At 37.5% G+C, this 58,839-nt stretch overlaps 4 protein-coding genes across 8 annotated transcripts; 2 read left to right on the top strand and 2 right to left on the bottom strand.

Annotated features, from left to right (window-relative positions):
* Window positions 1–2,069: 2,069 nt before the first annotated feature.
* On the bottom strand, window positions 2,070–11,704 carry JMJD6 (jumonji domain containing 6, arginine demethylase and lysine hydroxylase). Of its 2 annotated transcripts, none has more exons than XM_027850120.1 (6): window positions 11,462–11,694; window positions 10,589–10,977; window positions 8,638–8,924; window positions 7,321–7,456; window positions 5,897–6,035; window positions 2,070–4,900 (listed from the first exon to the last, which is right to left on the bottom strand). In XM_027850120.1, exons 1-6 carry the CDS (start codon window positions 11,588–11,590, stop codon window positions 4,769–4,771), a joined length of 1,212 nt encoding a protein of 403 aa, XP_027705921.1. In that variant the 5' UTR covers window positions 11,591–11,694; the 3' UTR covers window positions 2,070–4,768. The 2 variants fall into 2 exon arrangements, with proteins under 2 accessions (XP_027705921.1, XP_027705922.1); XM_027850121.1 differs by lacking the exon at window positions 2,070–4,900 and adding an exon at window positions 6,816–6,900 and having other exon boundaries at window positions 5,918–6,035; window positions 11,462–11,704.
* Window positions 11,705–12,029: 325 nt separating this feature from the next.
* METTL23 (methyltransferase like 23) lies at window positions 12,030–16,615 on the top strand. Of its 2 annotated transcripts, XM_027850122.1 has the most exons (5): window positions 12,030–12,466; window positions 14,530–14,634; window positions 15,708–15,945; window positions 16,077–16,161; window positions 16,450–16,615. In XM_027850122.1, exons 1-5 carry the CDS (start codon window positions 12,350–12,352, stop codon window positions 16,613–16,615), a joined length of 711 nt encoding a protein of 236 aa, XP_027705923.1. In that variant the 5' UTR covers window positions 12,030–12,349. The 2 variants fall into 2 exon arrangements, with proteins under 2 accessions (XP_027705923.1, XP_027705924.1); XM_027850123.1 differs by lacking the exon at window positions 12,030–12,466 and having other exon boundaries at window positions 14,546–14,613; window positions 15,704–15,945.
* Window positions 16,417–20,779, bottom strand: SRSF2 (serine and arginine rich splicing factor 2). 3 transcript variants are annotated; one of them, XR_003568101.1, is made up of 4 exons: window positions 20,120–20,779; window positions 19,297–19,607; window positions 18,894–18,997; window positions 16,417–18,283 (listed from the first exon to the last, which is right to left on the bottom strand). XR_003568101.1 is itself a non-coding variant. In XM_027850124.1 (3 exons), exons 1-2 carry the CDS (start codon window positions 20,479–20,481, stop codon window positions 19,304–19,306), a joined length of 666 nt encoding a protein of 221 aa, XP_027705925.1. In that variant the 5' UTR covers window positions 20,482–20,775; the 3' UTR covers window positions 16,417–18,283; window positions 19,297–19,303. The 3 variants fall into 3 exon arrangements, 1 of the variants encoding a protein (XP_027705925.1); XR_003568102.1 differs by lacking the exon at window positions 18,894–18,997 and having other exon boundaries at window positions 16,417–17,682; window positions 18,189–18,283; window positions 20,120–20,443; XM_027850124.1 differs by lacking the exon at window positions 18,894–18,997 and having other exon boundaries at window positions 20,120–20,775.
* A 585-nt stretch (window positions 20,780–21,364) lies between these two features.
* Window positions 21,365–50,957, top strand: MFSD11 (major facilitator superfamily domain containing 11). The gene is made up of 13 exons (XM_027850119.1): window positions 21,365–21,719; window positions 22,274–22,329; window positions 24,307–24,414; window positions 25,283–25,362; window positions 25,481–25,577; window positions 27,355–27,413; window positions 27,972–28,116; window positions 31,641–31,681; window positions 34,156–34,221; window positions 35,216–35,341; window positions 46,887–47,061; window positions 48,208–48,343; window positions 48,967–50,957. Exons 1-13 carry the CDS (start codon window positions 21,624–21,626, stop codon window positions 49,129–49,131), a joined length of 1,350 nt encoding a protein of 449 aa, XP_027705920.1. The 5' UTR covers window positions 21,365–21,623; the 3' UTR covers window positions 49,132–50,957.
* The last annotated feature ends 7,882 nt before the right edge of the window (window positions 50,958–58,839 follow it).

Genomic DNA, 58,839 nt, shown 5'->3' with positions numbered 1-58,839 from the left:
AACATTCTCGAGGACCTAAACCAGGTAAATTCACCTCCAAAATTTCCTCTCTTGGTACAGTTCCATGCAAAGTTGAGATGTGCACCTCCTCTTATTGGGAGCTAATACACAATGCTTTAGGACAAGAGTACTAGATTACAGGTTATCCTAATCCAAAGCAATTTTAGGTCTGTATCTTGTGGTGTAGCCCACACGTGATACTAGTCTTCAGACTTTAATTTTATATTTGGAGGACAAATAAACAGCAATTGCATTGTATGAACCTAAATGAATAATGAAGGGAAGCAAAGAAAAAACCTAACCCTAAGTTAATATTTTATTTAAAATAAGGAACAAATTTAACCCAGGTAAGCCAAGAAAGTTCTGATTGATGTGGGAGGATGAATAGAGAGCAATTACATTTCCTCTTTAGTATCCTGTCACCATGGAGAACTTATGGGACTGCTAATTCTTATTAGAGATCTGAGGGTTACAGCACGGCCAGGTGGGTGGTGGTGAAAAGAATTTTTTTCTGATAGATGAACTTTGGCCATAGCTCGACCAAACACTGTCTTAGGGCACTACCATAATAAGCACAAAGACCCCAGGGCACACACTGACTGCTGCTTGCTGCTGACAGTTTATAAATGCCATGAAATGGGAAATCAGGTTCTTGCAGTGTTACTTTCTATACAATACATATTAAATGTGATGTTAAAACAAAACTTGAAGAAATTGTTTTTCAGTACTATATATGAACTTAAATGACAGGCAATGCTTTCACATTAACTTTAGCTTTAATATGCCTAACATGGACTAATATGCTCCACTTAACATGTATAATCAATATCAAATTGCTTGCCTTCTCAAGGAAGGGGGAGGGACAGGAGAGAGAGAATTTGAAACTCAAAATTTTAAAAAGTTATTTTAAAAAATTTACATGTATTTGGAAAATATTTAACAAAATAAATGATTTTTTAAAATAAATTTTAAAAATGTCCTAATCAATCACAAGGCTTTTGCTCTTTAGCTAGTAGGCAATAGTATGTAACTATCACTTTTTGTCTGATCCTCAGGCTAAATGCTTATAACATTGTTCTCATTGTCCAATTTATAAGCTCAATCCCATGTTAGCTTTTTTTTTAAATATAAAAAGTGATCATACTTTCAGTAGGGCTCATTTCTCTTTTTCCGGTAGTGCGAACAGATTTGCACACATCTATCTATTGTGACTGGTGTCCCTTGACAATGGTCTAGATACTAGCTTCTACACTTTTACCATTTAGCAAAAAAATACTACCACAATTTGAGTACCTCCAGGTGTAGACTAAAATCTGAATAACACCTCATTTACAGCTGATCTACATTCAGTGTCAGATAAATATATAACCCTTTTACTACTGATTGGTACATGAGGCAAGGGTTGGACTGAAGATGAAATAGGCTGCAACCTCTTCCCAAAGGGGTGATAGACTTAAAAATGAAGAATGGGATGTTCATTTTTATTTTTGGACATGACAAATGTGGGGATTTGTTTTGCTAGACATTTGTTTTGAGGGTTTTTTCAGTTTAAAAAAAATTGTTCAATAGTAGGAGAAAGGGAAAGTGACAATAAAAATAAAATATTTTAAAAATTCAACAACTTTGCCTAGAGTTAGTAAACCTGGCCTTTGGGAACCCAAAACATGAAGGAATCTTGATGTCTTTGTGCTGTTCTTTAACTGCCTGGGAGCTTACTGCAGCATCCTCTGTCCTATCCTTCCTAGCAGGACTTTCCCCTTCCCTTTCTTCTCCTCTCCCTCCCCACCCCTCAACATTTACAATGTCTGTGTTCCATTTTCTCAATTTCCCTTGTCTCTGTTTTCCAAGATAACAGCTAAATGGCCTATGCTATTTGTTTAGTAGGAAAAACAAAATGAAAGAAATTTCAAGTAAGATAACAAACTAGTAGAAGGTGGTTACCCCCGTTGATGGAAAAGTATTTTATTTACTGATAATCAGTTTTTATTTTTAAATAAATGTAGATGGGGATTTAGTTGGTAGGGAATTAAGTAGAAGGTATGTAAAAAGGCAAGTACAACTACTAGAAATGTGGAAACAAGGTAGTGTTTATGGTATTTAAGAGCGTTATTAGATATCAAATACAAAGTCAGTTTAAATGACCAATGATTTACTTCATCCACAAACATTCACAGTTAAAGGTTATCCACTCATCTCTAGGTATTGCAGTATATTCCATGTAATTAGAAGGGACTGCAGCAGCATACCATGGCTTGGAACTCAGGTACCAAGAAGCTTGCAGGGTGACATATCGATTCCCTCATTGCCCAACATGAAACAGTATCCATTGGAATCCACCCCTACTCTAGCAACTGTTCAGCAAACATCAACTTTAACAGAAGAACCAAGCTTACACAGGAAGAGCTGATCATCCTCAGAATAAAGCCAGAGTGGTCCAATAGTAAAAGTAATTAAGACAGCTACAAATCTAATATTTTACAGTAAATGACCTGAATTTCTTATATGAATACCAACTTTTTTGGACACCCCTAGTTCCCAAGTGCTGAGAAGCATTCAAACTATTCAAAACTTACAGAAAGTTTGTTTCATGAAACCAGATAATGCTAATACACACACAGAAAAAACTCCACTGACATTGAAAACATTTTTGTGAATAGATAGTATTTTAAAACAAAATGGTTCCTTTTATTGCCCCATATTCTTCTCCCTTCCTCATTTCTTACACTACTTGAACACATCACACATAGGGGACAGGTTAAGGCAAGTAGATGAATCAGCAGAGGGGAAAGATGGAATCTGCTGGTCAGTCCCAAAGTAATATGTTGGTGTTACATTGCAACTGTATGAAAATCGACTCCAAAATACTTGAAGAATCAAATGGAAAAAATAATCAGAATTTAGCCCACATACCTATGGATTTTTTGGCGGAAGGGATTTTGTTAAGGTTGGAGCAAAATGTTGCTGGTCTGACACTTATCTGCACTTCAGTAAGTTAGCAAAAATCCTATCTTGAACAGAAATTTATTCATTCAATAATCATAAAGTCAACTCAACTGAAAATTAATGTCTCTAGTTACCTTCCATGACAGTCAAGGAAGTTTCCTTAACGTTGATTAAATGTAAAGTTGTAAATAGGAAGACAATAGCAACCCTAGTTGTCTTTATACAAATCATTTTTACCTTCCTTAAGTAATGGAAAAGAAAGCATTGAACCTTTTTACCCAATACCACATTAGCCTTGAGAACTCACGAAGCTTTTAGGCTTCTTAATCTTTTCTTAGATTTTCTCACCCTTTAAGCAGCATTTGATGGAAGACAGAAGCTTGGACCAGAAATGAGCTGTCCAGATTCAAAGAAGATTAAGAAGTAGGTAGAAGCAGAGGAGGTGAAAACCGGATTGGGTGGCTGCTAACACGGCAGCCACCTCTAGACGAATCTCATGGGAATGCTCAGGAATGAGCACAGCCTCCAAAAGTTTCCCTAATCCTGCCAAGGAAAAGTACAACTGCCTAAATCAGTATGTTGACAACACAAGTTTGAGAAAAGCTAAAGGAGATGGCTAATTACAGAATAGTTGATGCCCTGTATCACAGGTACTTAAAGCTTAGATTTCTTAAGGCCTGGACTTGGGAGATGGGAGTAACATATTACAAACCAATAAATATAATAAAGTGCTCAACAATCAATTACAACTTTAGCATGGCTCAAAGCATAACAAAGACAGGAAAGAAGAAGTACAAGATTACAAAAGGGACAACTATATAGTTAATTTTTGATAATGACAAAACAATATCTGTAAGTGACAGGGCCAACTCAAGAGAATTCTCACTAAATATTCACCTAATTTTTAAAAAGTCAACTTTCTCATGGAATTTCAGTCTCACAAGTGGAAAGTAAGATAAATGTGTGGTTTCTAGAGTTTTTATAGTTTAGGGGAAAAAAATAAAAGATGGCACAAATTTCACTGGCAAAAAGAATTTCAGTGACAAAAGTTATAGACATTTAGAAATTTTAGCATTTTGACTCCATAACATGCTTCCTAACCACTCCAAAACTCCTAAATACTTTTGACATAAACATATTCCAAGTTGAACAGGAGGAAAGGGACTTTAGTTTTTCCATGATGTGCAAAGAGAGAAAGAATAATTCTTTTATTTCAAATTGTGACCATATAACAAATGGTCTAAGGGCTGTGAACTGCTTTTCTCATGTGAAGCAGCTGATGTTGCTGCTGGCAGACAAAGCTGAAGGGTGAGGTATAGGGGGAAGGGGAGGGTCAAGACAGCAGTAGAGCAGCCCGAGCAAGAAACTTCCACTCCCTAATCCCTTATTTGCCTGGCTGCTTTCCATAAGCAACGAGGACCTGTAAATTCCAGCAGCAAAGGGAAGGAAACAAATCTCAAGTCAACATTCCTCTAGTACCATGATAAAAGGGCACCAGGGGAAGGTTCTGATAGACTAAAGGCAAGAAACATTTGAAAGTTATAAAACGGATTCCATTTTTATTAAATAATGCGAATGTTTTTCTTGGCACCATTCAGACATCGGTTCTTAGCTTCTTTTGGAGAACAAACCATGTTAATTTGAATTGGTGGAGGAGAAGGCCATTTAAATCAACTGGCAAACAGATTCACATTTGAGGGCAGTCCTCAAGTTGTCTGGCATTCTTGTCCCTCACCTCATCTGCAGGATCCAATGGGACTCCCTACCCTCACCCTGTCAGCTCAGTGTGAGCACGTCCTTTAAAATCAACAGCAATCCCACTCGGTCACCTGGAGGAGCTGCGTTCTTTGCTCACACAGTCATCCTGAGAAGTGGTGTCACCATTGCCCATCATACTGCAGGTCCTCCTCTTTTTCCTCCTGTGCACTGTCCCATCAGCTTCAGAGCCAGATTCACACTTAAATGTAAGGTGAAAAAACAAATTTAATATGGTACACATTCAATTTTTTCAATAAGCTCCTCTATCCTCAGGAGACAAACAATTCAAGCACTTTTTACCTAGTAGAGTCATTTTGGAGCTATTCTATAACAAAACTCTTTGGATGTTTCTGGTTGCTAGAAGGCTTACAATTATCCTCCATCTAAATTTTCCTTTATTGTAAGTACATTTCAATATTTTAAAACATCATTTCAGCAGAGATACTTCTTCTATTTATGAATATTTTAATTATTCAATAGTAGGATATTTATTGCTCTACCCCCCACCCTCCCCTCTACCTCATTCCCACATCCAACAAAAGAACAAAAACTTAGGAGGAAACCTTCCAGTGATAAGCCTCCTTAAACTTAGCTAAGCTAGTCTTTGAGTGAAAGATATAGTTTAGTGCCAAGCATTACACTACAAATTTTTCAAGTTTGGCAGGGCCTATGCAGAACCCCTCCCCCTACCCCACGTTCCATGCTCTTCTAGCATGTTCCTTGAAAACTCAGTTCAACCTCACATCATTAGAAGATTAGAACTTAGAGGAACTTATTTAAGATATGATTTTTAAGACATTTATACAACCCATTGCAATGGGGAAACTCCAAAATTTTAGTCCCATAACAAGAGAAGCAAAAAAAAGCATGAAATCGAGGTTTTTAGTTTATCTTAAAAAGAAAGAAAATACTAAGTAGGTTACTCAGTGATACGAAATGACAGAAATCTCTACATAAAACATAAGTACCTAGTCCATCAGATTTTAACTATATAAAATGTGCCACTGTCTCTGCCTTATTGTAGTTATCATCTTGAGGAAAGCTTTTGTTCTAGAAACCTACTGGAATGGGCAATGACTTCTGGAGGAATTAGACAAAGATCCAAATCTATAAACTTCCCCAAAATATCCTTGCTAAGAGAAGGAAAGAGATATCTTTCTGACCAAGAAACATCAGATTTCCTGGTAAGCCTTACCTCAGAATCAGAGTCAGATGAGCTAGAGCTGGAAGAGCTGGAGGAGTCACTAGAACTGTCAGAAGCAATGCCTGTGGACTCTTGGAGATCAACGGAATCAGCAAGGACTGCCAGTTCAGGGTGTTCTTGCTTCAAAATCCTAAGAGATGAGAGACCACGTTTGTGCGGTTTTAACAAAGAGCAATGATGACAAAAAAGGATGCAGGGTTAGAGTTGAAACTTAAGACACCTTGAACCGAGGAATGCCAATATATACTCTATGTCAGAGGGAATTTTTTGATAGTGGTGAAGTCACAGACCAAAGCAGAAGTTAGGGCGCAAAAATTTATGCTTTTATGAGATTGCTTGTTTAACCAGCTACATACACCACTACATTGCACTGTAGGGAAAAGAGCCAAATGGACTATACTGGTGAGGAAGTTTTTTGGCATTAGAGAAGAAAACAAGAAGCACAGGGAAATTAGGTTTCCTGATAATTTCACCTTTCCACAGCACAGCATTTAAAGGCCTGACACTGATTTGGTTAAATTTAATTTTGACTGGGGAAAATTAGCCATATAAGAAAAAGGAGTTATATGTGGCAGATTGATATCCTTCCTTTTTTTGAGGGGGTTATCATTTAGAAAATGATAAAGTACTAAACAAGGGCAGAAAGCTCAGAAATTGGATTAAAGAGAGCCTTCTATCTTAGAAAAGTTGGTCTGACACCCACATTAGTGGATGGCAAAAATCCCACTCTCTTTGGAGGACTTCTGGATAGCCTGTCTCACACCTTGCAGTGGCCTATATGAACAGAGTCAATGGGTCTCAGCCCTCTGAGGTACCCAAGAATCCAAGGAAGAACAACAAAAGCCACCACCCTTGCTGGCCATCTCAGCAGGGAAGCTGAGGGCTGAGTGAGCCAGAATCCCCCTCTTACCCCGAGTGCTGGTCCCTCCAGGTCAGGGTTGGGACACAGTGGCACGGGGGTGGCTTGCACTGCCGCTGCCCGTGCTGTATCTGTTCTGTGGATAAATAGAGGAGCTAAGTCTCCAGGGCAGTCACCCCACAAGAATTGAAGGCAATAGTTCAAATGGGAATAATGCTTCTTGGTAATTAAAAAAAAACAAAACAAAAAACCAAAAACTAATAAGCTCATTTTCCCAGTTCTAATTTAAAAATAAAATGAAAACAAAACAAAAAAAAAAACAAAAAAAATACATTCCTGATCCTAAGCATGCACAAAAAATTCTAGCCAGACATCCTTAGAAGTAACTGATTTTGGACCCAACCCCAAATACTTTTATTGAAGTCCCAACTGTTCCCAGGCCTATTTAATATGGATGTATTTTGCTTCAGCAACGAGGAAAGAAATCTGGGCTTTTTCCGTTTAGTTTTCTGGAGAGATGTGTTCATGGAAAAAAGAAAAATCTGACGCTTCTCACCTGTACCATTTCCTTGACAACTTTGGCCTTCCTCTCACTGTCTTGTGCCACACTACAGGGAAATTAGTGCTGCTGGCAAAGTTTTGGGTGATGGCAATAGTGGTGTCAAGGTTGAGAACAACATGCCACCAACCTCCTGAAATTCAAAAAACATTGTCCATCCGTTAAACAGAGATGTCACATTAGCTAGAGCATCAAGCTACTTCTGTGTCAGAAATTCCTGAATTTTGATTTGCTGCACTGCTATAGAGCTTTATTCATTCTGTCACGTAAAAACTTTTGTTTTTGGGGAAAATTTATTTTTTACTGAAAGGGATTCATTCCCTATATACATCAACAATTTTGGATGGTTAAGTTAACTAGGTCCTTGTGCCACATTTAGGGCATTTTAGCAATGCTCCTTAGGTTTCAAGGGTTGCAATTTCCTAACAAACGACTTGAAAAAGTTTAAAAAATATCCTTGTTGTCACCTTCTCTGCCTGCCCCTGACCACATAAAATTGTACACAAATATCCCAGTTTTCAATCAGCACAACTTAGTCATTTCTCTGCACTGCTATGTCCTCACTCTGCATTGTTGCAGAGGCTGCTCCAATGCCTAGAGAAAGCACTCCCTCTTCACCTTTCAGATTTTTTAGAATCCCAAGCTTCCCCTAAAGCTAGACTATGTGTCACCTTGTATCATAAGGTCTTTCCTGACCTCCTTGTCAGTGTTCATTCTCTCCTCAAATTATCAAGTATATATTTATATGCTGCAACCTCTCCCACAGAATGTAAGCTTCTTAAGGACTCTTGTCTTTGCACACTTAGGGTCTAGCTCAGTTCCATTTGTCTATAGCTTATAGAGTAAGCACTGAATAAATGCTTGTAAGACAAATAAATCAGTTCAGCTATAAGTCTCTGTGCAGTACCTTCAGTATTATCAGAGAGTCCCTATATAAGTATATTAGTATTTCTTACAAATAAAAAGTCACAGCAGGTTTCAAAAATGGTTGTGTGTTTGATAATGAATAAAAAGCATTTATTAAGTACTTACTACATACAAAATACTGAGGATACAAATAGAAAAGTTGTCTTTCCTACTCTCAATCAAGATCACATTCTATTCTAAGTGATATACTTCTCTAAATTTAGCTAAATGGGTATTTGATTCACAGAGACTTACTTAAGTGCCCCATATTTTCAAAAATAGGTACTTATTCATCATTTATCATGGGTACATAGGGACATTTGGTTAAGTTTTGCTTTAATCTGCTTAATTTTATATGTGCTAAATCTCCTGTGATTTTATTTTATTTTTTTACCAGTCTATTCATACCTGGTACAAAGACAGTCTCTCCTGGTTTCTGTAAGATTTCTAAGGGTTTGAATTCTGGTGGCCAAGTTGGAAGTTGTGTCCGGGGATAAATGGTATTGAACCAGGTAATAGCCTCATCTTGTTGGTTTCCACCTTCATCACGAGTCACCTTTATAAGTTCCCTGGGAGTACTGGTAGGAAATAGGCACCAGCGTTTGTGTCCTTGTACTAAGGCATTCCATGCACTGGTACCCAAGGGATCAATGTGAATTCCTGTTCCAGATCGTGGCGGCCCCATTACAAACCACCTACAGTAAGAAAAAAAACATCTAAATATGGGTAGTGTGTAAAAATTTCGATCATTCAACACACAGACAATATTCATTTTAAGATCGGGAAGTTTTTCAAAACTTATGACAGTTCAAAGCAGTATTTAATGTGGTCTGTTACTCACATTTTATCAAATATCTGGAATGTGTAGAAGAGTGTTAAAAGAATATCTCTCCTTTCCCTTGCTTCTATGGAGATCACAATTCAAATATTTAAGTGCCAATTGGGAGCAAGGCACTAAGGAAGAGTTAAAATACAGTCTCTGTTTTCAAGGAGCTTACAATCCAGGGGGAGAACAAAGACATAAACTTAAAACAGTATCTCCCAAAATAACTCAAGGAGTTATGCTTAGAAGAAAGAATGGCTGTTTAGAACAAAGCATGTTACTTGACCAAAGTCTATAAAATGATGAATACTCAGATTAATTTAAATGAAATCACTCCTAATCATTATATCAAGGTACATAAGATGAAAGAGAAAATAAAAGAAGAGTTTTCAGACACTGATGCGACAGGGGAGACACTCCCAATTCTCCATTAGGATCGGGACTAGACCTAAGATTTCACTGGTATACAGAATTCCCACTGAGGAAACTTCTATCAAATAATGTCCGCACCTTCTCTGCAACTTACTGTCTTAGAGTTGCCCAGAGCACTGAGAGGCTAAATGAAGAGCCCAGGCTCACAAAGCAAGTATGTATCAGAAGCAGAATACTCCTAGGGTTCTCCCCTAGACAAGGTCTTAATTTAGCCTATGTTTCCGTTTAGGGATAGTTCTGGAACCAGGCCACTGACAAAATCCCTACTTGTCTTCTGGAATAACATCCCTTACTCTTGCAAATAAGGTTTTAAAATTAAGTTTCCCTTTTCCTACTGATAATCTTATGCCCCGAGAAGGGTGTTTATCCAGAGATTTTTGAGGCTTTTATGATACGTTGTCTGTCTCTAGCTGTTGAAAATAACATGTGACTAACCAAGGAGAGGGTTTTCTTTTGAAGAAAACCTTCCCCCCAAATAAGTAAACCTCTTTAGTCATATGTATTGAAAGAGAATAAATTATATACTAGACCAAATTCAAAGTTTTTGGTTCAAATCCTGGCTCGGTGACTTACTGCCCCTGTGAAGGCAAGTAACTTAACCCTTCTGGTGCCAATTTCCTCACCTGTAAAAAGGAAGATGGACTAGATAACTTCAATATAAAGTCCCTTTCACTTCTAAATCTACAATCCCATCTCAACCACACCCTTTCTAGACCCTTTTACCCCATCACCAAAAACAAACAAAACAAAACAAAAAAACCACTCCAGAGGTTTAGAGGAAAGCACTTAATAAATGTTTGATGAATTTAAAGCTATCATTTAAGACAATCAACTTTAAATAATCAGTCCAATTATTCACTTGGAATTTTATTATCTTTCTACCTGGTTGCTAGTATACTTAGAAGTTAATTTACTTGTTTGGGTGAAGGCAAGATAAAGAGAAGACTGCCTGAAGCCTGGTCAATACTAATGCTTGTCAACTGTTCTGGTAATGGGTTGAAAATGGCCAAATTAAGCTCCTGGCAACTATGAAAAACTGTGGCTGTGATAAAATTTTAGTAACCCAATAAAATCTACGAGTATATTGAAAACTGGGTAGTCTACCTGTAAGGTGGCCTGCGCTTTTCTCCTGCATACTGGAACAGGTCATCTGTGAAAAATTTGGGAACCTTATAGTCCTCCAAAAGTTTTCTCCTCTTAGGGTGCTCCCCATAGCTGCTATCAAAGATGTAAAGGGGACTATCATCTCGGGTGCTTTCCATGTATTCAATGTAGTACTTCATCTTCATCTTCACGGAATAGCCATCATTATCCTCCCCACACTTAAACTTCTGGTTCCTGTATTTGCGTTTCAGGCGCTCCAGAGTCCATTTCTCCTGGGCTGACCAGCCCTCCTGGGCTTTCAGCAGGACCACGGGCTTGTAGGGCCTTTCATAGCGCTCCACAAATTCTTCTACAGAGAGCTGCAAAGCATCCACTCTTTCCACGTTATCCTGAAAACGTTATAACAGACACTGCGGTTAAGCGGGAGAGAAAAAAAAAGTTGACAAAATGCGGATATGCCCCAGGGGCCGATTATCCGTCACTTAGGTCACATTCCTTTCTCTCCCGGCGCCTGGGAGGAAGCCTTCCTACCCGGGGGTCCTACCTCCCCGCCCCGCAGTGGCTGCCTCGAACCCGGGCTCCTTCGCACGTGGGGTGCCGCAGCCCCTTGTCAGCGGGGTCTCACCCCTCCCCTCCCGGCCAAACTGTCCGGCGGGAAGGTGACGTCTGCCCCGGCTTCCTGGTCCTCCTCAAGGCCGCCCCCGGGGCACGGGCCCAGGCGGGTCCGGCTCCGCGCTCCTCCGCCGCGGGCCCGGGGGGGAGTCCAGGGGACTCTCCGCCCGCTCAGGCAGGCTCCGCCCCACTCACAGAGCAGGGGCCTTGGGCTGCAGCGGGCCTCCCACCCTCACCCCGCGGGACCCCGGCTGCACTCACCGCCACCGCGGCGGGGTTCAGCGAGAAGCTCTCGAAGTAATTGTGTCGGGTCCAGTCTAGGGAGTCTTTCAGCTCGGGCCGCGCGCTGCGCTTCGCCTCCCGAATCCGCTTCTTACTCTTGTGGTTCATCCTGCAGGAGGCCCCGGCCGGCCCTCGCCTATCTCCGCTATGCCGCCGCCTCACTCAACAAGCTCCAAGAGGCTCCGCGACCCACCCCCTACCCCGGATACGGAGAGAAGGAGCAAAGAGGAGCAGTGCCCTACTAGGTGCCCTTTTCTACCGGCTCCTTTAAATGTACCTTCCAGAAAATTCAGTTCACTTGCACCTCCCCTATCCGGAGCCTCGGATTGGCCAAACGAGCCCCTCTGGCACCACCCACAAGCCCCAGGGAGCTGTTCATTGGCTTTGGCGCCTTCGATGCACGCCCTCTGACCCCTGGTTCTACCGCCATGTTGGGAAGGTCAAATTGAAAGAGACAACAGGGCTAAGCCCTGAAACTGCTCTAACATCGTCGCCCCTCATTCTTGCTTCCGGTCTCGGCAATCTATTTCCGCTTGACATCTTTCTTTATGTTTCCGAGTATTCTTAACCCCGTTCACTAGTCTTGATCTAGTTTTGATCCATTTTCCGCCCTACCGCTTGTTCTTTTTGTCTTTTTCACGAATTCTGTTGCAAAGAGGGGTGAGACTCAAACGGGTTTGGGACCAATCTAATAACCATTTTCGGGGATGGGGGAGTAGCCGACACGTGGGTGCCTTAGACACGTGTTCCCGAATTTCACATTTAGGGTCCCATCTAGGTTGCTCGGGTCTCTGCCCCACTTCTAGCGCTTGAAGATTATCTGCGCACGTTTAATGGAGTGTTGGCTGTACCCTGGGCTCCTCAGATATGGCTCATCAGGCTACATCCCTGGAAGAACCTGTGGTTCGGACCCAGCGGTTCCGGTTCTCTGAGGAGGCAGGACCCGGAGGGAAAAGGGCGGTGCTGGAGGTCCACATTCCCCAGGTGGGTAGGCTGGCAAGATAAAGAGCAGTACTTTCCCCACCCCGGTGACTTTACGTTTCATTAGGCAGACCCACAGCAACCAGGAGGAGCCTCTGTTGGTGGGAGGCCTGTTGGTTGGCTGAGTGCTTTTTGGTGAAGCAGTTTAGGGCCCAGCAGCAAGTTCGTTTCTGTGTCCCATGTGGTGCAGTGGAAAGAAGTAGCTTTGGAGTAGAGGGACTGAGTTTGAATTGCAGGCCTGCCGAATTTTAGCTGTATCACCCTGGGCAAGTCACTAAACCTCCCAGAGCCTTGGTTTCCTCCTCATTCCGTTTTCCCTCTCTATGTCTTCTAAGTGGCTAAGTCCCATGTCTGAAATGCAATTCTTAAAACTACTCTTCCCCAAATTTTGTTCAGTCGTGTACAACATTTCATGATTCCCCTTGGGGTTTTCTTGGCAAAGATACTGGATTGATTTCACATTTCCTTTTCCAACTCATTCTACAAATGAGGAAACTGAGGCAAACAGGGCTAGATGACTTGCCCAAGGTCACACAACTAGTGTCTTGAGATCAAATCCCTTACCCAAATTATCTTACCTGTATTTATAGTCCCATTCTAACCTCCATTTAAGTTCTTTGGGGGTATGGACTGTTTCATTCTTGTCTGTATGCCCAGTACCTGCTGCTTAATACTGAGTGATAAAACAGGTATTTGGTATATATGTAGCTTTTTTGAGGTTTACAAAACACTTTACAGCCATTATTTCATCATATCCTCACAACCTGGAGAGGAAGGTGCCATTATTATTCTTATTTTATGGTTAAGGAAACTGATGGAGACTGAACTTAAAATTATTTGCTCAGGGTCACCTGCTATTGTGAGGCTGCATTTGGTTGAACACACCATCCACCGTACCACCTAGCTGCCTACTAGCAATGTCTAATCTTGCAGGGTTGTGGGGGAAATACTTTTTAATTCTTAAAGCACTACTTACTAGCAGTTAGCAACTCATTTTTAATGTAGTCTAAATGAGTAGCCTGAAGCTCCTGAAGTTTAACCAACATGTCAGTCTCATAGATAATACAAATTAGAGGAAGGATTTTTACCAACACACTGTGCACTTAGCCAGAATGTCTCTCTACGCAGAGGTGCAATGGTATATTGGGAAAAAATGTTGTATTTGTAGTTAGAACCTTGGTTCAATTTCTTACTTTGCTGGTGATTCACAGGGCTAGTATCCAAGGTCCTGTTTGAACCCAGGCCTTCCTGACTGCAGGCCCAGATCTTTGCCACCAAGTGAACAAATAGGCTGATTAACTTTTTGATGTAGTTTTCCCCCAGAAGAGACATGTGGAACATTGTCCTTAGTTTTTTTTTATTCAAATCCACAAAGCATTTATTAGGATTTAAAATGTATGTGTATATAGAAACATTTCTATATAATACTTGTTTGGTAATAGGTTTCAGTACTGCAAGGATGAACAGAAGAAGACTACTGACCATAGGGTGTTAGCATACCAAGGGTGTGGGGATAAAAGGGGGAAGGTCTCAGCACTGGCCTAAATGAATATTTGAATGCTACAAGTATGCTATTAATATGTGTATTTCAGCTACCCAATGCTATGTGGCACTACTAAAGAATGATTAATAGCTGAACAGACTCCAAAATACTTATGTAGTGTTTGTGCCCAGAGGAAGTTAGGAAAAGAGCCTTCTGAATATTTCTATTTCCTTAATAGGGCATGAAATTCCCTTGACAAGAATTCACCTTTTCCAGGATACTTGTTGCCCAGCTGACACCACACTGATGGTGATTCGTTACTAGTTCATATTCTTGGGAGTGACTTTCAAAAGCAAACTACACAGGGACTCCAAAGGTGGGAAACGTAGAGGTAGATGCAAAGAGTGGGGCTACTTGTAGGCTGGACTTGGTTTCCTACAGGACAGTAAACACAATTATCAAAGGAGCAAAAAGGTACTAGATTGTACTGTCAGAGTGCCTGGGTACAGCAGTTTTGTTTTTTAAGTCAGTTTTGCTCCACCTGGAGACTTTATAACCAATAAGAATGCTTTTGCCTTTTCAGGTTCTGCATTTCCAGTATGGCATGTATATTTGGCCTTGTGCTGTGGTCTTGGCTCAATACATTTGGTATCACAGAAGTAATCTGATTGGCAAAACTGTATTAGAGGTAAAAGTTTATCAGATTTTACAATCTCTAGTTTCCTTTCAAAGATTGGCAACAGAGCTTCTCCATGAGGAATTTCCTAATCCTTCTCCATGCTAACACATCCCCTAAAAATGTTTTTATACTTTATGTAATAGCTCTGTTATAGAATGTACGCTTCTTGAAGGCAGAGTACTTTCATTTTCGTCTTTGTATGTTCATAGACCCAGGCAGAATACAGGAATTACATCAGATCACTTACAAATCAGGAGCTTGCCATTGCTGTTGAATGGTAGGCTTCTATTAAGTTTTCTATTAAGACTTGTTTTGTTTCCTAAACAAAATCTTAAAAGATATTTCCTTAATATGGGAAGTTTTATGATCTAGACAGAGAACTTAAAACATCCTCAAACTGATTCTTACATTTCTATTGAAAATGAATTAACACTGCCACTCCATTGTGCAAGAGATTATTCCAGGTTTTCTTGCCTTCATATTCCATATGGCATCCACTGAAAATTGTGGACTGATCTGTATTGTCCTATAAATTTGGAAATTATCAGGAGACCCAACAGTTAAAGGGTTAGATTGTCACAGATGTTCTCCAGTGTTAACCACAAGTGACCTTGGCCTTTGCTATTTCCTAAATACTTTGGTACTTGTGAAGTAGTTTGTTGTTAAGATCCTCCAGAAATAGCATCTTCTGAATTTCCCAAGACAAGTCCACTATGTGGGCCTTACCCTGTAAGGCAATCTAGAAACTGCCTCTGTATAGGCTTGTACTACAGACCCATAAAAATCCTGGCCATAGACACAGGGTCATGTCTATCTACTCTTGTCCAGTGAGATAAATTGCAAAATACTTGGTGACGTTTACCCACTTGAGTTGTTAAACTGGAAAAAGACTTAAAACTTTCTTCTAGATTAGGCAGTGCACTTCCTCAATTGCGATAACTTCGTAAGGAAGGATAGTTTTTACTTACCTTCACAAGTTCAGTGCTTTTCATCACATTTGTCCAGTACATATACACACACACACACACATGCGTGCACGTGCCCAATTTTTCACATATAACTTTCTGAGTTTGCCATTTCAGATTGGAGCAGGGGTGAGTCTCCCTGGCATAGTAGCAGCAAAATGTGGTGCTGAAGTAATTTTGTCTGACAGCTCAGAGCTACCTCATTGTCTAGAAAACTGTCGGCAAAGCTGTCAGATGAATGATCTACCCAATATACACATTACTGGGCTCACCTGGGGTCAGATCTCTCCAGAACTGTTGGCTCTACCTGCCTTGGATATCATTCTGGCCTCTGATGTATTTTTTGAACCAGAAGGTAAGCTTAATTTACTACTTTGAAGATTCTTTAAAGATAAATCTTAAGTATTCAGGTATCAATTTAGTAAACTTAAATCCATATTTTATAGGAGAAAAACCAAACCTTTATTCGCTAAATTGTTCCTACAGACTTTGAAGATATTTTAACTACAGTGTACTACCTAGTACAAAGGAACCCTCATGTTCAGTTGTGGACTACTTACCAAGTTCGAAGGTAATCTAGAAAACATCATGCACCATTAAATTCTTGTTCTGTGCATTCTGGCTGTTTTAAGAGTTTAATAAGGGCAAAGAGTTGTTTATTAGAGTTACAAGCACACCACAGCAGCTTTGCATCTAGGTATCACTGTGCAAACTATATTGTAAATGTCATTAAAACTTAGAAAAGCACTTCTGAACTTTATAAACAAATTAAAAGGTAGCCTTGGCATAGTTACGGAAAAATTAATGATTGAAGGGGGGAGCCAACTGCATTGTTAAGAAAAACCTTTATTTTCTTTAGTGCTGAGTGTTCACTTGAAGCTTTGCTCTACAAGTGGGAGCTGCAATGTATCCATATTCCTCTGGAGTCTTTTGGTGCCGACAAAGAACATCTAGCAGAATCTGCCCTTCCAGGAAGACATACTGTTGAAATGATGATCATTTCTTTGGCAAAGAATGTCCTCTGAAGTGTTCCTATGTCTCCAGCAATTAAGTCCTATATGCTTCTTTTGAACAACATCACAATTCTGTTTTAGTGTGCTTGCTGCATAGTAAAGCCACTAACAAGCCCACCCTTCTCAGTAGGAACCAGAAATAAAAAATTGCAGAGTATTGTGTTTAAAAAAAAAAAAAAAAAGGGGGAAGAAAAAAAAAAGAAAAAATAAAAATCCTAAGTTGCTAACCATTTTGATGTTTATTCACTTGGCTCGGATAAAATAAAGCTTTAGTGTAAACCAAAGCATGCAACCACCATAATAAATTTTACCTAAGAATTATAAGACTTAGATCTTTAGTCCCAAGAGGATAAGTACTTGGTGACTTTCACCTTTGTAACAGGTGAAAACTATAAATGGCCAATGCAGGAGCTTTTGATAGACTACTTTGGTACCTTGGTTTTAGTAACGAACTTGGGTATGTGCCAATTTGACAGTACTACCCAATTTTAACTCAATGGGGAGAAAAAGGCTCAGTTGAAAAAAAAAAATAAAAATAATTTTACTTGAGTACAGTCAATAATGACATTCACAGGTTAGTTGTATAGGTCTTTCAAACTAAAAAAAAAAAAATTAAGACCAAGACATTGAGTTTAGAGAAAAGCTAACATCAAGAAAAATGTTTTAATTGTAAACTACAGAAACAGTGGTTATAATACAGATTATCATAAGCAAAAGATACACCATGTTATCAGTACTTACAAAGGAATGCTTTCCTTAATGTTACATTTTTCATATGCCAAGTTCATACATGAAGATGATCAGATTTACCATTTTTTTTGGGGGGGAAAAAAAATAAGGTGTGTTTATCATCAGCTAGATGTGCTCACTGTATGCTCCGTAATTTATATGCAAGGCCCGGGTGACTGGAAGTGCAGTTGTCAGGCATTTTAATAAACTGGACAGCCATTTGTTTCTGCACGACAAGGCATCTTTACACAGGAGCAATCAGGAGAAAACAGGAAACAGCCAAGCACTCTGCACTGCAACACGCCACCTTAACAGCTAACCAGCATTACTCAACTGCTACACAACTGCGCCTAGTGCACAAAAATACATAAGAGAAGAGATTAGAATTGTGTCTGGTAAAAGAATCCTTTCAAAAATTAAGTCCTCACCTGAAAAGTCTTATACAAATTTGGGCTCAGATACTACTCAGTATCTGAAAGTAATTAGTATTTTACAAACAAATTTACACCAAGGTTTTGTAGATTTTTTTTTTAAAGGAATGAAGGCAATGTTGAGTTAACTTCTCTTGATAGCATTAGGCTATTCAGCATGTAATGGCTGCATGTTTCCTCAAAACTCAGGAGGCCACAAATTAGGTTAAGGGAGTCTGTTTAATTTCAAACAAAATCAGCACTATATAAACAAAAATGAAAATTTACCTCAAAAATCCAAAGCCAATAATGAAATCTGTAGTCGTTCACTTCACTAAATTACAAGAAATTTGAATAACAGCAACAAAATGGCACATAAAATGAAGTTTGCCATCTGAGGCAGCTTAAAACAAGTTAAAAAGTTAGACAAAATGTTACAAAATAACCTTTTCAATAGCCAGTTGCTTGTTCCATGGACTCTTCAATGGACTGAATGTGGTCTTTCCCCCCAAGTCATCCATTATGTTGCTTTCTGCCGTATCTAGGTTTGAAAAGAAAGAAATTCAGCCAACTTTCCATACAAAGAACACCTAAGCATGTGGTTAACTTCAGGTCAAGTTCCTGGTCATGCTGGAGATGGCCTTACTAAAAAATTTTGTGAAATTTTACAAAGTTATAATGCTCTACACCCCCCGCACATAGTGTTAGGCCTAATTTAAGTTTTTACAAAAAGCTATATCAGTATAAATGTAAAGAAAGTCTGGCTTAAACTTCCTTGACCATGAACCAAAAATGAAGAGATGAAAAAGGCTGTATTCAAACCATTTTTACCTTGAACCCACTCTGTTTAATACCAACTAACTATGTTATTTTTGCTTATGTGGGAGAAATAACTTTAAAAGTCACTTAAGAATTAACACTTAGCTTTAAATCTGAGCTACTCAGGCCCCTTTACTTTTAAAAACAGGACCAAACAATTTGAGGAGTTAAAGACACACTATCCTTTCCCACCCTGTGTTCAATTTTATTTCCCCCTCAAATTTGGTGTTTAAGAAATATTTGCCAAATCCATCAAATTCCCAGTCAGTACAGCAACTGAGGAACTGAATGTTCTTTAAAGGATAGTGCATCTTTAACATTTAAAGACAAACCTGCTCCAACACACGCCCACAGAAACTGGTCCCTGGAGGATCAGCCAAATCAGTTAAAATCTGCAATACTGGCCAATATTCTTTTAGCAAACAGGAGACCGCAGCTTTAAAGGGGAAAATGCAGATGTTGGATAAAAACAGCAAGAAATAATCACTTTTCATTAATAGGTCTCTTAACAGTTTAACCAAATAGCCATTAATATCTAAATAAACATAATATTTTTTTTCTGCAGACCCCTGGCTTTGATATTACTCCCAAAGCTGAGTAAGCAGAACTCCTAACATAAGGAGTTTATTTTAGGTCAATTGGCTTAAGAACTACTCCAAACCCCACTTAAGAAAGTGCTATTGTGTAAATCTGTCTCCCGGTTTAGGAGATAAACTTTGGATCCTCAGACATTACCATGATCCTAAGATGAAACAGCTCCTTCCTCTTCAGGAGACTTGGGGGGGCTCTTGGATCGAGATCTAGATTTTGATTCCCTCTTCGATACCGGTGGAGGACTTCTGGATCTGGACCTGGATCTGGACCTCGACCGCGATCTGGAGACCGACGAGGACTTGGATTTGGATCTACGGGCCGACCTGGACTTGGAGGTAGATCGGGATCTGGATCGAGTACGAGAACGAGACTTGGAGCGGCTGTAACGAGATCGGCTGCGGGATCTGGAGCGACTCCGGCTTCGAGAACGGCTGCGGCGACGCCGCCTCGGGCTAGAGGCAGAAACAGGAATAACAGGCAGGGTTAGAAAATACCAAGTTCGGCCCCGCCCGCGTGCTCCCGCCCAGGCCGCCATTATCTCGCCCCACCAAGCGCCGCCATTTCCCCAGTCCGAAGGGGGAGGGGAAGCCTTCTCCCGGGGCCACTCTCCCCCCCGCTTCACAGGCCAGGCCAGGCTACACTCTGGAACCCCAGCGGTCCAGAATCTTGCCCCAAGACATTAGGAACAAAAGACCCCGGTGGAGGAGAGGAAAAAGGGACCACGTGCCCCCTCAGTCCCAGCCCCCGCCATCTGGGCCACCACGTGGCCCCTCGCGCCCAAGGGGGCACCTTCCGTGCCCTCTCCCTCCCTGCCTCCCGACTCCAAGTGGATAAATGGGGCGTAAAATCAGGCTTTGTCTGGAGACTTTAAAACCAAATCCAACTCACCACCCCTCCCCCACCGACCTTTCTTCCCCTCCCCACCACCCCAGAACCCCTGAAACAGTTACCGCCCGCCTTTTACCTGCGGCTCCGGCGTCCGTAGCCGCCTCCCCCATACCTGCGGGGCGGCGGACCCCGGCGGCTGTGGTGGGAGTCTGGCGGGCGGCCATAGCGGGCCATTTGCACCCGCAGCTCCCGGCCGTCAAGCACGGCGCCGTCCATGGCGTCCATAGCGTCTTCGGCGTCGCGCTTGTCGTGGAAGCGCACGAAGGCGAAGCCACGGGACTCCTTAGTGTAGCGATCACGGGGGATGTAGACATCGCCCACCCGGCCGTACTTCTCAAAGACTCGCCGCAGAGTGTCTGGCGAGGTGCGGTATGTCAGGTTGTCCACCTTCAGGGAGGTCATCCCCTCCACATCTGGGGGAGGACGCCCGTAACTCATGGCCGGCGAGAGCTCGGCCCGAAGGCTGCGCGCCGAGAAATCAACGCCCTGGGAGGGCCCGCGCGCGCTCAGCTAGAGGCGGCAGCGGCGACCCCGACGGTTCGCCGCAACTAGTAGGCTCCGGTAACCCTTTCTTTTCAGAGGGGCCTGCGGCGCGGTCGGTGGAAGGGGATTTAGAAGAACTTGGTCAGGTTTCACGACCCTCGAAATGGCTGCACGACCTTCCTCCTCTCTCACCTGAAAAGTAACTGAACGGGGCGCTACAACCCAGCGCCCGTTTATCACTCTCCTCACAAAATGGCGGCAGCGCTACCCGGAAATGAAAACTCTTGAGTCATTAGCTCCGCCCCTCGGCCAATCTGTGTAGTCCAATCTCCTCTCGGCCGCCCTTCGATTCCCCGCCCCCACCAGGGCCTGGACGTAGGAGCGAAGGCCCCGCCTGCAGAGGGCGTCGTTCGCTAACCGGGTGAGCTTGGCGGGAAAGGGACCTCCAGGGCCCGCCACACGCTTTTCCCGCCGTCCACCGGACGCTGGAGGACCCTTCCCCTGGAGGAGGGCGGGGGTGGGGAGGTAGGGAAGAGTGGTGGTGGCCCTTGGCTCCGCCCCGCCCGGCTCCGCCCCGCACCATACACCAGTGTAGGAGCTCCACGTTCACCCTGGCAGAGGCCCCAGCCCTTCCAATTGTCCTATTGGCCCGCTGCCCCACTAGACTCTCCCCTTCAGCTCCGGCCTTCCGGAGCCTCTGCCGGCTCCACGCCCCTTCACGTCCCCAGCCGAGGAGTGGGTGTGCCCGCCCCGGCCTATTCTCCTCAGGACTGCATTTCCCAGCGGCCCCAGCGCGCCCCTACCCGTGCCCCATCAGCTGACAAGAGTCTCCTGACTCGAGAGGCGCTCCCCGGCTCGGGGCTGGGGAGTCACAGCTGCTCCCCGCCAGAGCCCTGCGGGAAGGTGTCCAGTCTGCATGTGCGGCAGGAAGCCTCGTCCCCAACTCTGGAGGGGGTCAAGCCCCGCTGCCTCCGCCCCTCTCGTGACTGACTCTCAGCCCTAGAGCCCACCCTTCTGTTTAGGCTCTGTCACTCCTGATCGTTTGTCTCCCCAGGGATCTCGAGCCGGGTCTGTGCTGCAGCGAGAGCCGAGGCAAAATGTCCCCAGAATCCAAAAAGCTGTTCAACATCGTTATTTTAGGCGTTGCCTTTATGTTTACGTTCACTGCCTTTCAAACTTGTGGAAATGTGGCGGTGAGTGGTCCTCTATTTTCATCTTCAAATCTACCTGCTCGTTATGAGTCCAGTAAGCGTTGATGCACATGAACTATAACAACGATTCTAAATTACACCCTCTGCATCCTCACTCTGCCACTACCCACATCCCTCTTCTCTTTTCTTTTTTTCTCCCGTTTGTTATTTGGCTTGATTTTATGTGTGTCGTACACGCCGCTTATTCCTCCTTAAATGTGGGTGCTTAATCATTGCTGTCCCTTGTTCCTCCTTTGATTGTGTACTTGGGTAGTAGGTGAATTTGCCGTAGTTATTTTACTTTTTCATCATAGCATGTTCATTATTAGTACTTGGAAGGACAAGGAAATGAAACCCTCAACTCATAGTTTTAGTCAATTTGTGTCAACCATTTTGTTAACTATTCCTTCTAGTACTGTGGTCCCTTCCAGTGTTCTACACTTGTATTCATTGTAGGGTTGTGAATTCTCTAATGCTGTTTCTAGAAATCTAAAGTATAGCTTCCACAGAGGAAACTTGCAGTAGGCATTTAGTAATTCCTTTTGTTTTTCAAACAGCAAACTGTTATCAGAAGCTTAAACAGCACAGATTTTCATGGCAGTGGATATACCAGGTATAGTATACTAGTTCCGTTTGTTTTATTGAACTTTGGCCAAATCACATTAAATGATATTTAAAGCACTGAACTTGAAAATCAATTAGCCCAGCCACTTGTTAGTTATATCACCATTGGCAAATTGTTTAACCTCCCTGAGTTTCCATATCCTCATGTGTAAGAGTACTTGCATTGTATACCTCACTTCACAGGGTGATTGTGATGAAAATCTAAACTTCAAAATGCTTCATATATTAGTTTATAAAGGTGGTGGCCATTATCAACTATCATTGCTACTTGTTCCTTTCCATTTTAAAATCTGATTAAGGTCTTGGTTGGTCTAATTTTTTCCTACATATCAGTGTCATTAAAAAAAACCACATATAATTAGTACCCAGTCCTAAATGGGAGGAAATTTGCATGGTACCTTAAGCATTTCTCTACTTTCCCCATTTTTTTATGATAGTGACAGACATCTGGCGGTATTGGATAGAGCATTGGCCTAGGATTCAGGAAGGTCTGGGCTGTAATCTTGCCTCTTGCACTTACTGGTTGTGTAACCCTGGGAAAGTCACTTCACTTCTGAATGCCCCTAGTGCTTGGAAGTTACAGAACTGTTGTTGATCTGCCCCGGTAAAAAGAGCTAGATTCTGATAGAGTTTTCTGTTAGCAATGAAATCATAAGTCTGCAACAAAGTAGAAGTAATATTGCCTATTGCCTTTCATCAAAAGAAGCCTCCAAGTGTTTTTATAAATTTCTGTTGGGAAAATGTTTCAGTTATGAAATCATTTCCTAGAAGGGAACCAATAAGACTTTTACCTCAGACCGAAAGTTCTTAGGCAAACGTCCTTTTTTACAGATGGATGAACTTGAGTGGCATAGACTTGTTCAGGGTGCAAGTAAGTCATATTTGAACAAAGAAATACTATTAGCTTTTTTTTCCTGGAAGAAAGAACAAAAGCAGTATAGTTTCCCTATTGTTTGTGTATTTGAGCTCTCGGCAACAGTTCAGTTTCTTTCAGTTTTTAATATTTTGTCATTTACTTCTCCTAGGTTTGACCTATATTATATTAAGTAACTAGAAGCAATGTTGCCTGGTGTCTGGAGACCCAGGCCTCTAAGCCAGGAACATTTGGGTTCAAATCTTGTCTCTGATGAATACTGCTTGTGTGACTCTGGGCAAGTCACTCTCTGGCAAGAATATTTAATTGCTGAAAAGGTTCCAACCTGTATTGGTAGCAGTTCCCTCACCTGGAAGTTCCCTATAACCAAAGAAATCACAGGTCCAGTCCCTATGCCTATCTTATGTCAAGTAATAAGTATGTAATTGTCTGAAGTGATTAATAAGATAATATGTGTATAGTGCTTTATCCCAGTTAATTCTGAAATTCTTACTTGATTAACATTATTTTGTGATAACGTTTATCAGTTTTAAAACTAAGAGATAACTTATTTTGGCTTTGTAAACTAAGTTTAGACCCTAAAACGGAGTTTTTTAACTTAGCACAAATTGCATTCTAGTGAATATCCTTGGTAGCCAAAGCAAGTTATTCATTAGTAAGTCCTAAAATTTTGCTTGACCAGTATCACTGGTGTGCAGATTGTAGTTGTGGCAAGTGAAAATTCACTTTCTGAGTAACTGGGGTTAATATCCATGTTTAAAGATGTTAAATCAAGTTATTAGAGGGAAATTTTAGGCAGCATGGTATTAAGGTAAGTAACATGATGTTTACAAAGGAAAATTAAAACTAAGTATTCTTGATTTAGATAGCAATACCTTTTTGACTAGTGAATTCCAATTCACACCAGTATAGAGTAATACAGGCTGGTGGTCTTGTTTTTATAAGGATCTTTTAATGTTAATAGCACATTTTTCTTGAAAGAAAAATCTACAGTATATCCAAATTGATTTTTTTAGAAAGTCATTTGAAACTTCTTAGATGGCATTTCACAATTTTTTTCCTGTTTCTGTTTTTTTCCTGCTTTTCATGTAGCCTAGCAATTATTTATGGAGTGTTCTCTGCTTCAAACTTGATTACACCTTCGGTTGTAGCCATAGTGGGACCTCAACTATCTATGTTTGCTAGTGGTTTGTTTTATAGGTAAGTAGCATTATAGTATATCATTTATTTCATCAGAATGCCATCAACATCTTATAAGAACTTATTAAAAGTTCAAATGTTTTCTAACCTGGCTTGATGTGAACCTAACATCATTTTTTTCTAATTCTAGGGAGTATTTCATCAGTTTGGCTATATTGTACTTTTTGAGGCATTCTAGATGTTAACGTAATTAAGCCTTCGGGAAATCTTATACTTTTTCTCAGGAATTCTATAGTGTTCATTAATTTTTAATTTAAAAAATTACTTTGCAGAAAAATATTTGAGAGTAGTAACCTTTCAATGAGGAAATCAGGCCAATGAGTTTGAGTTAAGTGAAAATTTAGCCCAAAAGTCTTATTTAAAGCAACAAAATTTTATTGTGTTTAAGGACAGTTCAGTCTGGTGTATAATTCTTGTTCATTTGTTAAAAGGTTATGTATAAAAGAAGGGAAAAATAAAGTAAGGACATTTGTATTCGTTTTTTGTGTTACTGGTAATAGCTTGATATAGCAACTTTACTCATGGTATCTGAATTCTTTCCTCAGAGAGTTGAACAGAACTTCCACTGAAATAGTTTAGGTTGTTTTTAATTGACCAGAAGTAGATCACTCCTTGGTGACTAAATTTTTCAACCTCTCTTTGTTTTGCTGATCTACTTTTAGGAAGCCATTTCATCCAACACCTAGTTTATATTAATGACAGTAGCTATAGCGGAAATGAACAAATCACATTTTTCCCTTTTGGAAACTAGAGACATCTTAGAACTTAAACTTTAGAGGAAGGATTCACTCATATTGATTCTTGGAAGGCATTATTGGCATATTTTGAATATTATTTGAAGATAATAAATTGACCTGTTATATTTTAGCATATACATTGCCGTTTTTATCCAGCCTTTCACATGGTCCTTCTACACAGCATCTGTTTTCATTGGGATTGCAGCTGCTGGTAAGCATGGCTTTGTTTTCTTGCTCTTTATTTTTCTGGGGCTTATCAATGATATCATTTGTTTGTAAAATTAAGTGAATTAATCTCTTTTTTTGATTAACTTTGGTTTTCCTTTTAGTAATTTGGACAGCACAAGGAAATTGCCTTACAGTAAATTCAGACGAAAATACCATTGGAAGAAACAGTGGAATTTTCTGGGCACTGTTTCAGTCCAGGTAGAATTCTTATATGAAATCTTTTTTTCTTTGATTATTCAGATCTACTCAGCAAACTCATTTCTTTGTAATTCAGTGCTTAATTCTCATCAATTCCACATCAATTAATTTTGTCAAGTTTCCAGATATATGTAGCATTATGCTCAAGATTATAGAACAGGGTGAGGAACCTTTGGCCTCAAGGCCACACGTAGCCCTCTAGGTCCTTAAGTGGGGCACTTTGACTGAATCCAAACTTCCCAGAACAAATCCCTTTAATAAAAGGATTTGTTCTGTAAAACTTGGACTCAGTCAAAAGGCCACACCCAAGGACCTAGGCTACTTGTGGCCTTGAGGCCGAAGGTTCCCCACTCCTGTTATAGAATGAGTTAAAACATTCAACCTCTATCTCCTGGAATTCACATGTGCAATCACAAAGAAGAAAACACAAACATATAAAAGCATAAGATAAATTATATTAACCAAATTAAAAAGCATCACATGGTCATGCTGTTGTTATCTTTTAAGATTATCTTGGTATCACTTTCATGGACCTTTTCCTTTGTTTTGATAATTCATATGACTGTAAATGCAAATGTTTATATTGAGTCAGCTGGCATTTATTAAACACCTACTAGATGCCAGGCACTGTACTAAGCACTGAGGATACAAAGAAAAGCAAAAACAGTTCCTGTCTTCAAGTAGCTTATAGTCTAATGGCAGGACACTACATGTAAACAACTATGTACAAACAAGATATACACAGAATAAATTGGGGGTAGACTCAGAGGGAAGACCTTAAGATTAAGGGGGACCAGAAAGGCTTCTTGCAGAAGGTAGTATTTTGTTTGAAACTTGAAGTATGGTAGGGAAGCCAGAAGGTAGAGATGAGAAAGGACAGAATTCTAGGCCTGGGAGAAAGCCATTAAAAATGCCATAACTGGATCAAAGAATGTGTAGTGGGAAATAAAGTATAAAAAGACTGGAATGACAAGAAGGGACAAGGTTATAAAAGGCTTTAAAAGTCAAATAGGATTTTACATTTGATCCTGGAAGCAACAGGGAGCTACTGGAGTTTATTGACTAGGGAGCTGACGAGATTAGGCTTATGCTTTCATAGCTGAGTAGAAGATGGACTGAAGTGGGGAGAGACTTGAAGTAGGGAGGCCAACAGGAAGGCTATAGCAATAGTCTAATAGTGGTGTGTTGAGAAACTGGACCAGGATGGTGGAAGTATTACAGGAGAGCATGGGGCATAGGACTTGGCAACAGATGGGGTAAGAGAGAGTGTTGAGTCCATCTAAATTTAGAGCCTGGGTGACTGGGAAGATAATGGTTCTATCGTGAATATAGAATGAATCCCTAATTTCCCAGGTCAGAATGCCAAATGAAATACATATTTAAAATAATAGAAGAATAATTTCTTCATAGATTCTTGTAATTCAGAAACTTAACTTGTTTGCAAGTCATCTTGCTACAGAGTTCTAGTAAATCACATGATTCAGAATGAGTTTAATTTTCTTTGAAAGGCTGCCGTGAATCAGGTCACCAGCATATGACAAGAGATTTTGTTCCATTTGTAAGGACAGCACATTATTTCAGATCTCAGTTGTGAATTAAATTTTTCCAAGCGTGAAATGGAGGGGTCATCATTTTTCTTAATTATTACTCTAGGACTAGTAGAAAGTCTTGGGGAAAAAATACATATACCTTTTTTTTGTCTAAAAATACCTGAATTCACTTTTTAAAAATCTTAAGTAGTATTTTAATTTATCCTCTCACCTTTTTTTCCTCCCAGCTTGTTCTTTGGAAATCTTTACATTTATCTTGCTTGGCAAGGAAAAACTCAAATATCAGGTTTGTATTGTTTACTTTGTTTTTAATATACTGTTTAGGCCCCAGTGATATCTATCATTTGTTACTTTGGGCATTGCTATAATAAAACTTGGGATTCTAGATTCTTATTTTTATTTCTGAGATTTTTAACAACCTTAAACCAGCAGTTATTTTGTTTTTCCAGTAGAGTAGATTGCCATGCTTCAAATAGTACTAAAGACTTTAAAGTCATTGGTGAAGTTTTGTTGTGGGTTGAGGGTTATGCAAGAAATACTTGATACTTAATCAGGAGAAAATCTTTGTACTTTGTTTCTTTTAACTATTTTTGCATTGCTCTGTAACGACAAAATGTGATTTTCTTTTTTTATGTTTATTCCTTTGGCATGGTACCATGTCTGAAACATAAAGGCAAGAGTGGAATTGACATTTTACTTCTTATCCAAAGTTCATCAGGTTTTATTGATGCATTGAGCAAGTATTTTGATAATCTATCCTCTTAGCTGTTGTTAGCTTCTGTGGAAAAAAGTACAAATTTAAAGATTATTCATGTAATTAACACTGGCTATCTTTTTTCTTCAGAGAATGACCGAAGAACAGTTTTTATTGCTCTGACGGTGATTAGCCTTGTGGGGACAGTTCTTTTCTTTCTCATTAGGAAACCAGACCCTGATAATGTATTGGGAGATGATGAGTCCTCTGATAATGAAAGTCTGGAAGTCAACATGTAAGAACTTTGGCAATTAATCTTTTTTTTTTTTCCAAAGTCTGTATACATGTAGTCCAGGGATCACCAACCTCTTAATCTCTGGCTATCATCTCAAAAGTTAGTCAGTTCCAATAGTTAGAGGAAAGACAAAATGAAATTAAGAAAAAAGTAAGAAGAGGATAGAAGGATAGAATAGGAAGGATAGGAAGAAGAAGGATAGGAAATAGAAGAACTATTACATAAAAGACTCAAGTTCTGATCTTGTCTTCACCACTTGGACAAGTCGCTTTAACTTTTTTTGGGTGTCAGTTTCCTAATCTCTATAGTTACTCTCTAATAAAGGACACTCACTGAAATATACCTGAGGGATGATGCTTGATTTTCTTCATATTGGATGAATTAACTTCATTTATCAAGTGCCTGCTACATGCAAGGCACTATACTAGATTCTAGATTATATTGTACAGGCTTAAATTTTTCTAGAAAAATTTCAAATGAACACTGAATGTTATTTTGTTGTTTATTGAAAATAATGAAGTTTAAACTAGCACTTTTCAAACCATTCCTTCAAACTATAATCTAAAAGGAGATATATCCCAAATCATCTTATTTACTTACTTTTGTTCAGCTTTTTTTCCCCTGTTTTATTAAAGACTAACAAGTTTGGATAAATTCTACCCTTTGGTTTGAATGTTTTTATTGATGGTTTATATTTTGTTTTTTAAGAGTAGTTTCTAGATTTTAAAAGTCTAGATTGGAAGAAACAACATCAAAAATAATTTGAACTATTATATTTTTATTTTTTGTTAAATAGTAAAACTTCGAAGTATGTCAGATAAGTCAGCCACTAAAAGATTTAAAATTTTTGTTTGTCTTTACCATCCAGGAAGTTTATTTTAATCTGAAAGAGTTGGCTGAAGCATTTAATTTTTGTTTAGTTTTGTTGGTTAGAGATTGAAAAAGTACATGAAGAGTTTATGTAAGATAGAAAAAAGGTATAAATTTGTTTCAGATAATCTGTTTTAGTATTTTGAGTGTTCTTTTAGCATAAACCAGTAAAAAATAGGGGGAAAGAACTATAGTAAATACTGAATTTTGTCAAATCTTTGATGGCATATTGTATAGCAGAAAGGGCATTGGATATGAATTCTAGTCTTGGCTCTGCCACTAACTAGTCATAATTCATATTTTATATCATTTTACAGTTTGCAAAGCACTTTTTTCACAGCCCTTTGAGGCATACATACATGTAGTACAAGTACTCACTCCCATTTTATAACTGAGGAAACAGTCTCATAGAGGTTAAGTAATTTGCCCATGATTATACAAATCTAGGTCTTGTTTTATGCACACGTAAAAGGAAGGATTAGACAAATTTATCACTAAGATTCCTCCCTCCTCAAGATCTACAAAAACCATGTTCACTTAGAGATAGTTATTGAACCTCCTAATATGAGTTCACCCAGATCACTAGGGGGACAGGGAATCTCAGCCTTATTGTGAAACAATTCTCTACTCTGCGTCTTAGGCGCAAACCCGCCAAACCCAATATTTATTAAATTCTAAACATTTCTGCTTAGAGAAAGCTGGGTCCAAATATGGACAAGAATTACCCCCATATCCCTAAAAATTGAACACAAGGCATTTAGAGTTAAAATTTATAATATTTTCCAACACACTAAAAATTGAGCATGGATTTAAGAGTTTAGGTAATAGTCTAAGAACAGTAGCATCCTAGAGAATTGTTTTCCTAAAACTGTTCAATCTTTCCTTGACCATCCCCTCTAAGGACTCTCCTTGCCACTTAGTCAGAGGTGAACTTATTTTTCTTAACTGAAATATTAAGACTTAGTCCTTTTCATTATATGATCATTACCCCAGTCACTTCAAAGGAAAGTCTTTCCTTGGCTTATCAGCAGAGAGGAGTTTGGGAGTAGGTTAGAAACTAGAGAAGGCCTTTTGATAAGAATGATGTGAAAAGATTTCATTATGGCATGTTGTTTTAGAATTGATAGTTAAAGAAAAACATGATATTTTTCACTCAGATTAGTCCAAAGACCTTAGACTATACCCTGAGAGAAATGCTTTCTTGATATATTTAAAAGAGGGAGGAGAGAATGGGGAGTTCAGTTTAGTGTACTTCCACACTATGAATTCTTCAGTCATGGGATTCCTTGATAAGTGGAATTTCAGGAGGTAATTGGTAACCAAGTTCCAGTTAATTTGAATGTATTTGAAAAATGGTATATTATAGATCAATCTTGTTTTATTTCTGTTTTTAAGACTGAAAGATCAGAACTTAAGGTTGGGTCCTAATCAAAATCAGATTAGTTAGTATTTGAATTTGTGTAGCAGTAAAAAAATTTTTGTAGGAATGTCAAACTGACCTTTAAAGTTACAACTCTTAGAAAAGTATGCTTACTAACTCTTAAATTGTTTGAATGTAGAAGATGAGGTATGACTTTTTTTTTAAACTTCTTAGTGCTGTGATCAATTATTAGTCACATGAATGAATAACTACTTTTTCTGTGTTCCTCTATCCTTAATTTGAAAAGATCATGAAAAAATGTCAATGATTAGAACCCCTTCTATTTATGAAATGTGGTTTATGGATTGAGAGTACCATTTTTCTTAACTGGGATATATTGGTTGTAGCTAGGATTCCTGAAATACCTTCTGAGAAATATAAAGTCCATAGATAGTAACATAGCAAAAGATTGAATTATACCAGCTCCATGGCAGCTACAGTTTTCTGGTTGAGAAGAGAAGCTTTTTTGTTTATTAAATTACCATACCTTTTCTTATTAGCATAAGGGAAACAGAATAGGATAGTAAAAAGAACATTGACTGGCTTTGGAGTAACAGGACCTGGATCAAATCTTAACTCCATCACTATCTTTGTGTCCTTAGGCAAGTCACTTAGCCCCTCTGGGCCACAGTTAACTCATCTGTAAAATGAAGGGTTGAACTAAATGACCTCTGACATTTTCTTTATTTTTATCATACCAAGGAAACTGGAGTTCTAATTATGTGCTTCTTTTTTGAGCTTCCTAAAGGAGGCTTTATTGGTATAGTGATGAAAGGGATCCATTCCCCCCCCCCTTTAATTAAAGAATGAAGAATTTCACTCTCCATATAGAGAATCATGCATATATAAAAACAAATTTTGTTTACAAGGTAGTGAGAAAAATAATGTTTTTACGAATAAATTATTTTCGTGAATTGAAAATACTGCCTTGTTATAGGTTATATTTGACTAAGATCCAAATGAAAGTCAGCAGAAAGGTAACTTTATGTGAATCGTATTTTTTCAGAAGATTGAAGAACTAAATTTATGGAGCACAGTATATATTTTTGACTATAGTGGAATCATGGGCCTTCATGATACAACCTAAAACAAGGAACATTGAAGACTTGCAGAAATGTTTTCCAAGCCACTTAATACTTGGAATCTACAATTGTTTAAATGCTGTATTGAAACATGATGGTATTTTCTTTTGTTTCCTTGAAGACTGAAAAGAAAATCTTTTTTATTTAATCAGGTCTGTACAGAACAACATGACAAAGGCAGTAGATGCATTTAGTAAGTATTCTGTACATCTAAAATTAATGTTCAGGACCCTTTACCCCTCTTCCATAATTGTTTTGATACTACTATACAGCTTTCACTTTACCACTCATGTTATTCAGAAATCTGCTAGCTTGTCATCACAGAACATTGCCCCTTTATGACGTTTGTGTTAGGGCATAAGTTATTTATTGTATGTATTTCTTAGTTTGGTAGGATGTCGGGGATGATTTGATTGTGGTGATCACTTTTTGGCCTTTTGGCTAATATCAAGTGAGCTGCTTAATGATATTATAAAGGAGCTCTCCTGAAAATCAGTGTGTAGTGTGGTAAAAAGTTAGCTAATAGACATTTATTAAATGCCTACTATGTGCTAGGCACTGTGCTATGTGCTCCGGAAAGGAAAGGAAAAAGAGGCTGCCCTCAAGGATTTATAGGCTAATGGAGGAAACAACAGGCAGACAATTACGTATAAACAGGATATCCTGTATTGTATAAGAAAATCACAATGGAGAACATTACAGTCATGGGAGATAGCCAGGGAAAATGTCCAGAGTCAGGAAACAGTGTCTTGTTTGAGGAACAATAAGGTGGCCAGTGTCACTGGATTGAAGAGTATGTAAGGGTATAAGATGAAAAAAGACTGGAAAAGTAGAGGGAGGGGAGCAGATTATTAAGGTCTTTGAATGCCAAACTGAGGATTTTATATTTGATCCTGGGGGTGATAGGAAGCCTCTGGAATGTATTGAATGAGGGATGGGAGAAATGATATGGCCAAAACTGCGCTTTAAGAAGATGAACAATGTAGCAAAAAAATCTGTAGATTTTCACCCAGAACACCATGTGTTCCTGTCCCAGATCTGGTGCTTTGCAGTGTTCACTTAACCTCCTTCAATCTATTTCCTCATCGATAAATGAGACTTTAAGGTTATTTGATGTCATTGATGTACATACTACCATCAGTAGAGATTGAAATTACTTAAACTGCTGGTAAAAATTCACTTGAGTTGTGTAACCAAAAAATATATTACCTGGTTGTCAAACTGCAAGTGAACCTTTCTGAATTTAGCTAGGCTGGACCCCTAGTGACTCAGATCCATACTTGAAGACTTTTCTAGCTTGTTAAGACTTGTTACTCAGTGGAGCATTATATCTAAGTCCTTCAAGAACCCGTCACCTCTATACCAGTTAGGCATTAAAATAGGACTTTGGTGGAAGTTTGTGAGGAACCAATAAGGTGATATGTATAAAAGATGTCTGGAATGATACAGCTCTATATTCATTGTATTACCATTAATTACATCATAATTTGTGATCAGTTTGACCAAACATACACAGATCTCAGCCAGCCTATAGGAACTACAGATCACCCTCTCATAGTGCCTGAACAGGAAGTTCAAATATATTCAGAATTATTTTTTAAAAGAAAAATGTGTTTTATGTAGATTATTAAGTTATAGTGAGTGAAATTATGTTCTGGGAAAGTGTGTGTACTTGATTTAACATTCATCAGTCTTCTCTATTTATTCCAAAGGGCATTAAGACATATTCATTAGAAACGTCTGCCAGGGATTGCTATTCAGATTTTGAAGAAGTATTTTTCCATACAAACCAAACTGTAATTAAATAATTTATTTATTAGTCTTTTGAACTAGAGCTGTATTCTGCTGAAAAGTTGCTAATTTATTTCATATCTGTGGTATCTAGGTTATTGTAATAATTTCATTAAAATCAGAATACAGCAGTATGCCTTTACTTGTTCTGTCCCAAAGTAAACATTTTCCATAAAAGAATTTCTCTAATACCCATGTTTATGAGAACTAGGAATACTAAACATCAGCTCTTTCATCACAAATCACTGTTGAGTGAATTCAGTATAGTATAAGTCAGGTTTACACTAGGAGTTTATAGATGGGATTTTGATGAATGTACTGTGTGTCATGCTAGCAGTTATACCCTTTCCTCATTTCTAGAAATTTGGTAGTTGACCATGACATAATGTACATGAGAGATACTATACTGAAAGGCCCAACAAAGGTTCCTTACTGGCCTTCTTATGTACTTAAACATTTCAAATTTAAAAATTTTTTTCTATTCGGCCGCACACTTGAGGCTACATCAGAAGTGTAAAAAAAAAAAAACATTTTAAAAGAGGTAACCACAATAATGAGCTGGTATGTAGACCAAAAAATTTAAGGGTTGATATATTTGCAATATAGTTTTGACCTAAGCCTGGTCTATAAATTATCTGAGACTTCCCTTGGCGTGGTCGCATTATTCTAGTATACTGCGCAAGGTAGAATAAGATAGAATGAGTTCCTTAATATGGCAGGCCCTTAACATCACAACCATAATTTCTTCCTAAGTCATTTATCTGACTTAGTCTCAATCTTTGGTTCTGGTTAAGGAAATTTCTTATGAGAACTTCTCTTTAGCTAATACAAGTCTGATAATATCTCTAATACTTCTGATATCTCTCTTATTTCCAGAAAAATCTCTCAAATTGTGTGTCACTAAAGAAATCCTGTATCTCAGTGTTACAACTGCCTATACAGGTAAGGAATTAATGAGAGAGATGGTAAATATCTAATGATTCTAGGACAGCATTGTGGCACTAGATAAAGGTTCAGAAATAAATATAAATCCTTACATTCTGAAATAGATAAATGCAATAATTCACTGTGTAATGAGATATGCAAAGAACATCATAAGAGGAATATGTGATAACAATCCTTTTTTAAAAGAATTTATGATAATAACATGCTGATTATTTTACCTTCATGAGCCCCAAGGGAAGAAACTTGTCTTTAGAGAAATTAGAAACAAAGAAGATCTTTTAAAATTCAGTGTTAAAATGTTGTAGCCTTGGAGAAAATCCTGTTTTCTTACTGTTTTAAGTATGAAATTATTTCTTTTTTGACCGGTATAAAAGAAAATTGTGTTTAGTTTTAAACATTGTGTCGAACCTCCGAACTAAAATATTTAGCACTGTTTTTCTAATTTTGTCATTTTCCTTACTAAGAAAGGTTACTCATGAGAAAGTTGAAAAACTGTTTCATCACTCATTTGTGGTAACTATAGCAAAGCTACATACCTTGCTTATCCCCAAAACAAAGCTAAGAAATTAGTCTTGGTAATATTCTTGTATATTTGAATGATTTAATTTTATCTGAAGGTTCATACAGATGCCATTTTGTGACTAATGTTTTTCACTACATTTGTAGCACATCAGAATTGTAGATTAAGTGGAAAAAACATTCCTTGGCTGGGGATTAATTTTAACTTAAATAATATTTATCTTAACCATCCTTAAGCAGTCTGTCATTAAGTGCTTACTGTGGGTCAAGCTGTGTACTAGGTGCTGGAGATATAAAGGCAAATAACAAAACAATCCCTTTTCAAGCAGCTTCTAATGTGCTTGTGAGAATTATGACATTTTTGGAGTGTGTATGTGTCTTTTTTTAATGATACTTTTAGACATAAGAGAATATATGCATGATGAAAGGGAGATTATGATGCTATAATTAATTTAAGGATTTTTCTCTAAAGGCTTGGAATTAACATTCTTCTCTGGTGTATATGGAACATGTATTGGTGCTGTAAATCAGTTTGGCACAGAAGAAAAAAGCCTTATTGGACTTTCTGGCATTTTCATCGGCATTGGAGAAATTTTAGGTTGGAAACAATTTTCACTTATCTCTCCAGTTTTGTGATATTTGTTGTAGAATTTAATATGATTCTCTATTTTTTATCTCCTTCAATTTCTCTTCTTATTTTCTTGCACTTGGTACTTCTGGTTATTTCAGTCATTTTAGAATAAATAAATCAAGGATCTTAGACCAAATCAATCAGAAATAAAATTATCAAGATAAAAAAAATGTGGGCAGCTAGGTGGCACAATGGATAGAGCACTGGCCCTGAAGTCAGGAGGACCTGAGTTCAAATCCGGCCTCAGACCAAACACTTGATGCTTACTAGCTGTGTGACCCTGGGCAAGTCACTTGACCCCAATTGCCTGAAACAAAACAAAACAACAACAACCAAAAAAAAAGATTAAAAAAAAGTAACATTTCCCAAAATTTCATCTCAAAATGTCATTTCTTATATATTACCTTTCTAAAGGAACTATTAATTTTAATATCTGTGTTTACTTTAATGCCAGTATAGTGCCTAAAACTGTTTTATACTTAAGTATACAAGTCTAATTGATTATGATATAATGAAAAACTTGATTCATTCTTAACTGAGATGTTAGGGCCAAGTGAGAGAAAGCATGTTGTAGTTAGAAACAGCATTAGATTTGATTTGAGAGGACCAGAGTTTGAGTCTAATCAGTGCTACTTCCTATATCTAAATGACATTGAGCAGGTCACTGAAGTTTGTGAACCACAGTTTCCTCCTCTAAAATGAAAGAGAGTGACTAAGACAAAGGACAAACTCTAAGTCCCGTGATCCTAAGTAGTTTCATAATAAGTAAACAACTTTTCTTATTTCTATTCACTTTTGCATAAGGAGGCCTTTATTCTCCATTTAATAATATCAGGAATTTGAAGTTCCTCTCTCATTTTTGAATTTGAAGTCTTCTGGTATTGCTTCCATATAACAAAAATCCATGTTCAATTAAAGCATTTCTTCATAGCTCATCAAGGTAGGTGTGCAAATATTATTATCTCCATTTTATGTTTGAGAAAACCAAGGCTCAGAAAGGTCCCTTGTGATCACACACAAGGAAATATCTTAATACACAAGTAAGTGGCAGCTAGGTGCTACAGTAGAGAGACTACTGGAGTCAGAGGACGTGATTTTAAATCTGGCCTCAAATACTTAATAGCTTTGTGACCCTGGGTAAGTTGTTTAAGCAATGTCTGCCTCAATTTCCTCAACTGTAAAATGGGGATGATAATGTACCCACCTTCCAGAGTTGTTATGAGAATCAAATGAAATATTTGTAAAGCATATGCCTGAAACTTAGTAATTGATTAATAAATGCTTGTTCCCTTCCCCCTTAAGGTGAAATTTAAGCTCATCCCTCCTGACTGCCAGTCCAGTAATCTTTGTAAATCTCTCAGTAATCTCTGTACTTGAACTGTTTTGGTTTGTGGAGGATTTAAAGCATAAGGCAGAATATCCCTGTCCTTGACAAGCTCACAGTCTCATAGGGGAGACAAGCACATGAAGTAACAAATTATTTTTAATAGTACAAAACAATGTAAAAATGAGTAGAAAATAAGTGACATATGTTGGACTAGCAGTCAAGAAATTTGGGGCTCTAGTCATAAACTATATGACTTTGGCCAGTTCATTAACAACCTCTCCAGACTTCAATTTCATTCTTTTCTAAAGGAGGGAAATAGCTAAACTGAGACTGTTAAAACATAGTATAATAGAAAAAGTGGGAATAAGAGTCTGAGGAATTTAGGTCAAATCCCTTCTTTACCACTATGTGACTTTGGGCAAGTTCACCCCATACCCCTCCACTCAATTTCCTCATCTGTAAAATATTGACATTGGACTCAGTAATCTCTTCGTTTCTTCCCAGCTCTAATCTATGCTCCTTTGATCTTTAAAAGCCCTTCTAGGTCTAAAGTTATCTGATAAATGAGCTCTACCTAATTGTACCTGGGCAGTGTTTTTGTTTTATTCTGACTTAATATATATTGATTTCAAAATAAAAATTAGCCAAAATGAATGGTATAGTTCTGCTCTACGTTTTATTAAAAAAAATTTTGTTCTGAAGTTAAACATCAAAAAGAACATTTTAATGCACACATGAGAACACAAAATAGGATTTTTATGAAATCATGAATCTCCACTTCATACAACTTACTTTTTCAAAAAGTATATACTAAATTTTACGTGTTGCTTTCAAAATTTTCCTGCTTGTGCTTCCTTCTGTTTTGTGCATTTTTTCTTTTTTGTATTTAGTTACCTTTATTTTTGAATTAATAAGGATTTTTCATGAATCTGTCCTTTCCACTAGCCTCCCCTTCCACTGAGCAAATAAAAAAGCCAAAACAAATTCCTCAGTAAATATCTATATAGTCCTACAAAAACAAGTTCCCATATTAGCAGTGTCTAAAAATCTATGTCTCTTTCTGCATTTTAAGCTTATCACCTCTGTGTCAGGATGTGTCATATTTCATCTTCATTTTGTTGGATTCACGGTTTATCATTGTATTGATCAGAGTTCTAAAGTCTTTCAAAGATTTTTTTCTCTATAATAGTTATTATGTAAATTGTTCTAGTTCTGCTTACTTTGCTCTGTATCAGTTCATAAAAGTCTCCCTAGTTTCCTCTGAAATTGACTATTTAATCAACTCCTTAGAGCACAATAACATTCGTGTATCTCAATTTGTTTAGCCATTCCTCCTTAGCTTCCAATTTTTGGCTACCTTACTTCCTTTTTACTTTTCTTATTTCTTTCTGACTTTTCCCTCTGTCACTTTCATTCCAGTCTCCAACTAAGAGGTGGCCTTTCTCCTTGCCAATGCCACCCTCTATTTGTACCCTTGATCTCTCTCGTACTGTCTTTCCAGCAGATTGACCTCACTATGATACCAGACATTGGCCTATCTCTTCTCCACTTTTCAGCTAAACTTGAAAAAAGTCATGTGTACTCAGTGCCTCCACTTCCTCTCCTATCACTTGCTTCTAAACCCTTTGTAGTCTGGCCTCCAGCCTCTTCATTCACCACTCTGCAAATTGCCAAATCTAATGGCCTTTCCTAAGTCCTCTTCAGTCGTGACCTCTTTCCATCCAGCCTTTGACACTATCATCTTCTTCCGAATACTATCTTGTCTGGGTTTTTGTGATATTTACCTCTTGATAAGTATATATAATAATTGTAAAGTGCTTAGCATAGTGCTTGGCACATATAAGCATGATATGTGTGCATGCATGTGTATGTGTGTGTATATATGTGTATATATTTGTGTACATATGTATGTGTGCATACATGTATGTATATGCATTTATACAAATGTGTGTGCATATGTACACACATATGTCTATATATACATATGTGTATATATGATTTCCACATCTGTGTATCTGGCCCTATTTCTCTGTCTCTCTCTCTCTCTCTTTTTTTTTTTGTTGCAAGGCAGCCAAGGTTAAGTGGCTTGCCCATGGTCACACAGCTAATAAGTATCAAATATCTAAGGCCAGATTTGAATTCAGGTCCTCCTTACTCCAGGATCAGTACTCACTCTATCCACTGAGTCATCTAGCTGCCCCCCTTGTCTCTTTTTTAGCGTTAGTGTCTCATCACTAATTTATGAGTAGATATTTCCAATTGGATATCCCAGAATTCATCTTAATCCCCCGAACCTATTTTTCTGTCAAACGTCCCTGTTTCATTCATCCATTTAGTCGCTCAGATTTACAGCTTTGGTACTATCCCCAATTCTTCACTCACCATACTTATCCTGTCAGTTACCAAAAATCATGTAATTTCTTTCTTCACATCTTTTATATGCATCCCATTCTTTCCACTCACACAGCTATCACCCTAGTTCAGGCCTCCTTCTCAACTAGACTATTTCAGTAGCCTTCCATTTGAACTCCCTACCTCAAATCTCTCCCCAAATCAGTCAGTCCTCCGCTAAGCTCCTGAGTGATTTTCCTGAAGTATGAATCTGACCCAGTAACCTCCCTTTCTTCAATTCAATAAACTCCAATGTCTCACTTTTACTTATAGGATCAAATATAAACTCTTTTAGACCAGTGCTGACTATATCATGGTAGATTGGCTACAAGATATTTTATGTATTTCACAGTAACTTTAAATAGATTTTTTTTCCTATATCTTCTGGCAGGATTTTATTAGTAACCTACAGAAAGGTTGGTGATTTTTGTGATTTCATCTTTTATCCTCCTACATTATTAAAATTATAAATTACTTCAACTAACATTTTAGTTGAATGATTAGAATTATCTGAACCATTGTATCATTTACAAATAGTGAGAATTTTGTTACCTATTTACCTATGCTTATTTCAGAACTAGCATTTCTAGAGCTATATGAAATAATAGTGGTGACACTGAACATCCTTGCTTTGCCCTGATCATATTGGAATGGCCTCTAGCAATTCTTCATTACAGAGAATGCTAGCACTTTGGTTTACATATTGAAGATATTAGATATAAGACCTTGTCAAGGAAAGGTCTGTATATTCCTATGCTTTTTTGTGTGTTTTTAATATAAACAAGGGTACTTCTGGCCACAATGGCTTTGAACTCAGGCAGACCAGTTCCACCACACTAGCAAAAACCTGAAATTCACGACATACTAAATAATGATAAAGAAATCCAACAAGAAAACATAATGACTATTTCTACTACAGAACTGCACAAAAAGTTAGCCAGGAGCTCTAGGGCAATAGGAAAAGAGGCTGCTGAAAAGTAGTGCCAGCTCAGTCAAACAAGCCAGCAACTTCCTAGAACAGAGATACATGGCCTACAGGGTTTTATGTCCAGCAGCAGCAAGAGTAAAAGGCTACTAGGAGAAGGGCCCAAGGTGATCAGAAACCTACACTGTGGACTTTGGGAGGCACCAGGAGTGGCAAAAACTAATGTAAGCATTCTCAGAATAGGTTGTACTGGGGTTCCAATATCCCTAGCATTCTAGACCTCAAAGATTTAGGGAGCTTTAATCATGGGAGGTTGAAGGTCAAGGTGGGCATCTAAGTAACCTAGCTCAACACCAACCAGGGCAGTCCACGCTCCCGAAAAGCATAGTAGTTGTTGGAGCCTGGTCCTGTCACAAAGCCCCAGTTTTGAAACTAAGGCTGAAGAAATGAATAAACTGGAGAAGATACTACCCGCTACAAAGAGTTAATAATAGATCCAGAGAGGTCCCAAAACCCAGCCTAGAAGGTGACAGTTTCACCACAACTGCAAGCAGAAACTCAAAGGAAAAATTGTTTTGTTTTAAACTTCTAAAAGGACAACATGAATCCTTAGGAGAAAAAAAGCAATAGATTAAAAAAAAAAAACTCCAGAGGAAAGAAACTGAGGAAGGAGAATATATAGTTGAGAAGAGAAAATGGTTATCCTTATCCAAGTAACTGGACACTCAAATTTAGCAATCAATGACTCCATGAGATAGCAAGAGCTTTTAGAACAAAATCTAAGGATTAGAAGTAAATGTAAGATATTGGATGTCAAAAACAACTTACCTAGAAAATAGTTCAAGGAGAAATAATTTAAAAATCATTAGACTCCTTGAAAACCACAATTTTTTTTGAAAAGCCTAGCCAGCTACCCTGAAGATAATAAGATTCTTAAGAGATAATAGTCTCTTTTCCCTCTTTTAAGGTATTAGCACTTGCTTATTATTTAGCCTCTTCACATTGTTCACATGCATTTTTCTTTCTAGGTTTTTCTTTGTCTCCTGTGTTCCCATTTTAAATATTATATTCAGCTCTTTTCTGAACAGAAATGCTTAAAAATCCTTTATTCTCTTAAAGGTCCACTTTTTCTGTTTGGTATTCTCAGTTCTGCAGGGTAACCTATTCTTTATTGTAAGAATTTTTTTTTTTGGCCTTTTGATGTACCGTATTACCAGTCTTACCTTTCTATTAAAGTAATTGCTGCATAATCTTATATGTGCCTGACTATGCCCCCTTGGTACTTGAACTTTTTCTTTCTGTCTTCTTTAAACAGTTCTGGGTAGTTTTATGCTTTCTCGATACTGAATATCTGGGTTTGGCCATTTTTTCTAGTTCTCCAGGTCAGTTGTTTCTGATAGTACAAATTTCCTGTGTTCTTCAAAATTTGCAAACTTGAACAAATGAAAAGCATTATATGCACTATGATAAGATCCGGGAATATTAACACTTCTAAGGGAAGTGGTAGCTAGGGAGGGATATTTTGATGTGAAAAAAATTACTGGGATAGTGTGTAGAGGCATAAGGGGGTTAGATGGACACACTTTCCAGGGAGTAGTGACAGAATTTATTTGATTATGATTATATAACTGGGAATTGGAGGGGGAAAGATATGGGTAAGGACTTAAAGTAGCTGGTGAGGATAAGTCCAGGGAATGAAGTGAAGTTCAGGCATAGGTGTAGTAAAGATAGAGCCCTGGAGGGCATGTCTGGCATGAAAGGATTGAGTTTTTCCAGGCTTGGTATCTGAACAGGCAGCATGTCTTCTAGTGCAGGGAGTGGAGAGTGGTTGAAGCCTGGGCGTATATGAAGTGGATGACTGAAACAACCACCAGTGAAAGGCAGCGAGGGTTTGGGCCAGGAATTTCAGAAATGAAAAGGTTGAGTCTTCCAAGCTCTTGTTTCTTGACCCTGGTGTGGCAACTAATGAGGAGAAGTCCAGGGTCACTGACGCAGATATATGTGGTTATGGCTTTTTCTAATATTTCTTGTTGCCTCATTGAGTTATTGAATTCTGTTTACTGCATGCTGTTTTTTAGTGTCCACTAATTGGATAAGGTTTTTCATCATCAGTTCTAAGGAATTCACTCACTTTCCAAGTGTTTTTATTTCATACTTTTATCTCCCCTTTCAACTCTTCATTAATTTCTTCTGTCTACTCTTGGAATACTTGTGACCAATTCATTCTTTTATTTTTCTGGTGTCTACTTATAAATATTGCAGTTTTTTTTCTTCACGTTTATTTTGAGGTTATTTTAATACATTGCATTCCATTGTATTAGGAGTTTTCTTCTTTTGATTCATGTTTTCAGGCCTGGTTCCTAGATGGAACTTTGTGCCAGGGCTACATTCTGCTCTGTACTGCAGTCTTGCCTGGAGTGGCTTATCCAGAGCCTGCCTCCCACTACAGTCCTAGAATACGATTGTACTGTATTGAGGTTATGTCTTGCTCTCATTACAATACAAATGCTGTTACTTTTATGCAGTTTGGGATGAGATGGCTGGATCTTGGTCCCATATCCCATACATAGTCCCTTGCTAAGAAACTACCCTACTCTGGGACTTGGAATTGGACCTGGAGCTGGGACCAGGTCCCTTCCACTGCTGCCATCTAGGAATTTGACTCTTCTGGTACAAACTCTTGATCAGAAGTTCAAACTGGCTTTGCCCCATTTTCTGATGTGGTTCTAACCAGAAGCTCAAACTGGATTTAAGTTCTTGTCCCTTCAAATGTTATGTCATTAGGCATCTAGCCAGGTGCATCCCTGCCCTGGGTGGAAGAACTCAGTGGTGTTTCTCTTAGTTTTGTTGAGTTTGTATTTCACATAGCACTCTTCATTGTTCCACAACCTCGATGTCATCCTTGACTCTTTACTTGTACCTACCCCACATATCCAAGTTGTTGTCAGATTTTGTCATTTCTGTCTTCACACTATTTCTTATATACATACCCTTCTCTCTGTTCACAGCTACAATCATATCTCTGGCCCTTTTCACCACTTGCCAAGACTATTATAATAGCCTTCTAGTTGATCTTCTGCTTCAAATCTCTCAACTCCCACCTATCCTCCACCCAGCTAACAGTAATTTTCTTAAAGTATAAATATGACCATATCAATCTCCTCCCCTAAATAAACAAATTTCACTGTCTCCCTGTTATTTACAGCATCAAATATAAAGTATTTTATTTGTTATATAAATCCTTTTACATGCTGGCCTATTCCTACCTTTCCAGACTTCTTACACCTTACATCCCTCCATGTACCCTATGATCCAGCTACAGTGCTCTACTTGCTATTCTTCATACCTTACGTTGTATCTACAGACTGTGGGTTTTTGCAACTGACTTAAGCATTTAATAAATATTTTTTAATTGAATAACTCTTTTTCAAGGAAGTTGAACTTGGCTAGAACCTTTCTTATTGTCATGTATGCCAGAAGGACAGTTGTTATACCATCTATAAACATTAACTTAGCTGTTACTACCCAAAATAGGAGATTTTTGTCCAGTGATCATAGAGATATTCTGGAGGAATCAAATTGTATCAATCCTGATATTCTTGCTATAAACAAAACCATAAAAAAAAAGGATGAATAACACGTTCTCCTTGGAGAGGCAAATAAAGGAGTGGGCAAAGTTGATTTTGCCATGTACCTAAAGACAACAAAAAACATTTTATGTGATCATCTCATGTTGCAGTGCTCATGATAATATTTTCATAAAGCCCACTGTGGAAATTAATGTAGTATGTACCATCTATTGCAAAAGATAAAGATGTAGAAAAATTCTTCAGAGAGCCTCAGTAAGATTCTCCAAATTAAGTTAATATGTACTTGGATACTTAGTGGCTTCAGTACAAAGATGGATAGAAATGAGGAAGGTAGAAAATGTTATATATAGTTCAAGGAAGGTAAAAAATGTTATTAAATATAGTTCAAGAATAAGTAAATGAGACAGTCCAAGGACTCGTAAACTGCACAGAAACATCTACACCTAATTAGTATTTCTTTGAGAAGAGAATTGGAAGGCTCTGGACATGGTGAGCAGCCAGTCACCTAGCATTTATTAAACATCTACTGTGTGTCAGGCCTGTGCTTATCCTTGAAGCTACAAAGAAAGGCAAAAAAAAAAAAAAAAAAAAAACAGTTGCTGCTCTCAAGGAGTTCACAGTCAAATGGGGAGATAACATTCTCACAACCATGAACAAATGATTATTTTGGATAAATTCAAGTAAATTCACAGAGGGAAAGTCCTAAGATTAAAGATAATGGGAAAAGGTTTCTTCCAGAAGGTAGGACTTTAGCGGAGACTTGAAGGAAACTAGGGAAACTGGGAGGGAGAGAGTTCTAGGCATGGGTGTTAGCCAGTGGAGTATCATGCACAATGAAAGCAAGGAAACCAGTGTCACTGGATCAAAGCATAAATGGAGGGAAGTAAAGGTATAAGACTTGAAAGATAGGAAGGAGCCAGGTTATGAGGAGTTTTAAAAGTGAAACAGAAGATTTTATATTTGATCCTGTATATAATAGGGAGCCACTGAAGTTTTTTGGATAGGAGGTGGGGAAAGGTAGGGTCATGTGGTTAGAGCTGCACTTTAGGAAGATAAATTTGAGCACAGAATAACACCACCGAAAATAAAATTGGTTGTATTTTAACAGAAAATAATTTATATTGATGATATTGTTATCATTCCTGAATCAGCTTTTTGTTTACAGTGAGATCACCAACTTGGTAGAACAGAAATCTAAATATAAGCTAGAAGAAACATTGGGGCAACTAGGTGGTACAATGAATAGAGTGCCAGGCCTGAAGTCAGGAAGACCTGAGTTCAAATATGTCCTCAGACACTTACTAGCTGTGTGACTTTGGGCAAGTCACTTAACCCTGTTTGCCTCAGTTCCTCACCTGAGAGAAGGAAATGGCAAACCACTATCTCTGCCAAGAAAACCCCATAAGGGGTCACAAAGAGTCTGACACGACTGAAACAACAAGAACAAAGATTAAAGAGACAAAAACATGATATATTTAAATAAGTTATTGACACAAAAAAAGTAGATGGAGGAAAGGATATCAAAGTTTGAAACATTCAGAAGTTCAACTAATATAAATCAGTTGTTGCAATAGACAAAAAGAGCCTAATAACCTAAACCCCTTAGTCCTCAAAATCATCATGAAGGCATTGACGGAAAGAGCTACAGGCTGACTAATAGACAAAAGATGGAAAAGGTATGCAAATGTTTTTATAACCCGTACTTTTTACTATCAAGGATTGTAAAGTCACTTATTTAAACTCTTTAACATCATAACCATGGAGTTGCTTTTATATAGGAAGTGGAAATGGTACTAAAAAAAAAACACAGATGAGAACGGTAATTGAACCATACTGAGTATATGCAAAAAAGATTTGTGCTAGAAGTGACCTGTTTTTGAGGGCATTGAATGATAGATTCTCACCATATCTAGAGAAGAAATCTGAGACCTTTTTATTATTTAAAAGTAAATGACTAATGAACATCAATCATTATTGACCTATATGCCTTTTTCCTACCTATATAATTTTTTTTATGATTTTAATATAAATATTGAGGGTATTAGAAGAGAATAGGTTTTCACAAACCATTTTCCATAGTACACAGCATCTTTACCAGTACATAATTTGCTGAAAGATATAGAGAATATAAGATTATGTTGTCTTTATGTGTTGACTATGAAAAGTCAGTTAAGTAGAGCAAAATTCCTCCTTAAGGACTCTCCAATTCGGTGTTTTCTTTTGCTTCTGTCAGATTTATATTGGATTCCTTAAAAGGTATAATAAAGGGTGTTTGCTGACCCTCCAATCAATAATAACAAGCCAAGAATAAGACAGAGAGAGATGTATGCCAACTAAAAGTTTTTATCACTGTTACAGAAGACGACTAGCACAGAGTCCAAGTTGAGGGGTTCTCTAAAAATGTTGAGGTCCATCACTTCTCCTATTTGCCATTAACATGATGTCATGTATCATGACATGTGTCATATATATACACACATATATCATTCTGTGTCATGATATGTCATAACATTGTACAAACACAAACTCAAAAATGAGATTCATAGTCACCTTCAAGAGTTTGGTCTAATTATCCAAACAGGAAAAACCAAGTACTTTTTGAAGGATGTTTGTTATCCAGATTATGGTGTGCAGTTGAACAGATAATCTGTAGAACTTATCTATAAGTGTGTTTGTATGTATATACAATGCCAAAAGCAGACAAGTGGAGCCAAGAACTGAAGAGTGGACTTTGGGAAATGGCGGAATTCTTTTAGTGACCCCAAACTTCTCTGAGACCTTATTTAAGAGAAAGAGCACTGGACTAGAAGTCCCCTTGTCAGGAATGTAGCAAGGATTCTTATTCATGTACAGGTTGGTCTAGGTGGTCTCTGAAACTCCTTGATGCTGAAACACAAAAACTGGATTATTTCTACTCCCAGTTCTGCCACTTGCTTGCTGTAGGCAAAACATTAGACTGCATTTCTTCATCTATAAAAATAAAAGGATTGGACCACAGCTATATTATCACTAAGGTACTTTCCAGCCCCAAGATACTGTCTCTGTGATCATATCCAGCTTTAAAATATGATGACCTAATGACCTCTGATGTTTTCCCCCATTGGTAAGAGTCTCACTAAAAATACTGAATTGCATTTGGATTATGGACAAATGAGTTTAGTGCCTTTTCCTCTCCATAACACTGTTAGCTTTTTGATCATTATTATAATTGTGCATGTTATGAAGTATTGAATTTCTTCACTTTGAATAAACAGTAATAAATGTTTCTTGACTTTGTAGGTGGAAGTGTCTTTGGCTTGTTAAGCAAGAACAGTCGTTTTGGCAGGAACCCAGTTGTGCTCTTGGGCATTTTTGTGCATTTTGTAGCTTTTTATTTAATTTTTCTTAACATTCCCAGTGATGCCCCAGTTGCTCCTCTTGAAGGAACTGATAGCAATGCTTATATCAGTTCAAGGTATAGTAACTATCTGGACTATGATTCTCTTTCTCAGTAACTGACTTGGGTGGAGGATAAGGTGAAACATATAGCTAAGCAAGTTACCTTGAAAATTTGTTCTGTCTACATAAAGTTAAATAAATTTGTTCTGTCTGCATAAAGTTAAATATCTGTTGGTAGAAAATTGAAATCTACAGATAATCCCAAAATTATTTCTCTAATTTGTTGACTTTGGCCTCCTCTACTACCAAGTCTTTTAGTTTAGCCAAAAGACAAAAGCTAAAGGAAAAAAGAAAAGTGAACCATAAATTAATAACAATAGTTGATATCTATGTTGTGCTTTACCCATTATCAAACACTTCACATAGATAGTTATCTCATTTGATCTTTAGAACAATCATTCAAGATACTGCCAACCTTATAATTCTCCTTTTATACAGATGAGGTAACTGTGGCTAAGATGTTAAGTGACTTGATTCACTAAGCTAATAAATGTTAGTTGGGATTTTAACCCAAGTCTTATGGTATCAAATCCAGTCTTCTGTCACCTGCACCGTAGCTGTCCCTCTGAATAGACATTGGAATTATTGAAAGTTCCTTTCAGTGGAAAATCTTTTTAACATTCTGGTGTACAGACCATAAGGTAATATCAGCCTTAAAATGCATGCTGACAAAAGATATGGAGACTTTCCCTGAAAAACAGAAATGATTCTGGAGTGGGTCATGATGAGAAGAAAGCACAGCACAGTAGATAGAAGACTATTCTTGAAGATGGGAGGATTAAAATGCTGCCTCTGACACATATTCGCTTCATGACTACTGGCAAGTCACTTAACTTCAACGTTTCAGAAAACCCTCTAAAGGTCCATTGCTGATTTGGATGTACCTTCCCCTCTCTTCCCCTCACTCTACCAAAAAAAATAGGCATCATGACTCCTAAACCCTTTCAATAGTAAAGTTTCCCAGAGTTTGCAAAGAAGTTAATACAGAATTTTATATTTTTCCAATTCCATTATTTTTCTGTTTTAGCTTTTTAGAAATTTTAAGTTTTCCACTTAGTTTGTGTGTAGTCCTTATATTGTAATACTTTTATTTTGTCTTAAAGGCCTCTAGTAAATACTCATAATTCTTATATAAAATTATTCTTTAATTTTTTTCATTCAGCAAAGAGATTGCCCTATTTTGCAGCTTTCTGTTGGGTCTTGGAGATAGCTGCTTTAACACCCAATTAATTAGTATTTTGGGTTTCCTTTATTCAGAAGATAGTGCACCTGCCTTTGCGATCTTTAAGTTTGTTCAGGTAATGTCACAGTCCTTAAAATGTATTTAAAATGGCTGCCTTTTTGCTGTATATTTGGAATTTGTGTTACCTTGTATTGGTGGATTGGTTTTTATTAAAATGGGTATTTTTTTTTTATGTCAAAGTTATCTTCTCAAAGAGTGATTAAAAGTAGGAGGTAACTAGTGTAGCTTTCATGCTTTCATTTCTGTGGGAGGGTGTGGGTATTTATACACACACATATGTTTTACATAAATGTGTGTATGTGTATGTGTATGTGTACATAAAATCTTTCCTCTGAAGAGATATTTGCATGCTTGTCTTCTAGGGCTTATAAGGAGAGCTTTCTCTTAGTTACCATAGTCCATTCTTCCAGAAAATGATATTTGTCATACTACATGTACTGTGTTTTAGTCCTCTTTTTATGTACAAAATGCAGTTTTAATAGCAAGGATCAGAGTTTATGTGAATATTAGCAGAGGTAAGCAAGAACATGTGTCATGTTGGGGAAGTAACTAGCCCTTCAGCATCTGTCAGACTGTCAGAATGGATATCATTTATATGGGAAAGGAAATGGGTCATTTATTGAAATTGTAGGAATATATTATTATCATCTGTAATTTTTTTTTTCTGTGATCTTTCAGTCCGTCTGTGCAGCAGTGGCATTTTTCTACAGCAACTACCTTCTACTTCATTGGCAACTTCTGGTCATGGTGATATTTGGCTTTTTTGGAACTCTTTCCTTCTTCACTGTGGAATGGGAAGCTGCTGATTTTGTAGCTCGAGACTCAGAGTACAGAAGCATTTGATCTCACATTTAAAGCATTTTTGTTTAAAAAACTTGGCAGAGTGGGAAGAAATTCAAGGTCTCAGAAGTTTGAATGAAGGAACTCCTGTCAGCTTAAACAGTATAATGGATGGCATCAATCATTGTGGAAAAAAAGACTCTCAGCCAAAGTTGGTCAAGTTTACAGACATAGGATATTTAAAGGTTGCAATAATGAGACATTTTTTGAACCATTTTTGTTGGATAAATTCTGTTTCTTATAATTGTGTTATTGTTCCTCTCCTATTCTTAGCTATTGAACATGTATCTTTTAAAGATTCCTGCTGTGCATGGAGTATGTTTTATTATTATACAGTATTGAAAAATAGCTATAACACAGGACCATGTGTCTGTGAGAATTAAATTTAAAGTTTTAGGAGCAGGCTCAAATGGAAATCTCAGCTTTCAAAAGGTTTATACTTTAACTTCTATTAAACATGTTGCTCACTAATCCCTTTTTCAAATTACAGTTTGTAGTAGAGGCTGAGTTTTAAAAATCAAAGCAAAGGAAAATTATTACCAAGTTATAGATTGTAAGGAGGCTTTAAAAAAGCAGTAAACTAAGTGATATAATGAACAAAAACATAGCAACTATGTTAGACTCTTGCCTGTAGTTCTCCTGGAAGATATTATACAAAATGTCCATTATGTGCTCGTAACGTTTGCACTCTAGTCCTGGATTGCCATGGTCAATGAGAAAAAGAAGTTTTTCAAAATTATTCCTTATTTTCTTCAATTAAAATGCTAGAGATATCTATAGATCTTTGAGAGAGAAATTTAAATATTGAGGGAGGTACTCAAGTGGAAATCTTGACTATCTCCCTGTATTTATTTTTAAATAGAATATTTAATGTTCAGATTGAGAATTTTTATTATAAAGTTGTCAGCCACAGTCTGAAAGGCAGAAGGGAAAGAAAGCCTGCATTTGATTAGAATTTAAAATTCAGCAAATATTTTAATGTATGTACTATGTTTAAGGTACTACTAAACACTAGAATCAGGAAAATTGATTTAAAAGTACTGAATTAGCCGTTTTCTGCCATATTAATAAGGTTGTAAAAGTCTCTATGATATCTTATTGACTTAGGTTAAGTACAATTAGTAACCATAAAGGATATTAATAATTGTTAAGTGCAGTTTCAGAAGTAGCATGAAATAAGATATACTGAACCATGTTTTATTTACCTAGGTCTTAAAGTTGTCTATGGTTAAGATGAAAAATTCCTCCAATATATTTCCTCAGGCCACTTAGTGTCCCAATCTCCTCCCTTGTCCCTTTGTTTGCAATGGTTTTTCACAGCTGTAGAATAAAAATGCTAAGAAGCTCCTGAGCATTGTAATTTAGGGGGATATAATTCAACCCAAATACTGTAGTATTTATCAGCTGTAGATTGCTAGTAGTGTTGTCAAGAAGGGAATGAAAGTGAATAACTCAATTGATTAGAAACTTAAGTTTTCCCTGACTGCCACTGATTTGCTTTGTGCTGAATAACTCACTTTAAATTTTGTACTCAGTTTTCACATCTATAAATGGGGATAGCGACCTTACAGATTTGCACAAGGGATCTTTGGATGAGAGATGGGGAGTACTACTATTTAAATTTCAGAAAAATATGGGGCAAGGTTAATAAAGTATTGACAAAGCTTTTCACTGTGTAGCTTTATAGAATCAGTCTCATCATAGTCTCATTCAGAGATGCAGAGATGCTATGATTTGATCTTCCCATAATATTTTTGTGAGCACCATGTGACTTCATTTTAACATTTCAAATTTAATATATTATGTGTATATTAAAAATTTTATTGACATTTTGGGTGTCTTTCTTACCATACCCAAAAGTATGGGAAATTTTCAATCTTAGCTTTGAAGCTTCTTAGCACATTTTCTTTCTCTGGGTACTAATAAAGGATAGATATCTTACTTTCTTAATTTTTAGAATGCAAATCAGTTGCTAACAGATGGGTATAACATTTAGGTAGTAAAATTGCCTGAGAAAGAACTAGCCTTGTCACTTGTTTTCATCATTAGTGGTGTTCCTTAGGGTAATGTAGATTGAAAAGTCTTGTAACAAAAGCAGTTCTGGACTTAATCTTGAAACATTCAGAATTGCCAAACAGTCTGTTAACTGTTTTCTCCAGACCTTAATACCTGGTGCTGGTCTGCTGTGACTTAAGGAACCATATATGAGCTTTTTCTAGATCAAGGGTTGTTAAACTAGAGATTATCTGCACTTGAGCTTTTTTTTTTTTTTAATTCTGATAACTATTTCAATGTAATGAGTTTCCTTTGTAATTCTATGTATTTTATTTTATGCATTGAAAAACATTCTGAGAAAGGATCCATAGACTTCACCAGACTGCCAAAGGGTTCCATGACACAAAAAAAGAAGTTTAAGAAAACCCTTCTACTAGATGAATAAATGGACTCAGGGTTAGGGATAGTTTAGAAAATATTGCTGAGTGAACATCTCCTAATTTTTCAAAATTCTGCAGTATTCTTTTTCCCTTCCTTCTAATGTCAGTCTTATATTTGTATTGATACATGATTCCAAGAAAAGTTTTTCAATCAGATTTTATGGAAAAGTCTATCATACAATTCAAATTATAATGTTGAAGAAGGAATTGTTTTCCCAATATGAAAGAAAATTATTTACATACATAAATTATACAGTAATGATAAATATACTAGAGGTCCTTGGTAAGTAATCACCTGTGAAAAGGTTGTGAATATTGATCCTTAAGGATTCATTATTATTATTGGTTTAGCGTTAGAATTACTTTATTTTACATCTTAAAAAAATCTTTGAGGTTTGAGGAGACCTTTTTGTTGACGTATTAATGAAGACAAGGATTGCTAATAAAAGGATATATTAAGAAAAAGTAAATATTTTTCTATATTTCTTTTTGGTGAGTAAATTATTTAAATAAAGAAGAGAACAGCAAATGTTCAGCTGGTTTTTTGAGTTAAAATTGTCAAATCGAAGGAAGCTGTTCCTGGCTTCTTGTCTGGCTTTTCTCCTGCAGGTAGGTGGGATTGAAAGCTATACTGTCAGTATTTCTGTAGGGAATGACTTGTTTCACCTTTCAAAGTTTGCTTTGGGAACTAAACTGCCTCAGGTCACTTTCACTTATAAGTCGCTTAGGCATATCCTGTCACTTGCAGAATGGATTGGATTTTAGTGGAAATAGACTGTTTCCTTTCTGTGAAGATTCGCCCAGCTCTCATTTTATTCCTTCCTGATCACAGTTGCAACCACAAACTAGTTAAAGGTGAATAGTATATGGCCTAATGCAGAGCATCTATGTCCTATTTAAGTTGAATAGCTCTGACATTGCTTAATATTTATTGAACACTTTTAGTATGTTAGTTGCTCTGCAAAATACATGAATAATGGGTGTGTACACGATGTTATCCCTGTCTTCATAGAGCTTAACTTGTAAGAATATTTATCTTGGGGGCAGCAAAGTGGCACAGTGAATAGAGGTCTGGCCTTGGAGTCAGGAGATCCTGAGTTCAAATCCAGCCTCAGACACTTGACACTTAACTAGGTATGTGACCCTGGGCAGGTCACTTAACCCTGATTGCCTTACCAAAAGCAAAAAAAAAAAAGAATATTTGTCTTCCTATTTTCAGACTCCACATTATTGCCCTATTCATTCAGCTAGTTTCCTAATTACTTGGGAAAGAGATGATGATGTATTTTGTTTGATATTCAAAGAAATTTGTTTTTGAATTGGGGGGGTGTGCTAACATTGTACCAGTTGTACATTGGAAAGAGGGTCTGAAGATCTGTGTTTAAATCTTGGTTCTTATTACCTGTGTGACTTTGGAGAAATCACAACCACTCTGGCTTTTAACTTTTTTATCTGTAAAATGAGGGAAATTGACTAGATGACCTCTAAGATCACTTAGTGGCTTTCAGGAAAAAAAAAAATAACATTCTAGTTTGAAGAGGTGTAATGGTGCTAACTTAATTTAAAAATTTTCTTAATTCTGATCTTAAATACCAAAAAAATAACATTTCTATGCATAGCAGCAAACACACACACACATACACACACACACAATTCTTTATGAAACCATGAATCTCCGTTTCATACTGCTTACTTTTTTTAAAAGTATATAATGAATTTTACATGTATTTTCAAAACTGTCTCCTTGTTTGTCTTTGTTTCCCCCTTAACTTTCTTCTGTTCTCAGCCGTGCATATTAAAAAATGTTACTTTCAAAATGGTGCTGCTTGTCTGTGCTCTTCTAACTTCCTTTGATTTTTTTCTGTACAGTTTTCAAGTGTTTCAATAGTCTCCTTTCTTTTTTGACATACCGATTGTTAACTGTCCCACTCCCACCCTGCCACCCCAATTATAAATAAGTAAAATCTAGCAAAAGGAATCTACCCAATGCCGATGTATAAAAATGCATGCCTCTGAACTTTGTGTCCTTATTTCTCTCTCAGGAAGTGGCTAATGTGTACTTCTAGGTCCTCTGGCTATGTAGTTGGTCATTGCATTGATTAGATTTAAGTTTTTCTAGGATATTTTTCTTTATAATGTTGCTGTTGTGTAAACTGCTCTGATTCTGCCTCCACTTTTTGTGTCAGTTCATACTACCCTGAATTTTCTGAAATAATTTTGTCATTTTTTGCAGTGTAGAAAAACCCCTTTACATTCACATACCAAAATTGTTCCTCCAGTTCCTCAATTGTCTGAGACAATCTAAAGCACCACCTTAGAGTCTAGTTCTTTTTTTCCCCTTTAAATTCCTCACTTTATGATTGGGAAGTTTGGTTTGCTTGTAACTATTCCTATTCTGGTATTATCCTCCTTAACATCAGAGTTTTTAAGTGCATTTCAATGTCAATGAGTGATTTGAAGCATTTTTCATATGGTTGTTGGTAGTTTTTTTTTCTGTTGAAAACTTGTCCTTTCACCATTTATTGGGAAAATGCTCTTATACTCTTGTGTCAATTTACTTAATATAGCTTGAACATCAGAGTTGTATTACAAAAACATGATTTAAAGATTTTTTCCTGGTTAACTCTTTCCTTTCTAATTCAGTTGCCTTCATTTTGTGAAAAATGAAAAAATATTTTTTTAAAAAAATTTTTGTTCTTTTTTTATTAATTTATTTTGATTTATCAACAATCACTTATGCTTTTGAGTTTAAAATTTTTCTCCCCCTTCCTCCCCACCACCCTTCTCAAGACAGTGCACAATCTGATGTAGGCTATACATATACATTCCTATTAAACATTTTAACATTAGTGATGTTATAAGTAAGAATTAGATCCAATAGGAGGAACCCCCATAAAGAGGAAACAATTCAACAGAAGATAAAAAAAAATAGCAAATAGTATGCTTCAATCTGCTTTCAAAGTCCATAGTTCTTTCTTTGGATATGGATAGCAAAATGAAAAAATATTAAGTGCTTACTATGTGTCAAACATTGCTAATGCTGGGGATATAAATATAAAAGCAAAGACAGGCCCTGTCCTCCAAGAGCTTACATTATAATAGGAGAAATGCCATACATAAAGCAGTGGTAACTAGTATGGGGCATTTTGGTCCAGAAAGTTAGAGATAGAGAATGGAGCCATGGGGGAGTAGATTTATGCAGCCCTTCAAAGAGCAATGTCAGAAGTGATTTGATCATGGTTCCAGTTCTGGTTATGGGCGTGTTGAGAGATAGGGGTGGGTATGACAACCGTAGTTAGAAAATGTTGGGGAGAATTGAATAAAGTATTTTTGCTTGATTTTGTTGTGTGCAGTTCTTTCCATTTTTACATTATTGTGTAACTTTATCGTATTCTTGGCTCTGCATTAGTTCATGTATTTCTTTTCATGTTTCTCTATATTTATCACATTCATCATTTCTTACAACGTAGTAATACTCCATTACATTAATGTATCGCAATTTACTTAGCCATTCCCCAATCAGTAGGCATCTACTTTGATTCCAATTCTTTACTATCACAAATAGTACTGTTATAATTATTTTTGTGTATGGGGACTTTCTTATCAGTGGCTTCTTTGGAGTATACAAGTAATAAGAATCCCTGAGTCAAAGGGTATGGAGAGTTTAATCACTTCATTTGCATAATTCAAATTTTTTTTAAATAAATAGTTCAACCCAAAGACCCCAGCTTCTGGGATAAGAACTCACTATTTGACAAAAACTGCTGGGAAAACTGGAAAAGAGCATGACAGAAACTAGGCATAGACCAAAATCTTATACCACATACCAAAATAAAGTCGAAATGGGTTCATGATTTAGTTATAAAGGCTGATAAACTATAAGCAAACTGGGAGAGCAAGGAATAGTTCGCCCATCAGATTTGTGGGAAAAAGAAGAATTTATAACCAAACAGGAGATAGAAAACATTATGAAAGGCAAAATGGATAATTTTGATTATATCAAATTGAAAAGTTTTTGCACAAACAAAGCCAATGCAACCAAGATTAGGAGGGAAGCAGAAAACTTGGAAAGAATTTTTACAACCAGTATCTCTGGTAAGTGCCTCATTTCTAAAATTGAGAACTGAGTCAAGTTTATGAAAAATACAAGTCATTTCCCAATCAAAGGATATGAACAGGCATTTTTCAGATGATGAAATTAAAGCCATCTATTGTCATATAAAAAATGCTCTAAATCACTATTGATTAGAGAAATGCAAATCAAAACAACTCTGAGGTACCACATCACACATGTCAGATTGACTAACATGACAAAACAGGAAAATGATAAATGCTGGAAATGTGGGAAAATTGGAACACTAATGCATTTTTGGTGGAGTTGTGAAATGATCCAATCTTTTTGGAAAGCAATTTGGAACTATGCCCAAAGGGCTATAAAAATGTGCATAGCCTTTGACCCAGCAATAGCACTTCTAGGGCTGTATCCCAAAGAAATCATAAAAAAGGGAAAAGGGGAGCAGCTAAGTGGTGCAGTAGATAGAGCACGGGCCCTGAAGTCAGGAGGACCTGAGTTCAAATCCGGCCTCAGACCAAACACTTAACACACACTGTGTGACCCTGGACAAGTCACTTAACCCCAATTGCCTAAAAAAAAATAAAAGTTCTAGATGGTGAGTTGGATGAAAGAATGAAAAAACATTTTTAAAAAAGGGGGGGGGGGAAAGGACCCATATGTACAAAAATAGTTATACCAGTTCTTATTGTGGTGTACAAGAATTGGAAATTGAGGGGATGCCCATCAATTGAGGAATGGCTGAACAAGCTGTGGTATACCAATGTAATGGAATACTATTGTGTTACAAGAAATGATGAGCAGGCAGACTTCAGAAAAACCTAGAAAGACTTGTATGGACTGATGGTGAGTGAAGTGAGCAGAACCAGGAGAACATTGTACACAGTAATAGCCATGTTGTGTGATGACTAACTTTGATAGACTTGACCCTTCTCAGCAATGCAAGGATCTAAGACATCTCCAAAAGTCTCATGATGGAAAATGCTATCCACATCCAGAGAAAGAACTATGGAGTTTGCATGCAGATCGAAGCATACTATTTGCTACATGATCCACTTCTCTTCCAATTTTTTAATAGTATAATCTTTAATATTAAGGGTACATCCATTTAGCATTGTAGAATATGGTGCAAAGTGTTGGTTTAAGTCTAATTCTGCCAGACTGCTTTCCAGTAAAGTTATTGTTTTAATTAATTTTTGGTTGACCCTCATAAGAGTTAAATTTCTTGTTCAATCATTTCAGTTGTGTTTAACTTTTCATGACTCCTTTTGGGGTTTTCTTGGCAAAGATACTAGAGTGGTTTGCCATTTCCTTCTTCAGCTTATTTTACAAATTAGGAAACTGAAGCAAATAGGGTTAAGTGACTTGCCCAGGGTCACACAGCTAGAGTCTGAGGTCAGATTGAAACTCAGGTCTTCCTGACTCCAAGCCCAGAGCTTTATCCACTGTGCCACCTAGCTGCCCCAAAGTTAAATAGTACAAGTATTTAGAAGCAACAAGATAATGCACTTAAGATGTAGGTTCAATTTTGCCTCAACACTTATTAGCTGCAATCCCTTTGACTCTCTTTTCAGATCCTGAATGAGGATAATATCTATAGTTCAAATAAGATAATATGTGTAAAATGCTTTCTAAGCCTTAATGTGATATATAAATATCAGCTCTGATTAGGCAGTACATTGAACATATTTCTCAGGTCCACCTACTATAATAATTCAAGTTTGTAGCAGTAGCTCTGCATCCAGGGAAGAAATAATACTATATGCCTTAGGTTTTTTTTTTTTAAACAGACATTATCACTCTAATTTTCTTCCTTAAAAAAGATAAATAATTGCAATACTTCATTGCATATTGACTGTTAACCCAGAGAAAGATGGTGACCACCATATATATGTAGGAGAGCCTGCTTAATTGGAGATAATTTAAGGGGCAATTTTTCTTCATGGAGAAAGAATAAGCTATTACTTGTAGACAAAATTTTTTCTTTTCTTTAAAAAAAAAACCACTTTTAAGGATACCATTTTAGTACTCTGAATCCAAAATATCCTTTAAACTTTTTGCAAATGAAATGATCCTTTACTTAAATGAACTCAATCATTTGAAGTAATTCTAGAAATGTTAGCTATAGTTACAAAAAATTGAATGAATGAACAGGGAAAGTGGAAACAAAATTATCATATTTTGAGGATGACTGGAGTCAACTTAGAGATTCTAGAAATTCAACCAAAAATTAATTAAAACAATAACTTTACTGGAAAGCAGTCTGGCAGAATTAGACTTAAACCAACACTTTGCACCATATTCTACAATGCTAAATGGATGTACCCTTAATATTAAAGATTATACTATTAAAAAATTGGAAGAGAAGTGGATCATGTAGCAAATAGTATGCTTCGATCTGCATGCAAACTCCATAGTTCTTTCTCTGGATGTGGATAGCATTTTCCATCATGAGACTTTTGGAGATGTCTTAGATCCTTGCATTGCTGAGAAGGGTCAAGTCTATCAAAGTTAGTCATCACACAACATGGCTATTACTGTGTACAATGTTCTCCTGGTTCTGCTCACTTCACTCACCATCAGTCCATACAAGTCTTTCTAGGTTTTTCTGAAGTCTGCCTGCTCATCATTTCTTGTAACACAATAGTATTCCATTACATTGGTATACCACAGCTTGTTCAGCCATTCCTCAATTGATGGGCATCCCCTCAATTTCCAATTCTTGTACACCACAATAAGAACTGGTATAACTATTTTTGTACATATGGGTCCTTTCCCCCCCCCTTTTTTAACTGACTTGGAAGTGTCAGGATCAACCCACTTTCCTGGGAGGGGAAAAGGAGGAGGACATGGCATTAAAGGAGCGGGAGGGATCTGGAGTGGATGAAGGGAAAGAGTCACTCGAATATGAATTTCCTTTACAACTTCTCAGCTTAACAACCTCTCAGTGATGGGGCACTCGCTATCTCCTAAAATAGCCCATTTCACTTTTGCATCACCCTCACTGTGAGGTGATTTTTCTTTATGCCAAGCCTCAGTATGTCTCTCTGCAACTTCTGCCCATTTTTCCCGGTTCTGCCCTTTGGTACCAACCAGGACAAGTCTTAATCCTTTTGCACATGATAGCTTATCAAATAATTGAAGAAATTTTCCTTATCCCTCCTAACTCTTCTCCAAACCAAAAATCTTCGGGTCCTTTCAGCA

Source organism: Vombatus ursinus, unplaced genomic scaffold (genome assembly GCF_900497805.2).
Source record: "Vombatus ursinus unplaced genomic scaffold, bare-nosed wombat genome assembly UNPS02008996.1, whole genome shotgun sequence".
Taxonomy (NCBI): domain Eukaryota; kingdom Metazoa; phylum Chordata; class Mammalia; order Diprotodontia; family Vombatidae; genus Vombatus; species Vombatus ursinus.
This window is presented reverse-complemented; position numbering and strand designations above follow the sequence as displayed.

Bases quoted from the DNA above. Each gene is read 5' to 3' on its own strand.
- JMJD6 (XM_027850120.1), bottom strand. From the start codon at position 11,590: ATGAACCACAAGAGTAAGAAGCGGATTCGGGAGGCGAAGCGCAGCGCG. The intron at 10,978-11,461 runs GTGAGTGCAGCC...TAACGTTTTCAG, and splicing joins TGAACCCCGCCGCGGTGGCG to GATAACGTGGAAAGAGTGGA. The intron at 8,925-10,588 runs GTAGACTACCCA...TTCTTACTGTAG, and splicing joins AAGCGCAGGCCACCTTACAG to GTGGTTTGTAATGGGGCCGC.
- METTL23 (XM_027850122.1), top strand. From the start codon at position 12,350: ATGGCTCATCAGGCTACATCCCTGGAAGAACCTGTGGTTCGGACCCAG. The intron at 12,467-14,529 runs GTGGGTAGGCTG...TTGCCTTTTCAG, and splicing joins TGGAGGTCCACATTCCCCAG to GTTCTGCATTTCCAGTATGG. The intron at 14,635-15,707 runs GTAAAAGTTTAT...TTGCCATTTCAG, and splicing joins TTGGCAAAACTGTATTAGAG to ATTGGAGCAGGGGTGAGTCT.
- SRSF2 (XM_027850124.1), bottom strand. From the start codon at position 20,481: ATGAGTTACGGGCGTCCTCCCCCAGATGTGGAGGGGATGACCTCCCTG. The intron at 19,608-20,119 runs GTAAAAGGCGGG...TTCTGCCTCTAG, and splicing joins TACGGACGCCGGAGCCGCAG to CCCGAGGCGGCGTCGCCGCA.
- MFSD11 (XM_027850119.1), top strand. From the start codon at position 21,624: ATGTCCCCAGAATCCAAAAAGCTGTTCAACATCGTTATTTTAGGCGTT. The intron at 34,222-35,215 runs GTAAGGAATTAA...TTTTCTCTAAAG, and splicing joins TGTTACAACTGCCTATACAG to GCTTGGAATTAACATTCTTC. The intron at 47,062-48,207 runs GTATAGTAACTA...TTTTTCATTCAG, and splicing joins AATGCTTATATCAGTTCAAG to CAAAGAGATTGCCCTATTTT.